The 72,089-nt window shown below is 43.0% G+C and overlaps 1 protein-coding gene across 2 annotated transcripts; it reads left to right on the forward strand.

The window, feature by feature from the left end:
• Nucleotides 1–23,406: 23,406 nt before the first annotated feature.
• Nucleotides 23,407–23,721, forward strand: LOC124701897 (histone H4). Of its 2 annotated transcripts, XM_047233996.1 has the most exons (2): nt 23,410–23,454; nt 23,506–23,721. In XM_047233996.1, exons 1-2 carry the CDS (start codon nt 23,410–23,412, stop codon nt 23,719–23,721), a joined length of 261 nt encoding a protein of 86 aa, XP_047089952.1. The 2 variants fall into 2 exon arrangements, with proteins under 2 accessions (XP_047089953.1, XP_047089952.1); XM_047233997.1 differs by having other exon boundaries at nt 23,407–23,721.
• Nucleotides 23,722–72,089: the final 48,368 nt, after the last annotated feature.

Here is a 72,089-nt window from a genome sequence, read left to right on the forward strand (position 1 = left end):
GACCGGAGAAAAGTGAATACAGGGCCCTCTACTCGCGTTTTAAGGGGCGAAAAAATACGGGGCCTGTTAGACATGCTCTAAGGGACTTCAGTCCCGGATTTCCAACCGGGACTACGGAATCGGGAGTAAAACGTACCCCTCCACATCTTTAGTTCCAATTGCGTTACGAATCAGGACTAAAGACCCTCTGATGGGTTCAGGGTGCAACACTTCATTAATCTCCGACCTTCTCGCCGTCCGTTACCTGTCCCTCATGATGGACGGGGCGAATCGCCAATGGTTCAACATCCTTCCCCCGAACATCATCGATTCGTGGTATGAGGCCCGTGCTGCCTTCATCCAGCACTTCGCTAGTGCATACACTCGCGCCACCACCATCGAAGGCCTGGACCGCTGCGTCCAAGGACCCCACGAGTCGACTCGTCGATGGGTGCAGCGCTGGCAGGACATGTGGACGACCTCAAGCGGCATCAGCACCGACACGACGATCTACTGCTTCAGGACGACTTGTCGCTACGAGCCACTCGTCTCCAAGCCAAAGTGCGCCAGCCGCGACAACATCTCCATGGCCGAGCTCTTCTACATCGCCAAACGCTACGCTGATGAAGATCCCGTAGTCGACTGATACGTCTCCAACGTATCTATAATTTCTTATGTTCCATGATTGTTTTATGACAATACCTACATGTTTTGTTCACACTTTATATCGTTTTGATGCATTTTCCGGAACTAACCTATTAACGAGATGCCGAAGTGCCGGTTCTCGTTTTCTGCTATTTTTGGTTTCAGAAATCTTACACAGGAAATATTCTCGGAATTGGACGAAATCAAGGCCCACGATCTTATATTTCCACGAAGCTTCCAGAACACCGAAGAGGGATCAGAGGGGAGGCCCAGGGCCTCCACACACCATGGCGGCGCGGCCAGAGAGGGGGGGGCACGCCCCCCTACTGTGTGTCCCCCCCAGGCCTCTTCCGACTCTGACTCTTCGCCTATTTAAGCCTTCGTGACCTAAAACATCGAGACGAATAAGCCACGATACGAGAAAAGTTCCAGAGCCGCCGCCATCGCGAAGCCAAGATTCGGGGGACATAAGTCTCTGTTCCGGCACGCCGCCGGGACGGGGAATTGCCCCCGGAAGGCATCTCCATCGACACCACCGTCATCTTCATCGCCGCTGTTGTCTCCTATGATGAGGAGGGAGTAGTTCTCCCTCGAGGCTAAGGGCTGTACCGGTAGCTATGTGGTTCATCTCTCTCTCTCATGTACTTCAATACAATGATCTCATGAGCTGCCTTACATGATTGAGATCCATATGATGAGCTTTGTAATCTAGATGTCGTTATGCTATTCAAGTGGATTTTACTTATGTGATCTCCGGAGACTCCTTGTCCCACGTGTGTAAAGGTGACAGTGTGTGCACCGTGTGGGTCTCTTAGGCTATACTTCACAGAATACTTGTTCACTGAGTTATGATTTGAGTTGGATGTCTCTATGAAATTGTGGTGTGTTAGTACCTCCTATGAATGCTCAAAGTGACAGCGTGGGGTGTTTATTAGTACTTGGAAATACATCTTTAAGGTTTGCCTACATGATGAATTAGTGTTCGTTATCTTTCCAGAGAGTAATTCAGAATAGCATAGTGAAGTGCTTACATTTATATTCAATTATGATTGCAATGTTGAGAGTGTCCACTAGTGAAAGTATGATCCCTAGGCCTTGTTTCCAAGCATCGAATCTCTGTTTATTTACTGTTCTACTGCATATTTACTTGCTGTCATATTTATTTCAGATTGTTATTACCACTCATATTCATCCATATTACTTGTATTTCACCGTCTCTTTGCCGAACTAGTGCACCTATACATCTGACAAGTGTATTAGGTGTGTTGGGGACACAAGAGACTTCTTGTATCGTAATTGCAGGGTTGCTTGAGAGGGATATCTTTGACCTCTTCCTCCCTGAGTTCGATAAATCTTGGGTGATTCACTTAAGGGAAACTTGCTGCTGTTCTACAAACCTCTGCTCTTGGAGGCCCAACACTGTCTACAGGAATAGAAGCGTGCGTAGACATCAAGCTATTTTCTGGCGCCGTTGCCGGGGAGGAAAGGTAAAAGGTACTCACTCTCCGGATCTCGGCTACTAAGCTATTTTCCGGCGCCGTTGTAAGGTAAAAGGTATTCACATCCTCCGACTACTAAGCTATTTCCTAGCATTGTTGCCGGTGTGTGAGTGCTCGAAGCTATTTCCTTTAGATCCTGCAATTGCATCTTTTTGTTTCTTGTCTTTATTTTCACTAGTTAGGCATAATGGAAAATAACAGCGAGCTTTTCAATTTATTTCCTGAGTTAAGACATGGATTGTTTGATGCGAAAATTAAAAAACCTATGGAACCTTATTTGCATGCTAGTAGCAAAGATATTAGTATGAACGCTTCGAACACCATTGTTGCTAATGCTATGGAAAATTCTAAGCTTGGGGAAGCTGGCTTTGATGAGTGATACGTCTCCACCGTATCGATAATTTCTTATGTTCCATGCTACTTTTATGATGATACACACATGTTTTATACATACTTTATGTCATATTTATGCATTTTCCGGCACTAACCTATTAACGAGATGCCGAAGAGCCAGTTGTTGTTTTCTGCTGTTTTTGGTTTCAGAAATCCTAGTAAGGAAATATTCTCGGAATTGGACGAAATCAACGCCCAGGGGCCTATTTTTCCACGAAGCTTCCAGAACACGAAAGGGAACCGAAGTGGGGCGACGAGGCGCCGCCACACTAGGGCGGCGCGGCCCTAGCGTGTGGGGCCCCCGTCAGCCCTCCGACTCCGCCCTTCCGCCTACTTAAAGTCTTCATCGCGAATACCCCAGTACCGAGAGCCACGATACGGAAAACCTTCCAGAGACGCCGCCGCCGCCAATCCCATCTTGGGGGATTCAGGAGATCACCTCCGGCACCCTGCCGGAGAGGGCAATCATCTCCCGGAGGACTCTTCACCGCCATGGTCGCCTCCGGAGTGATGTGTGAGTGGTTCACCCCTGGACTGTGGGTCCATAGCAGTAGCTAGATGGTCGTCTTCTCCTAATTTTGCTATCATTGTTAGATCTTGTGAGCTGCCTAACATGATCAAGATCATCTATTTGTAATGCTACATGTTGCGTTTGTTGGGATCCGATGTATATGGAATACTATGATATGTTGATTATCAATCTATTATCTATGTGTTGTTTATGATCTTGCATGCTCTCCGTTATTAGTAGAGGCTCTGGCCAAGTTGATACTTGTAACTCCAAGAGGGAGTATTTATGCTCGATAGTGGGTTTGTGTCTCCATTAAAATCTGGGGGAGTGACAGCAACCCCTAAGGTTGTGGATGTGATGTTGCCACTAGGGATAAAACATCAATGCTATGTCTAAGGATGTATTTGTTGATTACATTACGCACCATACTTAATGCAATTGTCTGTTGTTTGCAACTTAGTACTTGGAGGGGTTCGGATGATAACCTCGAAGGTGGACATTTTAGGCATAGATGCATGCTTGGATAGCGGTCTATGTACTTTGTCGTAATGCCCAATTGAATTTCACAATACTCATCATAACATGTATGTGCATGGTCATGCCCTCTTTATTTGTCAATTGCCTAACTGTAATTTGTTCACTCAACATGCTATTTATCTTATGGGAGAGACACCACTAGTGAGCTGTGGACCCCGGTCCATTCTTTTACATCGAATACAATCTCTCGCAATACTCGTTCTACTCGTTCTCTGCAAACATCATCATCCACACTATACATCTAATCCTTTGTTACGGAAAGCCGGTGAGATTGACAACCTCACTGTCACGTTGGGGCAAAGTAATTTGGTTGTGTTGTGCAGGTTCCACGTTGGCGCCGGAATCCCTGGTGTTGCGCCGCACTACACTCCGCCGCCATCAACCTTCGACATGCTTCTTGACTCATACTGGTTCGATAAACCTTGGTTTCTTACTGAGGGAAAACTTACTGTTGTACGCATCACACCTTCCTCTTGGGGTTCCCAACGGACGCGTGTTGAACGGAAAGACATACGTCAACTACGCGCAGCAAGTAGATTTTCTGGCCCCGTTGCCGGGGAGATCAAGACACGCTGCAAGGGGAGTATCCACTTCCAATCTCTTTACTTTGTTTTTGTCTTGCTTTACTTTTATTTACTTTCTTGTTTGTTGCACTAAAACAAAACACAAAAAAATTAGTTGCTAGTTTTACTTTATTTACTATCTTGTTTGCGTTATCTATATTAAAAACACAAAAAAATTAGTTACTTGCATTTACTTTATTTACTTTTACTTATTTCATCATGATTCCTCCTAAGTTCACTCTAAAAGATATATATGTAGGAGAAGGGTCTATAATTGGAAGAGATAATATAGAAGTATTTTTCACCCATGTTAGCATGAATGAAGATCTTGAAGATATACCCCTGGCAAAAACTGTCCCTACCTATGAAAATGCCTCTGTCTGTTTGGTACGCATGATGGAAACTAGATTTATTAGTCTCAATCCCATGATACAACACATGTTTCTTACACTTTCTGATATGGAGAGGGGAGAAAAGAGAGATTTTGTTTTAAAAGTCCTTGTTAGAGAATTTGAGGATATAGCTAAAGAAGCTAGAAAAGTTTTCATTAAGCATAAGAGGCTTGGTGTGTTCACCGATTTTAAAAGAACACTTGAAAAGATGGACATGGATAGAATAAGGTACACTAATAATGTTAATGATGGTGGGGAGATTAAAGCACCAATACCTTGCAAGCTCCTAGGAATGCATGAAGCTCTAGAAGATAATTATGCTTGGCTTGTCCCTAAAAATTTGTTTGATGAGAATAGCAAGCCTAAGACTAATGAAAAGGGAGCCTCCGAAACTTACATATACAAAATACAATGTATGGTTGAAAAAACTCCAAACCCCGCTGTAGATGCATCATCTCTTGATAACACTTGATACACACTTTCGCGCCTAGGCTGAAAGGCGTTAAGAAAAGCGCTTATGGGAGACAACCCATGATTTTACTACAGTATTTTGTTTTATATTTGAGTCTTGGAAGTTGTTACTACTGTAGCAACCTCTCCTTATCTTAATTTTGTGGCATTGTTGTGCCAAGTAAAGTCTTTGATAGTAAGGTTCATACTAGATTTGGATTGCTGCGCAGAAACAGATTTCTTGCTGTCACGAATTTGAGCAATAGTTTCTGTAGGTAACTCAGAAAATTCTGCCAATTTACGTGAGTGATCCTCAGATATGTACGCAACTTTCATTCAATTTGAGCATTTTCATCTGAGTAAGTCTGGTGCCTCTTAAAAATTCGTCTTTACGGACTGTTCTGTTTTGACAGATTCTGCCTTTTATTTCGCATTGCCTGTTTTGCTATGCTTGATGGATTTTTCTATTCCATAACTTTCAGTAGATTTGTGCAATGTCCAGAAGTGTTAAGAATGATTATGTCACCTCTGAACATGTGAATTTTGATTATGCACTAACCCTCTAATGAGTTGTTTTGAGTTTGGTGTGGAGGAAGTTTTCAAGGATCAAGAGAGGATGATGATACAATATGATCAAGGAGAGTGAAAGCTCTAAGCTTGGGATGCCCCGGTGGTTCATCCCTGCATATTTCAAGAAGACTCAAGCGTCTAAGCTTGGGGATGCCCAAGGCATCCCCTTCTTCATCGACAACATTATCGAGGTTCCTCTAGTGAAACTACATTTTTATTCCATCACATCTTATGTGCTTTACTTGGAGCGTCTGTATGTTTTTATTTTTGTTTTGTTTGAATAAGTTGGATCCTAGCATTCATTGTGTGGTAGAGAGACACGCTCCGCTGTTGCATATGGACAAATATGTCCTTAGGCTTTACTCATAATATTCATGGCGAAGGTTGAACTACTTCGTTAAATTGTTATATGGTTGGAAACGGGAAATGCTACATGTGGTAATTGGTATAATATCTTGAATAATGTGATACTTGGCAATTGTTGTGCTCATGTTTAAGCTCTTGCATCATATACTTTGCACCTATTAATGAAGAAATACATAGAGCTTGCTAAAATTTGGTTTGCATGATTGGTCTCTCTAAGGTCTAGATATCTTCTAGTAAGGGTCGAACAACAAGGAAGACGGTGTAGAGTCTTATAATGCTTATAATATGTCTTTTATGTGAGTTTTGTCTGTACTTGGTTCATACTTGTGTTTGCTTTAAACAACCTTGCTAGCCTAAACCTTGTATCGAGAGGGAATACTTGCTCATGCATCCAAAATCCTTGAGCCAAACACTATGCCACTTGTGTCCACCATACCACCTACTACATGGTATTTCTCCGCCATTCCAAAGTAAATTGCTTGAGTGCTACCTTTAAAATTACTATTCTTTATCTTTGCAATATATAGCTCATGGGACAAATAGCCTAAAAACTATTGTGGTATTGAATATGTACTTATGCATCTTATCTCTTATAAGTTGCTTGTTGAGCGATAACCATGTTCCTGGGGACGCCATCAACTACACTTTGTTGAATATCATGTGAGTTGCTATGCATGTTCGTCTTGTCTGAAGTAAGGGCGATTTACCATGAGTTGAATGGTTTGAGTATGCATATTGTTAGAGAAGAACATTGGGCCGCTAACTAAAGCCATGATTCTTGGTGGAAGTTTTAGTTTTGGACAAATATCCTCAACCTCATATGAGAATATTATTTGTTGCTAAATGCTCATGCATTAAAGAGGAGTCCATTATCTGTTGTCTATGTTGTCTCGGTATGGATGTCTAAGTTGAGAATAATCAAAAGCGAGAAATCCAATGCGAGCTTTCTCCTTAGACCTTTGTACAGGCGGCATAGAGGTACCCCTTTGTGACACTTGGTTAAAACATATGTATTGCGATGATAATCCGGGTAATCCGAGCTAATTAGGACAAGGTGCGGGCACTATTGGTATACTATGCATGAGGCTTGCAACTTGTAGGATATAATTTACATGATACATATGCTTTATTACTACCATTGACAAAATTGTTTCTTGTTTTCAAAATAAAATCTATAGCACAAACATAGCAATCAATGCTTCCCTCTGCGAAGGGCCTTTCTTCTACTTTTATGTTGAGTCAGTTCACCTATTTCCTTCTATCTCAAGAAGCAAACACTTGTATTAAGCTGTGCATTGATTTCTACATACTTGCATATTGCACTTATTATATTACTTTATGCTGACAATATCCATGAGATATACATGTTATAAGTTGAAAGCAACCGCTGAAACTTAATCTTCCTTTGTGTTGATTCAATGCCTTTAATATGAATTTATTGCTTTATGAGTTAACTCTTATGCAAGACTTATTGATGCTTGTCTTGAAAGTACTATTCATGAAAAGTCTTTGCTATATGATTCAATTGTTTACTCATTGCATTTACATTGCTTCGAATCGCTGCATTCATTACATGTGCTTACAGTAGTATTGATCAAGATTATGATGGCATGTCACTTCAGAAATTATCTTTGTTATCGTTTACCTACTCGGGACGAGTAGGAACTAAGCTTGGGAATGCTGATACGTCTCCAATGTATCGATAATTTCTTATGTCCCATGCTACTTTTATGATGATACACACATGTTTTATACATACTTTATGTCATATTTATGCATTTTCCGGCACTAACCTATTAACGAGATGCCAAAGAGGCGATTGCTTGTTTTCTAGCTGTTTTTGGTTTCAGAAATCCTAGTAAGGAAATATTCTCGGAATTGGACGAAATCAACGCCCGAGGGCCTATTTTTCCACGAAGCTTCCAGAACACCGAAAGGGAACCGAAGTGGGGCGATGAGGCGCCGCCACACTAGGGCGGCGCGGCCCAGGAGGGGCCCGCGCGGCCCTAGCGTGTGGGGCCCTCGTCAGCCCTCCGACTCCGCCCTTCCGCCTACTTAAAGTCTTCGTCGCGAATACCCAGTACCGAGAGCCATGATACGGAAAACCTTCCAGAGACGCCGCCAATCCCATCTCGGGGGATTCAGGAGATAGCCTCCGGCACCCTGCCGGAGAGGGGAATCATCTCCCGGAGGACTCTTCACCGCCATGGTCGCCTCCGGAGTGATGTGTGAGTAGTTCACCCCTGGACTATGGGTCCATAACGGTAGCTAGATGGTCATCTTCTCCTAATTGTGCTATCATTGTTAGATCTTGTGAGCTGCCTAACATGATCAAGATCATCTATTTGTAATGCTACATGTTGCGTTTGTTGGGATCCGATGAATATGGAATACTATGCTATGTTGATTATCAATCTGTTATCTATATGTTGTTTATGATCTTGCATGCTCTCCGTTATTAGTAGAGGCTACGGCCAAGTTGATACTTGTAACTCCAAGTGGGAGTATTTATGCTCGATAGTGGGTTCATGTCTCCATTAAATCTGGGGGAGTGACAGCAACCCCTAAGGTTGTGGATGTGCTGTTGCCACTAGGGATAAAACATCAATTCTATGTCTAAGGATGTATTTTTTGATTACATTACGCACCATACTTAATGCAATTGTCTGTTGTTTGCAACTTAATACTGGAAGGGGTTCGGATGATAACCTGAAGGTGGACTTTTTAGGCATAGATGCATGCTGGATAGCGGTCTATGTACTTTGTCATAATGCCCAATTGAATTTCACAATACTCATCATAACATGTATGTGCATGGTCATGCCCTCTTTATTTGTCAATTGCCCAAGCTGTAATTTGTTCACCCAACATACTATTTATCTTATGGGAGAGACACCACTAGTGAACTGTGGACCCCGGTCCATTCTTTTACATCGAATACAATCTACTGCAATACTCGTTCTCTCGTTCTCTTGCAAACATCATCATCCACACTATACATCTAATCCTTTGTTACAACAAGCCGGTGAGATTGACAACCTCACTGTCACGTTGGGGCAAAGTAATTTGGTTGTGTTGTGCAGGTTCCACGTTGGCGCCGGAATCCCTGGTGTTGCGCCGCACTACACTCCACCGCCATCAACCTTCGACGTGCTTCTTGACTCCTACTGGTTCGATAAACCTTGGTTTCTTGCGAGGGAAAACTTACTGCTGTACGCATCACACCTTCCTCTTGGGGTTCCCAACGGACGTGTGTTGAACGGAAAGACATACGTCAACTACGCGCAGCAATGAGCATGATATTTTTAGTCCCCCAAGCATGGAGGAGAAAATTTACTTTGATGATACTTTGCCTCCTATATATGATGATTATGGTGATGAATTTTCTACCACTATTACTAATAAAATTGATTATGCTTATGTGGAGAGTAATAATTTTATGCATGTAGCCCATGATAAGAATGTTTCATGTGATAGTTATATTGTTGAGTTTGTTCATGATGCTACTGAAAATCTTTATGAGAGAGGAAAATATGGTTGTAGAAATTTTCATGATACTAAAACACCTCTCTTTTTGCTGAAAATCTTGAAGTTGCGCTTGTCTAGTTTTCCTATGCTTATTGCATTATGCCTACATGACTTGTTTATTTACAAGATTCATATGCATAGGAAGTGGGTTAGACTTAAATGTGTTTTGAATTTGCTTTTTGATGCTCTCTTTTGCTTCAACTCTTACTTCTTGGGAGTGCATCATTAAAATTGCTGAGCCCATCTTAATGGCTATAAAGAAAGCACTTCTTGGGAGATAACCCATGTTTTTATTTTACTACAGCAATTTTGTTTTATATTTGAGTCTTGGAAGTTGTTACTACTGTAGCAACCTCTTCTTATCTTTATTTTATTGCATTGTTGTGTGATACGTCTCCAACGTATCTATAATTTCTAATGTTCCATGCTTGTTTTATGACAATACCTACATGTTTTGTTCACACTTTATGATGATTTTATGCGTTTTCCGGAACTAACCTATTGATGAGATGCCGAAGTGCCAGTTCCTGTTTTCTGCTGTTTTTGGTTTCAGAAATCCTAGTAAGGAAATATTCTCGGAATTGGACGAAATCAACGCCCAGCATCTTATAATTGGACAAAGCTTCCAGAACACCCGAGAGAGACCAGAGGGGGGCCACAGGGCCACCAGACGCCAGGTTGGCGCGGCCCAGGCCTTGGTCGCGCCCCCTAGTGTATCACCGCCTCGTCGCCCTTCCGACTCCGCCTCTTTGCCTATATAAAGGTCCCTGGCCTAAATCTTCGATACGGAAAAGCCACAGTACGAGAAACCTTCCAGAGCCGCCGCCATCGCGAAGCCAAGATCTGGGGGACAGGAGTCTCTGTTCCGGCACGCTGCCAGGACGGGGAAGTGCCCCCGGAAGGCTCCTCCATCGACACCACCGCCATCTTCATCGGCTGCTGCTGTCTCCCATGAGGAGGGAGTAGTTCTCCATCGAGGCTAAGGGCTGTACCGGTAGCTATGTGGTTAATCTCTCTCCTATGTACTTCAATACAATAATCTCATGAGCTGCCTTACATGATTGAGATTCATATGATGATGTTTGTAATCTAGATGTCGTTATGCTATTCAAGTGGATTTTACTTATGTGATCTCCGGAGACTCCTTGTCCCACGTGTGTAAAGGTGACAGTGTGTGCACCGTGTGGGTCTCTTAGGCTATATTTCACAGAATACTTATTCACTGAGTTATGATTTGAGTTGGATGTCTCTATGAAATTTTGGTGTGTTAGCACCTCCTATGAATGCTCAAAGTGATAGCGTGGGGTGTTCATTAGTACTCCCTCCGATTCATATTAATTGACTTCAATATGGATGTATCTAGAACTAAAATGTGTCTAGATACATCCACATTAGAGTCAATTAATATGGACCGGAGGGAGTACTTGGGAATACATCTTTAAGGTTTGCCTACATGATAAATTAGAGTTCGTTATCTTGCCAGAGAGTAATTTGGAATAGCATAGTGAGGTGCTTATTTATATTCCTTTATGATTGCAATGTTGAGAGTGTCCACTAGTGAAAGTATGATCCCTAGGCCTTGTTTCCAAATACTGAAATCTCTGCTTGTTTACTGTTCTACTGCATCCGTACTGCCTGCAATATTACCACCATCAACCACACGCCAGTTGTAGCATCAAGCTATTTTCTGGTGCCGTTACTACTGATCATATACATTCATACCACCTGTATTTCACTATCTCTTCGCCGAACTAGTGCACCTATACATCTGACAAGTGTATTAGGTGTGTTGGGGACACAAGAGACTTCTTGCTTTGTGGTTGCAGGGTTGCATGAGAGGGATATCTTTGACCTCTTCCTCCTTGAGTTCGATAAACCTTGGGTGATCCACTTAAGGGAAAACTTGCTGCTGTTCTACAAACCTCTGCTCTTGGAGGCCCAACACTGTCTACATGAAAAGGAGTGTGCGTAGACATCAAGCACTTTTCTGGCGCCGTTGCCGGGGAGGAAAGGTAAAAGGTACTCACACTTCGGATCTCGGCTACTAAGCTATTTTCCGCCGTCGTAAGTACTCGAAGCTATTTCCTTTAGATCCTGCAATTGCATCTTTTTGTTTCTTGTTTATCACTAGTTTGGCATAATGGAAAGCAACATGGAACTTTTTATTCTATTTTCCGAGTTAAGACATGGATGGTTTGATGCGAACATTAAAAAACCCATGGAACATATTAGTATGAACACTTTGAACACCATTGTTTCTAATGATATGGAAAATTCTAAGCTTGGGGAAGCTGGTTTTGATGAGCATGATCTTTTTAGTCCCCCAAGCATTGAGGAGAAAATTTACTTTGATGATACTTTGCCTCCTATTTATGATGATTATAATGATAGTAGTCTTTTGTTGCCGCCTGTTATGGAGGATAAATTTGATTATGATTACAATATGCCTCCTATATTTGATGATGAGAATAATAATGATAGCTACTTTGTTGAATTTGCTCCCACTACAATTAATAAGAATGATTATGCTTATGTGGAGAGTAATAATTTTGTGCATGAGACTCATGATAAGAATGCTTTATGTGATAGTTATATTGTTGAGTTTGCTCATGATACTACTGAAAGTTATTATGAGAGAGGAAAATATGGGTGTAGGAATTTTCATGTTACTAAAATGCCTCTCTATATGCTAAATTTTTTGAAGTCACACTTGTTTTATCTTCCTATGCTTGTCACTTTGCTATTCATGAACTTGTTTATTTACAAGATTCCTTTGCATAGGAAGCATGTTAGGCTTAAATTTGTTTTGAATTTGCCTCTTGATGCTCTCTTTTGCTTCAAATACTATTTCTTGTGAGTGCATCATTAAAGCTGCTTGAGCCCATCTTAATGGCTATAAAGAAAGCACTTCTTGGGAGATAACCCATGTGTTTATTTTGCTACAGCAACTTTGTTCTATATTTGAGTCTTGGAAGTTGTTACTACTTTAGCAACCTCTCCTTATCTTATTTTGTTGCATTGTTGTGCCAAGTAAAGTCGTTGATAGTAAGGTTCATACTAGATTTGGATTGCTGCGCAGAAACAGATTTCTTGCTGTCACGAATTTTGGCAGAATTCTCTGTAGGTAACTCAGAAAAATCTGCCAATTTTTGTGAGTGATCCTCAGATATGTACGCAACTTTCATTCAATTTGAGAATTTTCATTTGAGAAATTCTGGTGCCACTTAGAAATTCGTCTTTACGGACTGTTCTGTTTTGACAGATTCTGCCTTTTATTTCGCATTGCCTCTTTTGCTATGTTGAATGGATTTCTTTGTTCCATTAACTTTCAGAAGCTTTGTGCAATATCCAGAAGTGTTAAGAATGATTGTGTCACCTCTGAACATGTGAGTTTTTGATTATGCACTAACCCTCTAATGAGTTGTTTTGAGTTTGGTGTGGAGGAAGTTTTCAAGGGTCAAGAGAGGAGGATGATACAATGTGATCAAGAAGAGTGAAAAGCCTAAGCTTGGGGATGCCCCGGTGGTTCATCCCTGCATATTTCAAGAAGACTCAAGCATCTAAGCTTGGGGATGCCCAAGGCATCCCCTTCTTCATCGACAAATTATCAGGTTCCTTCTCTTGAAACTATATTTTTATTCGGTCACATCATATGTACTTTACTTGGAGCGTCTGTGTGTTTCTATTTTTGTTTTTGTTTGAATAAATTCATGCTTGTGTGGGAGAGAGACACGCTCCGCTGGTTCGTATGAACACATGTGTTCTTAGCTTTTAATGTTCATGGCGAAGGTTGAAACTGCTTCGTTAATTGTTATATGGTTGGAAACGGGAAATGCTACATGTAGTAATTGGTAAAATGTCTTGAATAATGTGATACTTGGCAATTGTTGTGCTCATGATTAAGCTCTTGCATCATATACATTGCACCTATTAGTGAAGAAATACATAGAGCTTGCTGAAATTTGGTTTGCATGATTGGTTTCTCTAAGGTCTAGATACTTTCTGGTAAAGGTGTTTGAACGACAAGGAAGACGATGTAGAGTCTTATAATGCTTGCAATATGTCTTTTATGTGAGTTTTGCTGTACCGGTTCATACTTGTGTTTGCTCTAAACAACCTTGCTAGCCTAAACCTTGTATCGAGAGGGAATACTTCTCATGCATCCAAAATCCTTGAGCCAACCACTATGCCATTTGTGTCCACCATACCTACCTACTACATGGTATTTCTCCGCCATTCCAAAGTAAATTGCTTGAGTGCTACCTTTAAAATTTCTATCCTCTACCTTTGCAATATATAGCTCATGGGACAAATAGCTTAAAAACTATTGTGGTATTGAATATGTACTTATGCACTTTATCTCTTATTAAGTTGCTTGTTGTGCGATAACCATGTTTACGGGGACGCCATCAACTACTCTTTATTGAATATCATGTGAGTTGCTATGCATGTCCGTCTTGTACGAAGTAAGGGCGATTTACCACTTATTTAATGGTTAGAGCATGCATAATGTTAGAGAAGAACATTGGGCCGCTAACTAAAGCCATGATCCATGGTGGAAGTTTCAGTTTTGGACAAATATCCTCAATCTCATATGAGAAAATTAATTGTTGCTAAATGCTTATGCATTAAAGAGGAGTCGATTATCTGTTGTCTATGTTGTCCCGGTATGGATGTCTAAGTTGAGAATAATCAAAAGCGAGAAATCCAATGCGAGCTTTCTCCTTAGACATTTGTACAGGCGGCATAGAGGTACCCCTTTGTGACACTTGGTTAATACATATGTATTGCGATGATAATCCAGGTAATCAGAGCTAATTAGGACAAGGTGCGGGCACTATTAGTATACTATGCATGAAACTTGCAACTTGTAGGATATAATTTACATGATACATATGCTTTATTACTACCGTTGACAAAATTGTTTCTTGCTTTCAAAACCAAAGCTCTAGCACAAATATACCAATCAATGCTTCCCTCTGCGAAGGGCCATTCTTCTACTTTTATGTTGAGTCAGTTTACCCATTTCTCTCTGTCTTAGAAGCAAACACTTGTGTTAACTGTGCATTGATTCTTACATGCTTGCTTATTGCACTTGTTATATTGCTTTGCATTGACAACTATCCATGAGATATACATGTTACAAGTTGAAAGCAACCGCTGAAACTTAATCTTCCTTTGTGTTGCTTCAATGCTTCTACTATGAATTTATTGCTTTATAAGTTAACTCTTATGCAAGACTTATTGATGCTTGTCTTGAAAGTACTATTCATGAAAAGTCTTTGCTATATGATTCAGTTGTTCAACCATTGTCTTTACCATTGCTTTGAATCGCTGCCTTCATCTCATATGCTTTACAATAGTATGATTAAGATCATGTTGGTAGCATGTCACTTCAGAAATTATCTTTTATCGTTTACCTACTCGAGGACGAGTAGGAACTAAGCTTGGGGATGCTGATACGTCTCCAACGTATCTATAATTTCTGATGTTCCATGCTTGTTTTATGACAATACCTACATGTTTTGTTCACACTTTATGATGATTTTATGCGTTTTCCGGAACTAACCTATTGACGAGATGCCGAAGTGCCGGTTCTCGTTTTACTGCTGTTTTTGGTTTCAGAAATCCTAGTAAGGAAATATTCTCGGAATTGGACGAAATCAACGCCCAGCATCTTATAATTGGACGAAGCTTCCAGAACACCCGAGAGAGACCAGAGGGGGGCCATAGGGCCACCAGACGCCAGGGTGGCGCGGCCCAGGCCTTTGCCGCACCCCCTAGTGTGTCACCGCCTCGTCGCCCTTCCGACTCCGCCTCTTCGCCTATATAAAGGTCCCTGACCTAAATCTTCGATACGGAAAAGCCACGGTACGAGAAACCTTCCAGAGCCGCCGCCATCGCGAAGCCAAGATCTGGGGGACAGGAGTCTCTGTTCCGGCAAGCCGCCGGGACGGGGAAGTGCCCCCGGAAGGCTCCTCCATCGACACCACCGCCATCTTCATCGCCGCTGCTGTCTCCCATGAGGAGGGAGTAGTTCTCCATCGAGGCTAAGGGCTGTACCGGTAGCTATGTGGTTAATCTCTCTCCTATGTACTTCAATACAATAATCTCATGAGCAGCCTTACATGATTGAGATTCATATGATGATGTTTGTAATCTAGATGTCGTTATGCTATTCAAGTGGATTTTACTTATGTGATCTCCAGGAGACTCCTTGTCCCACGTGTGTAAAGGTGATAGTGTGTGCACCGTGTGGGTCTCTTAGGCTATATTTCACAGAATACTTATACACTGAGTTATGATTTGAGTTGGATGTCTCTATGAAATTGTGGTGTGTTAGTACCTCCTATGAATGCTCAAAGTGACAGCGTGGGGTGTTCATTAGTACTTGGGAATACATCTTTAAGGTTTGCCTACATGATGAATTAGAGTTCGTTATCTTGCCAGAGAGTAATTTGGAATAGCATAGTGAGGTGCTTATTTATATTCCTTTATGATTGCAATGTTGAGAGTGTCCACTAGTGAAAGTATGATCCCTAGGCCTTGTTTCCAAATACTGAAATCACTGCTTGTTTACTGTTCTACTGCATCCGTACTGCCTGCAATATTACCACCATCAACCACACGCCAGTTGTAGCATCAAGCTATTTTCTGGTGCCGTTACTACTGCTCATATACATTCATACCACCTGTATTTCACTATCTCTTCGCCGAACTAGTGCACCTATACATCTGACAAGTGTATTAGGTGTGTTGGAGACACAAGAGACTTCTTGCTTTGTGGTTGCAGGGTTGCATGAGAGGGATATCTTTGACCTCTTCCTCCCTGAGTTCGATAAACCTTGGGTGATCCACTTAAGGGAAACTTGCTGCTGTTCTACAAACCTCTGCTCTTGGAGGCCCAACACTGTCTATAGGAAAAGGAGTGTGCGTAGACATCATTGTGCCAAGTAAAGTCTTTGATAGTAAGGTTGATACTAGATTTGGATTACTACGCAGAAACAGATTTCTTGCTGTCACGAATTTGAGTAGTATTCTCTGTAGGTAACTCAGAAAAATCTGCCAATTTACGTGCGTGATCCTCAGATATGTACGTAACTTTCATTCAATTTGAGCATTTTCATCTGAGCAAGTTAAGTGCCCCAGAAAAATTCGTCTTTACGGACTGTTCTGTTTTGACAGATTCTGCCTTTTATTTCGCATTGCCTGTTTTGCTATGTTGGATGGATTTCTTTGTTCCATTAACTTTCAGTAGCTTTGGGCAATGTCCAGAAGTGTTAAGAATGATTGTGTCACCTCTGAATATGTGATTTTTTGATTATGCACTAACCCTCTAATTAGTTTGTTTTGAGTTTGGTGTGGAGGAAGTTTTTAAGGGTCAAGAGAGGAGGATGATACAATATGATCAAGAATAGTGAAAAGTCTAAGCTTGGGGATGCCTCCGTGGTTCATCCCTGCATATTTCAAGAAGACTCAAACGTCTAAGATTGGGGATGCCCAAGGCATCCCCTTCTTCATCGACAACTTATCAGGTCACCTCTAGTGAAACTATATTTTTATTCTGTCACATCTTATGTGCTTTACTTGGAGCGTCTGTGTGCTTTTATTTTCGTTTTGTTATTTTCATTCTCTGAATAAATTCATGCTTGTGTGGGAGAGAGACACGCTCCGCTGTTGCATATGAATATATGTGTTCTTAGCTCTACTCTTAATGTTCATGGCGAAGGTTGAAAGCTGCTTCGTTCATTGTTATATGGTTGGAAACAGAAAATGCTTCATGTGGTAATTGGTATATGGTATTGAATAATTTGATACTTGGCAATTGTTGTGCTCAAATAGATCATGTTTAAGCTCTTGCATCATGTACTTTGCACCTATTAGTGAAGAACTACCGTAGAGCTTGTTGACATTTGGTTTGCATGATTGGTCTCTCTGGAGACTAGATATTTTCTTGTGAGGTGTTTGAACAACAAGGAAGACAGTGTAGAGTCTTATAATGCTTGCAATATGTTCTTATGTAAGTTTTGTCTGTACGGTTCATACTTGTGTTTGCTTCAAACAACCTTGCTAGCAAAAGCCTTGTATTGAGAGGGAATACTTCTCGTGCATCCAAATCCTTGAGCCAAAAACTATGCCATTTGTGTCCACCATACCTACCTACTACATGGTATTTCTCTGCCATTCCAAAGTAAATTACTTGAGTGCTACCTTTAAAATTCCATTCTTTGTCTTTGAAATATATAGCTCATGGGAAAATAGCCTTAAAACTATTGTAGTAAAGAATATGTAGCTTATGTATCTTATTTCTTATAAGTTGCTTGTTGAGCGGTAACCATGTTTCTGGGGATGCCATCAACTATTACACCTTTGTTGAATATTATGTGAGTTGTTATGCATGTTCGTCTTGTACTGAAGTAAGGGTGATTTATCATGATTCAATGGTTTGAGTATGCATATTGTTAGAGAAGAACATTGGGCCGCTAACTAAAGCCATGAATCATGGTGGAAGTTTCAGTTTGGACACTAATCCTCAATCTCTTATGAGAATATTATCTGTTGTTGAATGCTTATGCATTAAAGAGGAGTCCATTATCCGTTGTCTATGTTGTCCCGGTATGGATGTCTAAGTTGAGAATAATCAAAAGCGAGAAATCCAATGCGAGCTTTCTCCTTAGACCTTTGTACAGGCGGCATAGAGGTACCCCTTTGTGACACTTGGTTGAAACATATGTTATGCAATGATAATCCATGTAAATCCAAGCTAATTAGGACAAGGTGCGGGCACTATTGGTAATCTATGCATGAGGCTTGCAACTTATAGGATGTCTTATACATAACACATAAGCTTTATTACTACCGTTGACAAAATTGTTTCTATGTTTTCAAAATAAAAGCTCTAGCACAAAAATAGTAATCCATGCTTCCCTCTGCGAAGGGCCATTTTTTTACTTTATGTTGAGTCAGTTTACCTACTTCTTTCTATCTTAGAAGCAAACACTTGTGTCAACTATGCATTGATTCCTACATACTTGCATATTTGCATTCATCATATTACTTTGTGTTGGCAACTATCCATGAGATATACATGTTACAACTATTTTATGTGAATGTTGTGGTGGGGATACGGGGTCTGCTAGCTCGGACGAGTTTTCGACCCCTCAAAACATAATTTTATGTGAATATTCTGTTTTACGGGGTGGGGATACGGGGTCTGCTAGCTCGGACGAGTTTTCGACCAGCGAAAAGTGAATACAGGGCCCTCTACTCGCGTTTTAAGGGGCGAAAAAATACGGGGCCTGTTAGACATGCTCTAAGGGACTTCGAGTCCCGGATTTCCAACCGGGACTACGGAATCGGGAGTAAAACGTACCCCTCCACATCTTTAGTTCCAGTTGCGTTACGAATCAGGACTAAAGACCCTCTGAAGGGTTCAGGGTGCAACACTTCGTTAATCTCCGACCTTCTCGCCGTCCGTTACCTGCCCCTCATAATGGACGAGGCGAATCTCCAATGGTTCAACATCCTTCCCCCGAACATCATCGATTCGTGGTATGAGGCCCGTGCTGCCTTCATCCAGCACTTCGCTAGTGCATACACTCGCGCCACTACCATCGAAGGCCTGGACCGCTGCGTCCAAGGACCCCACGAGTCGACTCGTCGATGGGTCGCTGCGCCGGCGGGACATGTGGACGACCTCAAGCGGCATCAGCACCGACACGGCGATCTACTGCTCGGGAGGACTTGTCGCTACGAGCCACTCGTCTCCAAGCCAAAGTGCGCCAGCCGCGACAACATTTCCATGGACGAGCTCTTCGACATCGCCAAATGCTACGCTGATGAAGATCCCGTAGTCGACTGATACGTCTCCAACGTATCTATAATTTCTTATGTTCCATGCTTATTTTATGACAATACCTACATGTTTTGTTCACACTTTATATCGTTTTGATGCATTTTCCGGAACTAACCTATTAACGAGATGCCGAAGTGCTAGTTCCTGTTTTCTGCTGTTTTTGGTTTCAGGAATCTTACACAGGAAATATTCTCGGAATTGGACGAAATCAAGGCCCACGATCTTATATTTCCACGAAGCTTCCAGAACACCGAAGAGGGACCAGAGGGGAGGCCCAGGGCCTCCACACACCATGGCGGCGCGGCCAGAGAGGGCGCGCCCCCTGCTGTTTGGCCCCCCGGGCCTCTTCCGACTACGACTCTTCGCCTATTTAAGCCTTCGTGACCTAAAACATCGAGACGAATAAGCCACGATACGAGAAAAGTTCCAGAGTCGCCGCCATCGCGAAGCCAAGATTCGGGGGACAGAAGTCTCTGTTCCGGCACGCCGCCGGGACGAGGAATTGCCCCCGGAAGGCATTTCCATCGACACCACCGCCATCTTCATCGCCGCTTGCTGTCTCCTATGATGAGGAGGGAGTAGTTCTCCCTCGAGGCTAAGGGCTGTACCGGTAGCTATGTGGTTCATCTCTTTCTCTCCCATGTACTTCAATACAATGATCTCATGAGCTGCCTTACATGATTGAGATCCATATGATGAGCTTTGTAATCTAGATGTCGTTATGCTATTCAAGTGGATTTTACTTATGTGATCTCCGGAGACTCCTTGTCCCACGTGTGTAAAGGTGACGAGTGTGTGCACCGTGTGGGTCTCTTAGGCTATATTTCACAGAATACTTGTTCACTGGGTTATGATTTGAGTTGGATGTCTCTATAAAATTGTGGTGTGTTAGTACCTCCTATGAATGCTCACGGTGACGAGCGTGGGGTGTTTATCGATACTTGGGAATACATCTTTAAGGTTTGCCTACATGATGAATTAGTGTTTGTTATCTTGCCAGAGAGTAATTCAGAATAGCATAGTGAAGTGCTTATATTTATATTCAATTATGATTGCAATGTTGAGAATGTCCACTAGTGAAAGTATGATCCCTAGGTCTTGTTTCCAAGCATCGAATCTCCGTTTATTTACTGTTCTACTGCATGTTTACTTGCTGCCATATTTATTTCAGATTATTATTACCACTCATATTCATCCATATTACTTGTATTTCACCATCTCTTTGCCGAACTAGTGCACCTATACATCTGACAAGTGTATTAGGTGTGTTGGGGACACAAGAGACTTCTTGTATCTTAATTGCAGGGTTGCTTGAGAGGGATATCTTTGACCTCTTCCTCCCTGAGTTCGATAAACCTTGGGTGATTCACTTAAGGGAAACTTGTTGCTGTTCTACAAACCTCTGCTCTTGGAGGCCCAACACTGTCTACAGGAATAGAAGCGTGCGTAGACTTCATCGACTCGGACGACGAGTACGGCCAGCGGCGCAATCGCCGCGTCATCCGACCCGACAACCGTCGTGACGACTACCGACTCGGCACTCGCCTGGGCAACGGCAAGCGTTGCAGCGACGGCGGCAATTCCGAGTTCGTCGCTAACGCCAACTACGGGCAGCGCGACCCGAAGTACTCTCGCCGCGACAGACGCGGCCCACGAGTGGACCGCCCACATGAAGCGGTTCGACCCGCACAGCCCTGCTGACGCTCCGTGCATCTATCACAGCGGAGAGGGCAAGCCCTCGACGCACACCATTGGGAACTACTTTTCCCTTAAGCAGATCGAGAAAGCCCGCCGCTCCAAGGAGAATGGCGGCGGCGACCAGAACAAGGACCGCAACAAGTACCAGGACAAGCCCAAGGACGACGGCTTTGGTCGCAGCGCCGGCTCCCTCCACACCTTCACCGGGGTTGGCGACCACCGCGACAAGAAGGTTCTCGCACGCGCGGTGGCTGTTAACGCAGTCGTCGCGGACGTCCCGTGTTGGCTCAATTGGTCAGAGCAGAGCATCACGTGGAGCCGCGAGGATCACAATCCACACATCGAGTACCCAGGGCAAGTCGCCCATATCGTCAAGCCTAAGGTCGCCGATTACTGGTTCTCCAAGACCCTGATGGATGGAGGAAGCTCCATCATCATCATGTACTACGATACCTTCCAGCGACTCCAGCTGCCCGACTCGCGCCTTGAAGCGACAAGCGTCACCTTCCACAGCATCGTCCCTGGCAGGAAGGCCTTCCCAACTAGTAAGGTAACACTGCCGGTGACATTCGGCACGCCGGCGAACTACCGCACCGAGTGGATATCCTTCGAGGTGGTGAACTTCCGCAACCCCTAACACTGCGTCCTCGGCCGCCAGGTGTTCGCCAAGTTCATGGCCACGCCACACTACGCTTACAACATGATGAAGATGCCGGGGCCGCGCGGCGTCATCACCGTCGGTGGTGACCCCGAAATGGCCCTGGAATGCGAGGATAGCTGTTGCAAGCTCGCCGACGTCGTCATCGCCTTGGAGCGCGAAAACACCGCCGAACTCGCCAAGTACCCAGTCGAGAAGCCAAGCGAGCTCGACTCATCCTCGTCGCCGACCTTCTAGCCGACGACTGACACACGTCGAGTAAATCTGGTAGAGAACGGTCCGAGTAGGCAAGTTATCATTGGGATGGGCTTGTCCGCCCAATAGGAAAGCACGATCATCAAGTTCCTCCGTGAGAATCGAGATATCTTTGCATGGAAACCTTCTGATATGTCAGGTGTCCCGAGAAAACTTGCTGAGCACAAACTCCACGTTGATCCCACTGCGTGTCCCATCAAACGGACGATGTGACCCGTAGGTGAAGAGCGACGACGCGCAATTGCCGAAGAGGTGAACCGGCTACTCGCCGCCGGGTTCATCATGGAAATAAAGCACCCAAAGTGGTTGGCAAACCCAGTCCTCGTGGTGAAGAAAAACAAGACATGGGCATGTGTATAGACTACACCATTCTCAATCGGGCTTGCCCCAAGGACCCATTCGTCCTCCCGCGGATCGATCAGATCATTGACGCCAGCGCGGGCTCGGAATCGCTGTGCTTCCTCGACGCATATTCCGCGTACAACCAAATCAAGATGGCGGTTGAAGATCAGGAGAAGACGGCGTTCATCACGCCGCTCGGCACCTGCTCCTACACCGCCATGACCTTCGGCATGAGAAACATCGGAGCCACGTACCAGAGATGCATGAATAGTTTCCTCGAAAGCCAATGTTTATGTATACATCGACGACGTCGTGGTCAAGTCGACTTGGCAGGACGACTTAGTCGCCAAGTGTTCTTTCTTGGCAGCGAACACGCCAAACCTTCAATGTCCGGCCTAGTTAGGTTTAGTTTTTTTTTGCAATGTTTTATATTTGATTTTGTGGAAAACCATGTTCCAAACTATATCTTCATGTAAACCGCGTTCCAAATTATGTATTATTTTGTGGAATATTTCTTCTCTTTATTGAAATAAAAATGTAAAAAAAAGAGTATTTTAATATTTAGGGGCGGCGTTTGGGGGACGCGGCTGGGAAGCGACGTCCCCCAAACACAGCACGAACGAAACACGTCCCCCAAACGTTTAATCTGGGCGCCGTTTAAGGGACGCGACTGGAGATGCTCTTAGTAATAAAATTTGATAAAATTAGATAACATGAATCTAGCCGAAGGAGAGAATTGCTCGTCGAAGCCGCAAGGATGAAGGCATGGAAGCCGACGTCATCATACTTCTGCCAAGTCAAGCATTCAGGATTTCCCTCCCACGAACGAAAATTTCCATCTCCCACCAGAAGCTCAGAAATCCCGCGCAGCTCTTTTCTCCTTTTTCCACTTTCCCCGCGCGCTCCACTTCGAATTCCCAACCGCGCCGATCCGCACTGCCCCCGCTCCACCAATAGGAACCAACCCTTCCATATCCAACGGCCTCGGCCATCCCATTCGCCCCTCACGCGGATCGCTCTCCAATCCAACGCCTCCCGCATCCCCCTCCAGCTCTATATATTCCACCCACTCCACCCCTCCCAATCCATCCAATTCGAAGCGAGCCAGAACCAAAATCCCCAATTCCTCCTTCGTCTCCCGAGAAAGAAAGACAGCGAGCGGCGGAGATGTCTGGGCGCGGCAAGGGCGGCAAGGGGCTGGGCAAGGGCGGCGCCAAGCGCCACCGGAAGGTGCTGCGCGACAACATCCAGGGCATCACCAAGCCGGCCATCCGCCGCCTTGCTCGCCGTGGCGGCGTGAAGCGCATCTCCGGGCTCATCTATGAGGAGACCCGTGGCGTGCTCAAGATCTTCCTCGAGAACGTCATCCGCGACGCCGTCACCTACACCGAGCACGCGCGCCGCAAGACCGTCACCGCCATGGACGTCGTCTACGCGCTCAAGCGACAGGGACGCACCCTCTACGGCTTTGGCGGCTAGGCTTTCCTCTGTGTCTTGTTTAGGGAGAGTACCTGTCTAGTATCGTGTTGGTGTCAAATATTGTGTCTGATCTCTGATGTAATGGAACCCTGTTGCGGTGAAGTAAAAAATCCTGTTATCTTGAGAATTGTCATGGTCTGTCAATCATTTCCAGGTTACCTATTGCATGATTGTTAGTAGCTGATTGCTTCCTTGCTCTGGTTCTTTCACTTGACTATAAAGTTGTTTTAGAGAACTGAAATTGTGACTTATTGCTGAAGAAGGCACTGACTGTCAGATTGCCTAACTTCGCCAGCAGCACCAAGCTGAATTACACATTGTATCTTCGAGAATTTCATGCCCCTACCAATCTAAAATCAGTTTGTGGCTAGATTTGTTTCGCTGCTGTATTTCTTATATTTTGGTTAACTGATTTTCGTGCTCTGGTTCTTGCAGTTGTAGTCGCATGCCATTGCGATTGTTTGGTTCAGAGAACTGAAATCCTGCTCATCAGCGCTGAAAGATACGACAGGCTCGCAGAAGTATCTGCTGTGCTCTGGTCAGCTCTATTTTGGTTCCAATGATGCCGCTATTTTTGCCGCCAACATTAGCAGGACTGTAAGCTGGTAAGACCTTACTTGGTTTGTGCCTCCGCTGAAGACTGTCTTCCCAAAGTAACGATGTAAACTGACATGGACAAGCGAAACCTGGCACGGGGTCATCAGATTTTCACATTGATGAACAGATAAACACAACAATAGCCTCTGAAGTAATGGGGAAACTCCAATCCGCAACGACATGTTAACTCAACTGTACACCAGGCCAGTTTGAGGCACCAACGGCATACACAGGTAGGTAGCTTCACAAGAGAATGAAACACAAGCCAACAACAATGCTCTTCTTCATGCAAATAAGCGTGCTCCGGTACAACCCCCCCCCCCCCAAACTCCGTCAAACTCAGTTTGGGCTTAAGCGGGCTCAAACACAAGAACGGCTAAGATCGGTCGATACCTCTTCGTTATTAGTATAAAATACCGATATGTGACAACGTACAAAATTCGTATAGCCCAATTCAATTAGTCAATTATACGAGATACAAGTACGACACAGTTGTGGGCCCTCCGGCGAGTTTGGCGGATCATCGTGGCCTGTGCACCATCGTGGTGGGCGCTGGCCGGCCATGGTAGATCGGAGACACTGGACAGTCCGGTCGGGACCTAGCCGGACAGTCCGAGTTCGGCGGACATCCAGTTCATAGGGGAACGGACTGTCCGGGACGCGGTTTACGTGATCGATCGGTCAGACTGTCCGGCATATACGCCAGACAAACCGGTAATGTTGTTCCGGAGGAACATAAAATTTCCAGAGGCATTTGCCAATTCTATCGGCCTGTCTGGCAAGACGAGCCAGCCTGTCCGGCCAAGAAGTTTTTGTACGCATCTTTTGTCGGCCTGACCGGCGTAGAGAACCAGCCAGGCCGGAAAATAATTAACGAATATTCAAAGGCTTTTGGCACTGCATTCCGGTCTGTCCGGCCACAACCACCGAGCATGTCCGGGGAGAAGACTTATAGGCAGCAGCTTTTGTCGGCCTGACCGGAATCTTTCGCTGGTATGTCCGGCAATGAATTAACACCACCATTTCTCATAGGACAGATGTAAGTTCTCTTTCAAGCTTGGATTTTCCTGGTATGCAATGTCCAATTCCTTCGCCTATCTCTCTTGAAGGTTCATTGGAAGTGAAGAAAAATGCAGATGACAAGTACCAAACTTTTATCCATTGCGCCAAATGTCGAAACGCTTTTTGTGAACTCACTTTATGAGGCTAGTGTTATCCATTTTGTACCAGTTCAGTAATTTGTTGACCTAAGCTATTAATAAGTCATAATCTTTGGGTATTATTTTTCAGAAAGTCAATACACAATTGGTTTTGGGTAAATTCCTGCACCTGAAGTATTTCGAGATAAAGCTTTTCATACCAAGTTATTATCATCCGCAAAGGTGTTAACGGATTGTTTGCAAAAGTTTGACAACAAATTCTGCGCAATAAAGATTATAGTGATGTCCACAGACAATAGTGAGACTATCCGACACTTGATGATTTCATACATATTCCACAAAGTATGGTATTCCATATGACACAAGTAGGTGTTGTAAAGTATAGTTTTCAAGTCATTACACAGCTAACTCAAAATAGAAAATAAAATGAACTAAGTCTTGAACACCGTCGGGAAATCTTCTACGGGACGAAAACCCGACCATATCCACTAGACCTTGGACCTAAGCATCATCTTCCTCGCCATTGGGGTTGAGTAGTTTATCTTTGACCCTATCCAGCTCGTTACTAGGTGAAAAAATTTATTTCACCGACCATAACTTCTCTGGTAGAGTCAACGAGTGTCTGCAAAAATAAATTAAGAGAACATGTTATGACATGTGCTGCTAGTTCATCATGTAAGAAGAATTTTGTTTTACCTACCTGTGTAATAGTGGTTCTAAATTCATCTCCATCCCATTCTTTCATACATTTTAGGACCCAAAGTCCACATGAGTTTCTGTCATAATACAAGACAATCAAAAAACAGTAAGTAACATTGCATTGTATATTAATATAGATGAAAATTAGTTGCGCCATGTACTCACCCATCCTTTTGTCTTGGCATTTTGCATTATTTTATAGGCCAGTTCGAAGGATCAGGAAAATCATGATATGCTTTTGCTATGTCATAAGCAATTTTGGTTCTCTGAAGTAAAACGAGTAGTTAAGATTAAGTAAGTAATGATTAATATTTTAACAAAATACTTATGACACTGTAAAGTAGTATGAAAACATACCAATGCTTCAATGATATGTATGTAACTGCGAAGAACATAGAGGGAATCTAATACTTGAAATTCCTTCTTGGGTACATGCATCACGACGGTGACCCAATGATTGCCATTAACGTTTACAACGAGATAGTACTGCAATAAAAATGTGTAAGTATGTTTCAATATACATTGAATGAATTATGTACACCATTGCATTGCATGTGCTCATACCTTCGGTTTATGGAAATACTCGTCCATGCATCTGTGAATGGCTCGATTCTTCTCTATTTCGATCTAGGGGTGGCCGGGTGGAAAATAATCTCTACCCCTCGTCCTCCCTTCTATGAGATGCGTCGACCTCCATGTGGTGGACATGACACGATCATCTGGAACACGATGAGACAAGTGTCGCACATATGCATTGATGACCTGCAAAATTTAGTGGTACACACAACTAATTAGCCCTTCAATCAAGATAGTTATTCTGTAATACAACAGGGATACAAAATTTGTTTGTACATCGCCCATCAACCAGTCATGGGTTAGAATAGGTGCAACATGGTGGGCAGTCAGCACGAGTCCTTCAGAACTGTAAACTTTTTTGTTGCGGCGTCGGGAGCACTTTGATAGTTCTTTTACAAGTGACACGGCAGCTTCGACGTGATCTTCAGTCAAATCATTTACCTGAAGTAGTGCATCTAGTGAATGGAAGTTACCTGCAACGAAGAAGTAACGGGTGAACTGCGGTTAGTGAAATGCAAAGGTCGTTAAGAAATTTGCACGTGACACGAACAAACTTACCCTCAGAATTTTTCTCATCTCGGATTTGACGCTTGTGTGCCATTTTTTTCAGACAAGTAAGGGGACCGGACCTTTGCGGATGGCATGCGCTTCCGCTTCTGAGGTTCATTTGGCTTTGCGGATACAAATGCTGAAGACGATAATGAGGATGACGATCGAGCGGGAACATCATTTGTAATATCGATAGGATCTTTTTTGTCACCCTTGCTGCAATTAAACAGTACGGATGGTTGATGCGTGTAGTTGACACGTCCGTTGGGAACCCCAAGAGGAAGGTGTGATGCGCACGGTAGCAAATTTTCCCTCGAGAAAGAAACCAAGGTTTATCGAACCAGGAGGAGCCAAGAAGCACGTTGAAGGTTGATGGCGGAGGAGTGTAGTGCGGCGCAACACCAGGGATTCCAGCGCCAACGTGGAACCTGCACAACACAATCACAGAACTTTGCCCCAACGTAACAGCGAGGTTGTCAATCTCACCGGCTTGCTGTAAACAAATGATTAGATGTATAGTGTGGATGATGATGTTTGTTTGCGAAGAACAAGTAAAGAACAATTGCAGCGGTTTGTATTTCAGATTTAAAGAATAGGACCGGGGTCCACAGTTCACTAGTGGTGTCTCTCCCATAAGATAGCGAGATGTTGGGTGAACAAATTACGGTTGGGCAATTGACAAATAAAGAAGGCATAACAATGCACATACATATATCATGATGAGTACTATGAGATTTAATCGGGGCATTACGACAAAGTACATAGACCGCTATCCAGACATGCATCTATGCCTAAAAAGTCCACCTTCGGGTTATCATCCGAACTCCTTCCAGTATTAAGTTGTAAACAACGGACAATTGCATTAAGTATGGTGCGTAATGTAATCAACACAAATATCCTTAGACAAAGCATCGATGTTTTATCCCTAGTGGCAACAAGCACATCCACAACCTTAGAACTTTCTATCACTGTCCCAGATTTAATGGAGGCATGAACCCACTATCGAGCATAAATACCCCCTCTTGGAGTCACAAATATCAACTTGGCCAGAGCCTCTACTAGCAACGGAGAGCATGCAAGAACATAAATAACATATATGATAGATTGATAATCAACTTGACATAGTATTCAATATTCATCGGATCCCAACAAACACAACATGTAGGATTACAAATAGATGATCTTGATCATGATAGGCAGCTCACAAGATCTAACATGATAGCACAATGAGGAGAAGACGCCCATCTAGCTACTGCTATGGACCCATAGTCCATGGGTGAACTACTCACACATCGATCCGGAGGCGATCATGGCGATGAAGAGACCTCGGGAGATGATTCCCCTCTCCGGCAGGGTGCCGGAGGCGATCTCCTGAATCCCCCGAGATGGGATTGGCGGCGGCGGCGTCTCTGGAAGGTTTTCCGTATCGTGGCTCTCGGTACTGGGGGTTTCGCGACGGAGGCTTTAAGTCGGCGGAAGGGCGGAGTAGGGAGAGTCACGGGGGCCCCACACGCTAGGGCCGTGCGGGCCCCCCTTAGGCCGGGCCGCCCTAGTGTGGCGGCGCCCCGTGGCCCGACTTTGTCTCCCCTCCGGTCTTCTGGAAGCTTCGTGCAAAAATAGGACCCTGGGCGTTGATTTCGTCCAATTCCGAGAATATTCCAAAAACAGCGAGAAAACAACAACCGGCTCTTCGGCATCTCGTCAATAGGTTAGTGCCGGAAAATGCATAATAATGACATATAATGTGTATAAAACATGTGAGTATCATCATAAAAGTAGCATGGAACATAAGAAATTACAGATACGTTTGGTACGTATCAAGCATCCCCAAGCTTAGTTCCTACTCGCCCTCGAGTAGGTAAACGATAACAAAGATAATTTCTGAAGTGACATGCTATCATAATATTGATCATACTATTGTAAAGCATATGAGATGAATGCAGCGATTCGAAGCAATGATGAAGATAATGAGTAAACTAATGAACCATATAGCAAAGACTTTTCATGAATAATACTTTCAAGACAAGCATCAATAAGACTTGCATAAGAGTTACTCATAAAGCAATAAATTCGAAGTAAAGGCATTGAAGCAACACAAAGGATGATTAAGTTTCAGCGGTTGCTTTCAACTTGTAACATGTATATCTCATGGATAATTGTCAACATAAAGTAATATAACAAGTGCAATAAGTAAACATGTAAGAATCAATGCACACAGTTGATACAAGTGTTTGCTTCTAAGATAGAAAGAAATAGGCAAACTGACTCAACAATAAAATAAAAGTTAGGCCCTTCGCAGAGGGAAGCATTGATTACTATATTTGTGCTAGAGCTTTTCATTTTGAAAACAAGAAACAATTTTATCAACGGTAGTAATAAAGCATATGAGTTATGTATAAGACATCTCATAAGTTGCAAGCCTCATGCATAGTATACTAATAGTGCTCGCACCTTGTCCTAATTAGCTTGGGTTAACACGGATTATCATTGCATAGCATATGTTTCAACCAAGTGTCACAAAGGGGTACCTCTATGCCGCCTGTACAAAGGTCTAAGGAGAAAGCTCGCATTGGATTTCTCGCTTTTGATTATTCTCAACTTAGACATCCATACCGGGACAACATAGACAACAGATAATGCACTCTCTTTAATGCATAAGCATTCAACAACGGTTAATATTCTCATAAGAGATTGAGGATTAGCTGTCCACACTGAAACTTCCACCATGAATCATGGCTTTAGTTAGCGGCCCAATGTTCTTCTCTAACAGTATGCATACTCAAACCATTTGATTGTGAAAACCGCCCTTACTTCAGACAAGACGAACATGCATAGCAACTCACATGATATTCAACAAAGGTAAAAGAGTTGATGGCGTCCCAGAAAACATGGTTACCGCTCAACAAGCAACTTATTAAGAAAATAAGACACATAAGTACATATTCTTCACCACGATAGTTTTTAAGCTATTTGTCCCATGAGCTATATATTGTAAAGGTAAAGAATAGAAATTTTAAAGGTAGCACTCAAGTAATTTACTTTGGAATGGCGGAGAAATATCATGTAGTAGGTAGGTATGGTGGACACAAATGGCATGGTTATTGGCTCAAGGATTTGGATGCACGAGAAGAATTCCTCTCAATACAAGGCTAGGCTAGCAAGGTTGTTTGAAGCAAACTCAAGTATAAAAGGTGCAGCAAAGCTCACATATGAACATATTGTAGCTATTACAAGACTTTACATTGTCTCCTTGTTGTTCAAACACCTCAACCGAGAAAATATCTAGACTCTAGAGATCAATCATGCAAACCAAATTTTAACAAGCTCTATGTAGTTATTCATTAATGAGTACAAGGTACATGATGCAAGAGCTTAAACAAGATCTATATGAGCACAACAATTGCCAAGTATCACATTATTCAAGACATTAAACCATTTACCACATGCGGCATTTTCCGTTTCCAACCATATAACAATGAATGAAGTAGTTCAACTTTCGCAATGAACATTAAAGATAAAGCTAAGAACATATGTGTTCATACGAAACAGCGGAGCGTGTCTCTCTCCCAAACAAAGAATGCTAGGATCCGATTTATTCAAACAAAAACAAAAATAAAAACAAACAGACGCTCCAAGTAAAGCACATAAGATGTGACGGAATAAAAATATAGTTTCACTAGAGGAACCTGATAAGTTGTCGATGAAGAAGGGATCCCTTGGGCATCCCCAAGCTTAGATGCTTGAGTCTTCTTAAAATATGCAGGGATGAACCACGGGGGCATCCCCAAGCTTTGACTTTTCACTCTTCTTGATCATATTGTATCATCCCTCTCTTGACCCTTGAAAACTTCCTCCACACCAAACTCGAAACAAACTCATTAGAGGGTCAGTACATAATTCATATATTCAGTGGTGACATAATCATTCTTAACACTTCTGGACATTGCACAAAGCTACTGAAAGTTAATGGAGCAAAGAAATCCATCAAACATAGCAAAAGAGGCAATGCGAAATAAAAGGCAGAATCTGTCAAAACAGAACAGTTCGTAAAGACGAATTTTAAAGTGGCACCAGACTTGCTCAGATGAAAATGCCCAAATTGAATGAAAGTTGCGTACATATCTGTGGATCACACACGTAAATTGGCAGATTTTTTTGATTTTTCTACAGGGACTGCTGCTCAAATTCGTGACAGCAAGAAATCTGTTCCTGCGCAGTAATCCAAATCTAGTATTGGCTTTACTATCAAAGACTTTACTTGGCACAACAATGCAATAAAATAAAGATAAGGAGAGGTTGCTACAGTAGTAAACAACTTCCAAGACTCAAATATAAAATAAAGTGCAGAAGTAAAATAATGGGTTGTCTCCCATAAGCGCTTTTCTTTAACGCCTTTCAGCTAGGCGCAGAAAGTGTGTATCAAATATTGTCAAGAGATGAAGCATTACCCCGGGCATTACACCTACCTTTCTTAGTCTTTTTCTTACCCTTTGATTTAGGGAATACATGTCTACCTCCCGGTGTGGAGGTGAATTTTAAGGTGCCTTCTCCCACATCTATGACTGCTCCCAATAGTTTCAGCAGGGATCTTCGAGTGTGATTTGTCCTGTTCCTACACAATCAATAACAAGATAATCAGTCGATATTGTTCTTCCAAGAATGGTTGTATGCACACCCTCGGCTATTCCCTTAGGAGTTATAACAAAGTTATCAATAAGAGTTATTCCTTCTCCGCCTTCAACGAGTCCCCAAAGTGTCAAAGATTCATAAATACTCTTAGGCATAAGGCAAAATTCAGACATAATATCACAATTGGCATGAAAAGTTTCACCACCTATAACAATTTTAATAGTAGGGTCCCATATTGAAGGTTCAGAGTTCACCAAAACTTGATCAAGACGGTTACGAACATAACTATAATTTTTTTCCAAGCAAGATGCACTTGTCTCAAGAGTGTTTAATCTATTATAAATGCTAATAAGAGCTGAATCAAAGTTATTAGCTGAACTATGTGATGCAACCAATTTTTTATGGCATTAAAAGCTTGATCACCGTCGCAATGAAGGAAATCTCCTCCCACTACAACATCCAAGGCATATCTATAGCGAATCATAAGCCCAAAATAAAAGTTACTAAGGAGCAAACTTAGAGTCATTTGAGGTTCAGCTTTACGATAAGAATCAAAAATTCTGGACCAAGCATCTTTAAAACTCTCCCCATCCCCTTGTTTAAAAGTGAAGACTAATTCCTCAGGTGAAGAAGTAACAGGTGCAGAGCTAGACATGATAACAGAAGTAAAAATGCAAGTAACTAATTTTTTTTTGTGTTTTTGATATAGAGAACAAGACAGTAAATAAAGTAAAACTAGCAACTAAATTTTTTGTGTGTTTTGTTTAAGTGCAGCAAACAAAGTAGTAAATAAAATAAAGCAAGACAAAAACAAAGTAAAGAGATTGGAAGTGGAGACTCTCCTTGCAGCGTGTCTTGATCTCCCCGGCAACGGCGCCAGAAAAAAATGCTTGATGCGTGTAGTTGACATGTCCGTTGGGAACCCCAAGAGGAAGGTGTGATGCACACAGTAGCAAGTTTTCCCTCAGAAAGAAACCAAGATTTATCGAACCAGGAGGAGCCAAGAAGCACGTTGAAGGTTGATGGCGGAGGAGTGTAGTGCGGCGCAACACCAGGGATTCCGGCGCCAACGTGGAACCTGCACAACACAATCACAGAACTTTGCCCCAACGCAACAGCGAGGTTGTCAATCTCACCGGCTTGCTGTAAACAAAGGATTAGATGTATAGTGTGGATGATGATGTTTGTTTGCGAAGAACAGTAAAGAACAATTGCAGCAGTTTGTATTTCGGATGTAAAGAATAGGACCGGGGTCCACAGTTCACTAGTGGTGTCTCTCCCATAAGATAGCAGATGTTGGGTGAACAAATTACGAGTTGGGCAATTGACAAATAAAGAAGGCATAACAATGCACATACATATATCATGATGAGTACTATGAGATTTAATCGGGGCATTACGACAAAGTACATAGACCGCTATCCAGAGCATGCATCTATGCCTAAAAAGTCCACCTTCGAGGTTATCATCCGAACCACTTCCGGTATTAAGTTGTAAACAACGGACAATTGCATTAAGTATGGTGCGTAATGTAATCAACACAAATATCCTTAGACAAAGCATCGATGTTTTATCCCTAGTGGCAACAAGCACATCCACAACCTTAGAACTTTCCGTCACTCGTCCCGCATTTAATGGAGGCATGAACCCACTATCGAGCATAAATACCCCCTCTTGGAGTTACAAGTATCAACTTGGCCAGAGCCTCTACTAGCAACGGAGAGCATGCAAGAACATAAATAACATATATGTTAGATTGATAATCAACTTGACATAGTATTCAATATTCATCGGATCCCAACAAACACAACATGTAGGATTACAAATAGATGATCTTGATCATGATAGGCAGCTCACAAGATCTAACATGATAGCACAATGAGGAGAAGACGACCATCTAGCTACTGCTATGGACCCATAGTCCAGGGGTGAACTACTCACACATCGATCCGGAGGCGATCATGGCGATGAAGAGACCTCCGGGAGATGATTCCCCTCTCCGGCGAGGTGCCGGAGGCGATCTCCTGAATCCCCGAGATGGGATTGGCGGCGGCGTCTCCGGAAGGTTTTCCGTATCGTGGCTCTCGGTGCGGGGGTTTCGCGACGGAGGCTTTAAGTAGGCGGAAGGGCGGAGTCGGGAGAGTCACGGGGGCCCCACACGCTAGGGCCGTGCGGGCCCCCCTTAGGCCACGCCGCCCTAGTGTGGCGGCGCCCCGTGGCCCCACTTCGTCTCCCCTCCGGTCTTCTGGAAGCTTCGTGCAAAAATAGGACCCTGGGCGTTGATTTCGTCCAATTCCGAGAATATTTCCTTACTAGGATTTCTGAAACCAAAAACAGCAGAAAACGACAGAATCGACTCTTCGGCATCTCGTCAATAGGTTAGTGCCGGAAAATGCATAATAATGACATATAATGTGTATAAAACATGTGAGTATCATCATAAAAGTAGCATGGAACATAAGAAATTATAGATACGTTTGGGACGTATCAATGGTTGAGGATCATCGTTCATTAATTTGCGTGCAACACATGGTGCAGGTGTGCTACCATTTGCATTGTATAGCTCGTCCTCGTTAACATCATCGTCGTCAACATCCTCGTCCTTCTGAACTGATGTCAAGTACTTTAATGGATAAACTCCCTTCTGGCTGCTCTCGCTTTCCTTGTCCCCTTCAGACGTGCCTTTGTTCTCACGTCTATAAATGATCCCCTCCTGATTTAACTTTGCTATAACTCTCTGCAATGTAAAAAAAAAATGTGTCATGGCAGGTCCAAAATGAATGATGCGTGCATAATTAAACTCGCCATGTTTTTACCTCTGCGCATGAGTCTGCTATAGTTGCAATCTGCTTACGGACAAGAGTAAGCTCCCCAGACATGCGATTAACCCTTTCCAAAAGTTGCTCCATGTAAGGGGGGTTTTTCGCAGGAGTTTTTGTGGCCTTCCTTGAAACAGATGTTTTTCTCCCAACACTATTTGCTGTGTTTATTTTTGAGAGTCTATGCTCCATAGTAACATCGTTGTCAATCTGCATGTTACAAAATCAAATTATTTGTTGTTGTTAAATATGAGCTGCTGAAACAAATATGAACAAGAAAAAATTGTTTACATTTCCCTTCCCACGGCCATATTGCGCGTCGGAGGCGTCTCTCTTCTTTCCTTCTACTTCGGTCCAGCTTCTTCATCAATGGGTACATAGATACCAATGGGTTAAAGGCTGGTGCACCAGGAGGTTGAACCTTCTCCCAATGCATGTACTGCAGAAGAAAAGATATTAAGAATGACTAAGAAATAGTTGTGACCAAAAAACTGCAGTTAAATATTATCTGACTAAGAAATATTACGGTTTACCTGTAATGCCGCCATGTTTCCTTTTGGCCACTGCCTATGAGTTCCAGTTTATCTTCCTAGCTCGATCGAGGTCTTCTACCAATGCATACATCGGCTTCGAAATTACCGTATTAGAGTACGGTGCAATTACTGTGGCGAGAAGCACCATCATGGCCTTGCGTACAAAATCGTCATCCGAGGCACCACGAAGCTCAACATCCAATATTAAATCATCAATTAAGAGATTCTCTGTTGACGGATCGAGCCACTCAGGTGGTATCCGTCCCTGCGCTTCTTTGCCTTCTTGAGAAATTATGGCCACAACGTTCAAACCTTTGTCTTCTAAACCAAATAATGCGTAGATTTCTTTGCCTCCTAGGAAAATATGGTCCTTTCCCTCATTTAACCCAAATGTACTTGTTTGAAGATCAAAAGCTTGCACTAGAAACTTCAGCACAGAGTGCCGCATCTTTATCCTTGGCATTTCGAGCATACAATGTACACCGGATCCAAAAAGTGCACCTCGTTGTTCGTTTGACATGTTCTCAACAAAGCTGCACCATTTTTCAACCGAGCAAGGAACTTCGTCAACTTCTTCCATCATGTAGATAACATACATGATTATTTAGCAATTAGAAATTGGCAATTGTGTTTAATGTGTCGATTTAACGAAAAGTTTTGTACTTTTTGGTGGTGATACTACGGGTGTAACAGGAAAAAAAATATGGGACTAGAACAAGCTGATGTGAGAGCGGTGTATAATTAAATATAAGCATCCCAACTGATTCATGAATTTTAAGTACTGAAGACATGGAAATATAAGTAATACTATCTCAATAGAATAATATCTTAGACTTATTAACTAAGGCAGGATTGGTAATACAACGCCATTACCGGACATGCTGGCCAAAGCCCCGGACAGGCCGAAACAGCACCAGACAGGCCATCTAAGAAATCCCAGACTGTCCGGCGTGCGCGCCAGACTTGCCAGAGAGCTTGACAGACTGGCTGGCATGTAGGGGAACGGACTACCCTGTCGGGAGCTCAACGGACTAGCCATCGTGGTGAGCAATGGTCAGGCTGGTCGTGCACACCCGGACTGTCCGGTAGATCCGTATGACATTGATGAACCCTAGTCTAAACCCTAATACCCTATTTTCGCCATTGTTTACAGATTATTATGATCTACATACGCAAAGTACTGAAGAACTTGTACTATTGCAGAACCCTACCATTAATCTACCTGCCACATTGATGAACCTTAGGGTTGATGTCAATTACAATTAAGGCGAAGTAAATACATAATCTTCAAGGTAAAGCTATAATTTTGTAATTTTGCTAGTGAAGATGCACTTCTACTTGTTTTCTTTTTCCATATACCTGCATTACAAAACAAAATTATTTAGTACTCGTTTAACATAGATTTAATTAATCGGCCTAGCTAAGAAAAATATGTAAGCAGACTTACTCTGGATGTTTTTTGCACAACTTTTTGTTCCTTTTGTTATGACCGATGACACCACAGGCGGTGCACCCCTGATTCCGGGTCTTACGCTCGTCGAACGCTAGTGGTCTACCATTTTTCGTCACGGGGTGATTTACCTCTTGTGCAGCTTTTGTGTTTTGCTTAGGTGCTCCTCTCGTGGCAACCTTATCGGGATCACCAACCGGAACTGCATTGCCTTGAAAATCATATGTGTCTTCTTCAGCGAAGGTTGTGTGACCATCATGTCCATTCTTTTTCGCATATTTTCTTGCTACTAAGCCCTTCATATATGCCATGAACTCATTATACATTGCTGGATCATCTACTGCCGCATCCATAGCTTCCGCCGATATTGTTTCCATGTCGTTGTATCTTTTTCGCTTCCCTAGCCCTGAGTAACCGTACGCGAAAAGATCGCTTCTGCGCCGTGCTGGCAATCCATTTCTTGCCATTTTGGAGAATCGCCAAAGAACACAACAGTCCGGTATTTCGGACAATTTCAGGTGCTTCAATACATATAGTATATGCTTGCATGGAAGCCCCTTACGATTCATTCTTCGGCAGCTGCACTGTATTAACTCTTTCGGCTGATTAGGACTATACTCCACGATAAACGAGTATCTGCCGCTATTCCTCCATTTGACCATAAACTGTTTAGAGCCCCCTGTTCCCACGTATTCCTCAAAAATCTCGAGCTCACCAAGCTTCTTCACATCCCGCTGCAAGATGTAGAAGTTGGTCGGATCGAAGGCATGGGAAACAAGCAACCTCTATCTCTTTGGATTCGAGTAACTTCCACCGGTAAACTCGGGAATAGATGCGGTCATCTTCGGCCTCGCTCTCACGGATGCGAACAATGGCATTCTCGTAATGCATTATCAAGTCAACTAGGGTCATACCATAATCCAGGTGAAGGTGAAGGCATGAGTTCAAACTCTCACTTCTCTGATTGCTTTTCATACCAAGGAAATATCCACCGGTCGGATACGCGGCAGCCCAAATTCTCTTCTTATTGTACATCCTTTTGAGCCATTCTTGGGTACTATCTCGTCTCCCACTTGCGACGAAACGCGCTCCATCTTTCCTCAAAAATGGCTTCTGAAGTGGCGTTGTATAAGAATGGCCGAAATTCCTTTAGCGACTTATGACCAAGGTGTCTCTTCATGTTTTTCTCTATGTGCCAAGTACATAGACGGTGCCACATGTCTGGAAGGACATCCTGAATAGCTAATATCATCGCGGCGTCCCCATCAGTAATAAGACCTTTGGGCTTCTTCTGACACATTGCAGTCAAGAATGTCCGAAGCAGCCAAGCATATGTATCTTCTGTCTCGTCTGACACGAGAGCGCATGCAAACACCGTAGTCTTATGATGATTGTTCAGGCCTACAAAAGGAATAAATGGCGTAGCATATCAGTTCATCTTGTACGTGCTATCAAACACCACCACGTCGCTAAAATCCTGATAGTCCTGCCGTGACTGAGAATCACACCAGAACATGCTTTTCAACCGTCCTTCATCATCAACTTGGTAATCAAAAAAGAATTTAGGACCACTCTTCTTCCTCGCGGCCATAATACCAAGTGCTGTGGCAGTATCACCCTTCGCAATAAGCTTCCTCTTCTCCCTGCAACATAGGTTGTACAGATCTCGCCTTACGAAGCCTACACCACCGTAGCCATGTCTTCTGAGAAAGTGTTTCATAATCATGTACTTTCTCATCCCACTTGCTCCCAAAGATAGTATCTCAGCTCTCTGGTACGGCTTAATCTTTCTGTGTGATCGAAGAAATGGTACTTCGTCCGGTCTAGCTGGTTTATGGCTGTGATTGCCGTAAAAACTTTTGACAACCCATACTCCTCTCGATAGGTCACGCTTCACGGTGAGATTGGCATTGCAGTTGCAACGAGTCTCGGGTCTTAGCCTACGACTGCGGCCTTCCTGCGTTAAAAGCTTTTCCTGACGTTTCCCTGCCCTGGAACAGACATACCGCCTTAACCGTATTTCTCCCTTACCACGTTTCCCTCGCTTTTCCCTCTTCAAAATGTCCTTTCGGATGCTGAAGCCATGCTCTCTCGCATAGCTGCTGTACCAGACAAAAGCCGCCGGTTCGGAATCAAATGTCATGTCCAGTATTTTACAGTGCTCTTCCACAGAGTGCATCTTATATTCATTACTCACAATATCTGGGTCTGCTTGACTGTGATGTTCACGCCCATTGTCAGCACCAGATATCACCTACACATGAAGGGAAAATAAGTCATAAAAGTTGTCGTTCCAACAGTAACATTGACGGTTTGCCACACTAAAACTATATACTTACTTCGCTCTTATTTTCAGAGCTTGATTCCTCGTGATGCAGTCCTATCTCCACGCTATATTCATCAAACCCAACCTCCATGTATGAATACTCATCCTCCTCGTGACCACCGTATAGCACCTACACAACCAAAAACAAAGAATGTAACATGTCACTTCATTGCTTCCATTCATTGGTAGCCATTAAAAAATAATCAACATACTTCACTCATGTTTTCTGAGGACGCCGATGATGGAAGGTTCTCCCCAAAAGGAGGTACATTTTCATAGATCCTGGATTTTGAACTATTCTCCGAAGTAGAATCATCATCGCCCGTATATCCGTCATCCCCGTCACTCCAAGTTGAGCTATAGTCCCCCATTTCTCCAAAAACTACACAAAACCCGCACGCACTAAAGAACTAATGCAAAATTCTAAACAATAACGCAATGCAAATCACTATTTCATATTTAGTACACTTGATTAAACGCACACGGACAGCAGACAGTCTGGTAGCGAGGCGCCGGCCTGTCCGCCGCAGGCCGGACTGTCTGGTGCTCGTGTGCCGGCCTGTCTGGTGCTCGTGTGCCGGCCTGTCTTCCATGCGCCGGACACGCAAGATGAGCCGCCGGACATGTCTGGCGGCAGAGATTCAAACATACCTCCACGTCGTGTCCAGCGGAAGATCGCCTCGCCGGAGAGACGGAGCTCGAGGTCATGGCGTGCAACAGAGGCGTCTCGTCGAGCAGGCCCTGAAGATCGTGGAGATGAGAGTGCCGAGATCGTCGGGAAGATATGCCCTGGTGGAGGAGGTCTATGGTGACGGAGTGCGGCGCCGACGGAGGCTCGTCGAGCTCCGGGGAGATGCCGGTGAAGAGGAGATCGTGGGGAAGCGACGGAGGAGCCCTGTGGCGGAGGGGTGCGGCGGTGAGGAGGTGATCGTGGCGTCCGAGATCGTGCGACGGGACGGCGGCACCCGGCTCATCGAGTTCCAACATGGAGGAGAACGATCACGATCACGATCGTGGGAGGAAGACGCATACGGTATAGAGACGGTCATATACGAGTTCACATACGGGTGTCATACGGGTTTGGATATGGGTTTGGTGGGCTTTTGAGCCAAAACTAGTTTTGGAGGGGGGGTTGTACTGGAGCAGACGCCAATAAGCACATTTACAGTGAGGCTTTAGTGAGGTTTCGGACAAACAACAACCCCGAAAAATCTAGCGAAACATACCGACTGAACTGCAACACTCTCACACACAACCTGGTCATAACCCCGTGACTGCAAGATAGGGCAAGGCGATCGTGAGACTCATCTAGAACCCATCTTAGCTAGGGGCGATGATCGTTTTTTCAGGAGAGCCGTTGGGGGCGACCCAGGGGCGTTTTTGGGGGTTCCACCAGATCTCCGACGACGAGGATGATTCCGACGAAGCCTCGCCGGCGTCTGCATCCAGGAACTCTCTCCCATCGTCGGCCTACCTATCTGGGATTCCCTCGGTGGAGAATCGTTCCTTAGAGCAGCAATCAATGTCCGCAATTTTATGTCGAGAGGAGAAGAGGTGTCGTCAGCAAGAACCTGCTATCACCATGAGATCAGGTGAGCTTTCAATTATGTCTGACTCCGATTCTGGATCGTCTTGTGTACTCATATCGCCGGGGAAGATCACGAAGTTTGCTCTGCCGATTCTTTCTCCGTCCACGTTCTTGCTTGAACCGTTCGACGCGGCGGAATGGATGGTTCTGCAACGAAGGAAGAAGAGTCCAAGGAAGGCTGGGAGGGGCTCTCATCGCCAACGCCGATCGTCGCCGGTAAGTTCTTCCGCCGGGGAGAGGCGACGGTATGATGCAGAAGTTTCAAAACCGGTCTTTTTGGACATGGGCCATTTGGGCCAAAATTCAGCCGTGGACACATGCGATGACGCCACAGGCAGTATGAGCGTGGTGCGATCGATCGATCTTGTACCTACGTCTCGGGTACCTTGCTTTGATCAAGGAACTTTGGGACGCCTAGGGTTCCATACGAGCAGCCGTCAGCCTGCACCTGTATCTGTCCCGCTCCCTGCTGTTGGTGTCTCTAAGATCGCGATGGCGAGTCGTGGCGGTGGACACCCATCGCGTGGCGCAGGGCCTCCTGGCGGTGGTCAAGGCAATGGTACTGCGGGAGGCCGCGGTTGGGAAGGAGGTAACAACGGTGGTCGAGGTTTGGAACATCGGCAACAATGGTGGCCGTGGTTCCAATATTGTCCAAGGTGGTCCGAGTGGTACGGCTGGAGGTGGAGGTAATTCTTCTTATGATACAGAACACCGTGACAATGTTTTTACTGATGGTGTGTTTCGAGCTGCGCCTGGTCGTCCTAACAATGGGGCCGGTGGCTATCGCAATAATCAAGGGTTCAACCGGTATAATGAGCATCTGAATGCCAATCCTAGGCAAAATGATACAGCCGATGGCTTGACCGTGATTCAGCGTCAATTGGTTAAAGAGGCTGCCGAAGCGTTGGCTCGTCAGTTTGCTGAGCGTCAACCATACCTTGTGCGCTCCTCGGATGCGCCGATGCCGAGTGCAGAAACTCTGCCTCTGGGCCAGTAGCTCATGCTCAACCTACTGGACAAATGTTGCAGTGCCAGACTGGTCCAGATCAGAGAGCGGTGTCCTCTCTGTTGGTTGTTGCAGGTATCGGGCAAGGGTCGAAAAATTTGGAGGTTCCATCTGTTGTTGATGCGCTGGCCAAGAAGAAGGGCCCGAATTGCTATCGTTGTCACACGAATGGCCACTGTTTGAATGACTGTCAGGTTGTGCTTTGTAATTGTTGTCAGAATGCAGACCACACATCAAATGCTTGCCCTAGGCCAAGGATGGCAATGTATGGAATAGGCCATGCTGATCTTGCTTTCTGGGAGTTGCCTCTATCGGATGGTGTTCGATCTCGGGTGGAGAATACTAGGTTGGGTAGGGTGGCCATCTCTGGTGGCGTGTTATCTATGGAAGAAATTATAACACAGCTGAAGTGGATTGTGCCAGATGATTCTTATCAGTGGGATATTCAGTAGGTTGAGGAGAATATATTCAGGGTCAATTTTCCTAGTAGGCTTGATTTAGTGAGGGTGCAACACTTTGGCCGTTTCAATGTACCAAACGCAACCATTATTATGTCATTTGATTTCTTGAAACAAGAAGTTGAGCCGACCTGGGTTCCTGAAGATGTTTGGGTCAGAGTATATGCACTCCCCTCCAGTGGCATTAGATGATTTTCTTGATTTATGGGCGTTGGGGGATGCTTTTGGCAAAACTAAGGATATCGATATGAAATTCACTAGAGCTAACAATGTCTTGAGAATTTTGATCACTTTCCTTGATCCGTCTATTATTCCTGATACATGGGACCTTAAAATCAGAGATGGCTTTTTAAGATTGCGTTTTGTGGTTGAGGGTGCTCAACCTCCATCTATTCCGAATAATGTTTCAACTGAAGTCCCTAGAGGTGATGATGATATGGATCATGATGCTTCTGATAATGCAAATGGTCATGTTGGGGACAGAGATCCTAAACGAATGAAGGATGGTACTAGTTCTGAAACTAATGATGGTGCTGAGACGAGATCATCTACACCTCCTCAAGGAAATTCTCTTGCTATATCCCCATTGCCTATTGTCTCAAAAGATGGTTTATTAAGGTATGAAAATTTGTTGTCAGATTCGAATAATTCTACTGAGTTTTTTTTGGTTCATCTGTGTCTTAAGAATTTGTTATCTTCTTTCAGGGACTCTGTTTGTGTTTCAGTTGAAAGAAACATACATAGTGAATTTTCTCAAGGTGTTGATGGCGGGAACAGTAAGGAGCAGGCAACTGCACTTCCTCCGGCTGTTCCACGTACTGATGGTGGTGGTGGGCAGATTTTGGATCATCTTGCGCATGGACTTTCAGCGCCGGTGGCTACGGTGGCCCGGCCCATTTTGCATGGCTCTCCTCATGCGACGTACATGGGAACGCCCAAGTTTTCGCCACAAGGGAGCGGGGCTCCAGCGACGGCGACTCCAGCTGCTCACCATGTTTTCTCACCTAGTCTGACTACTCCTCACAGTGAGTGTAATACTGTTTTGTTTCTCACCAATTCATCTACATATTGCAAATTCTCAAAACAGCAAATTATAGATTATGGAGGTATCTCGGAGGGTTCTGTTTTGGGTGCACGGTCGAGTGGAAGATTACGTGCTCAGCCCAACGTCGACGCCACTCAGACGGAGAGGGAAATGTTACTTGCTCAGCGTCGTTTGCTCATGATAGTATTGTAGAAAAAGCGGAAGTTTTAGGTGTATCTCTTGGGGTCTCTCATACAGAACGGGTTGCATCGGTTAATTTGTTAAAACAAAATGAGAAACAGTGTATATTAACAATGTTACAAAGCAATGGTCCTTTAGATACTTGTAGTGAGAAACAACCAACTTGTCTCACGGTTTCTCGCGCCTTAGATTTATGTGAAGATTTGGAAGATGAGATGCACATGTTTGATGATGAACCAGTTGAGCTTGTCACTGGTAAAGCGAAAATTAAAGGCAAACGTAAAAGGAAGTCTTATGATAAGGCCAATGTACGTAGAAGCAACCGTATTCGAATTAAAAAAATTATTCTTAAATGGCTGGTTTAAGAGGAATGTCTTGGAATAGTGAGGGTTTTAAAGGTCCGGGTTAACACTTATTTGTTAAAGAGTCTATCCGCGATCATCATCTCAATTTTATAGCACTACTAGAAACAGGGAGGTCAAATTTTGCGGTATTTTTCTCAGGGATCTAGCTAGCGGTAAATATTTTGCTTGGTTTTGTTTACCTCCACATGGGAGGTCTGGCGGAATTCTAGTTGGCATAAACACAGCTACGCTTTTGCTTGAAAACGTCGAGAATGGATAATTTTGTGTTAAATTGTCTATTAAATCAAAGGAGGATGGTTTTGAATGGGTTTTAGTGCCTGTGTATGGGGTAGCACAAGATGCTCATAACCACCAATTTATTTCGGAGTTAGTTTGTATGTGCGATACAACACCTCTCCCTATGTTTCTAGCTGGAGATTTTAATATTCTTCAGAGGCCGGAAGATAAAAGAAATGATAATTATAACCCTCACTGGCCGTTTATTTTTAATGCGATAATTGAGAACCTAAACCTAAGCGAGATTGTGCTATCTGGCCGCCAATTTACTTGGGAAAACCGGAGGGAGAACCCTTTTTTTGAGAAATTGGATCGGGTTCTGGCTAGTGTTGAGTGGGAACAAAAGTTTCCACTTGTTTCTGTTAGGGCTCTATCTCGATCAGGGTCAGATCACACACCTTTGTTGATTGATTCTGGTCATCAGGCGCATCGTGGGAATAATGCTAGGTTTTCTTTTGAGCTTTCTTGGTTTCAGCAAGACGGTTTCTTTGAAATGGTCGCAACCGAATGGGCGGCGATTTCTCCTGGAAGCACACCAATTCAAACATGACAGAAAAAGATTAGACATTTGCGTCGTTTTTTTAGAGGTTGGGATAAAAATTTAAGTGGAAAGTACAAAAAGGAAAAAACAGCGTTTGTTAGAAATAATTGATATTTTAGATATCAAAGCTGAGACTATTCCGTTGTCTTCTACTGAGCGAGCTGATTTAAAGTTGGCAAATGAGAAGTTAAATAAGCTCAGACGTGATGAAGAAATAAAATGGGCTCAGCGGGCTAAAGTTAAATATGTGCAGGAGGGAGGAGATAACATCAAATACTTTCACTTAATTGCTAATGAGAAATATAGAAAAAACAAAAAAAAATCAACTTGAGCAGGAAGAAGGGACTATTGTGGGGGATGAAAATCTAAAGATCTATATTACCGAGTATTATAAGAAGCTTTTTGGGATCCTATAAAGAATGATTTTTGCATGCTGGAAGATCATATTCATGATATCCCGCAGCTTTCTTCTACTGAGAATCGTCTTTTAATTGAGAATTTTACTGCTGATGAAGTTTATGAGGCGATCTCACAAATGGAACTTAATAAAGCTCCAGGTTCGGATGGATTTCCGGCAAAGTTTTACCAACATTTTTGGGACGTTCTTAAGGATGATCTTATGGCGTTGTTTATATGTTTTCAGAAAGGTGATCTCCCACTATATAAATACCCCCTATTCATCAATGAAAGCAAGTGTTCTTTCTCTAAAATCTTTTACTACAAACACGTTATCATAAAATCTGATACAAGTCAGACCAACTGCATATCATGAAACTTCCCCATTTTAAATAGTACGAGGCAATCAGCCAAATATTTTCCACCTGCGAAAATTCGGTTACACGAGAAGTCGAGAACATAGAATGCATGTTAACATAGGTAAAAACTAGGAAATATGTCCGCGCGTTGCCACGGATTAATATTTACTATTTCACGGTGGAACGCAACTACCATCGATCATATTTGAGAATATGATTGTTTCTATTCATAAATCTCATTCGCCCATGAAGAAATTTCACGTGTCGAAGTCAGCAACCACATTAATTTCGATTCTTACCGGCCTATCCTTACCATGCCTAAAAACCTTTGGATCTTATGTTTTATTTTACATTTTTTAGACCATGAAAAATTTAGCTATCACAAATCAGTATTTTATTGGCGCGGTAAAACATTTTTACTAGGATGCAACTACCTTCATCAGGTTGTGACCGAGCCTTTTACCCAATACTTTTTTTATTATCAATACTACATATATATTCACATTAACGAATAGTACATGGTAGAAATACACGAGCTGACTTGAACAATTATAGAATAAAGTCTGAAAGATACTAACAACTCTTAGTCAAACCATAACATGGCACCAAAATCCCTACGAAAGAGCCTCTCCTTTTTTATTTTAGCTAGGGGAAATGCGCCCAATGCGATGAAAAGGGGACCAAGGTCACCTCGCTTGGTCTATTATATGAATTTCTAAACATCAAAGTATGTCGATGCAGAATTTTAAAGAGATAAGGCTCCACCTTGTGTGGTTACAGATTCTAAATGGGAATTTCGCAGACCCGTTGTCGTAGGCCAGGAAGCCCATCCACTACTTTGTGGGCGTCGGCCGAGCTACCTCTGTGCAGGGAGGTCGAGGCTACGCCCGCTGCCGACATGTGCGTTGTCAGGGCTGCTCTTTGTCGGGAGGTCAAGGCCACGCCACCACGATCCCGTGTGTCTCCGTTCTTAGAGTCGAGGCCATGTCGTCGTGCCTCACATTTGATGGAGCCGCAAATAGCGCATGCGTTGTAACAAGATCAGAAAAACTCAACTTCTGGAACATCGTGACTAAATTTTTGTAACATCCTAGGATTTGGGATTACAAAATGAGAGGAAACAAATGTGTGCATTGCATTCATGCATAGAAAATCCGGGGAATTTTCGTGCTTTCAAATAAAACATGTCATAGTAACTGAAGCTTCACTTGAGTTGATGAAATTGAAGTAGATCATCAAGTCAAGCGCTATAAACCTCAAATGTGACTTTTTCTCGAACCTTGTTTTGGGTAGAGATGATTTGATATAAGGGGTTAAATCAAATGGAACTAAAACTAACCCAATAACACATAAATCAAGGATCAACTACTTGATCTTATAAAAGATCATAAAATGATATTCCTTGTCATAACATATGGATATATTTATTCAACCACAAACCAAATAATAGAGAGAAGTGAGAAACCATTCATTAATTATCTTTTCCATATCCTTTTTACTAATAAATATTCCTACCATGATCCTCATGGTATCTCTTAAACTCAATTCTTGAACTCATATCAAGGGCATTGTACAAGTTCTTTATTAAACCTTGATCATTCCATTCTTAACTATCCACATTCATTTCCACCAAACCTTAGAGAAAAGAGAGGATTAATCGTAGATCTTGATGATCACATCATTATCTTTGGAGCCTAACCTTAGGGTATTATTTAAGTCATTCCCAAGTGAGAGAAACCATTAATACAACCTTAGCTAGACCTATTAAATAATCAAGGATAACTGTTGAACTAAAGCATTAGGATATGATCTATCTCATATTGGAGTGGTGAGATGTTCTAGGATCAAATGGAATAAGACCATATCCATGAGTTGACGAAGTAAGGATGAGACTAATCCAACTAAGCCAGACAAGTGGAGTTTTAGCTCAGATACCTAAGGAGATCTTGTGAGTACACCATAAAACCTAGATTAATCCATTCCTATATAAAAGAGCTCAAGCTATGGTGTTACACTCAAGTCAGTGAGTCAACACTTGGTTTTGAGGGAGAGAACTATCCATATACCCAGATGAATATATCATCATTCCTTGAGAAGAGCTCTAAGTTATTATCTCAGGAATTCCAATGGGTATAAACTATTGAGGCAACCATAGCCATGTCCCTCCAAGAAAGTATAAAATAAGTACTATATCCTAGTTGATCAAGACAATAGTTGATATTGGAGATGAGAACCCCATTTCATTAGAAATACCTCAGGAAGCCAAAACCCTTGATCAACACACCTTAGTAATGATCATAAACCCTAAGAACTTGAAGTAGAAGCCATTAAGAATAAGTTGATCATGTCTAATACATGATTATGCTTTGGAGATATGTAAGGATAAGTTAAATCCTAATGTGATAAGCAAATATCATCCATCACATAAAATCATAGGGACACCATTAATAAACAACACTAGTTATGTCTAACAATTCCAGTAGAGAATATCTGCATTATACCAAACCCTTGCCTACCCAGCCAGTGTCACAATCTCAGTAATATTCCGAGAAAGGCATCCTATCATTGGAGAGCAAGAGCAACCCTAGATAATTCAACATGGTGTCAACTCATACATATGACATATCTCAACCTAACTTGTGTATTAGTTAGCGTCACAAGTAAAACCCTAAACCATATCTCAATTATGTTTATGCTTCACCTGGTGAGCATAAAATGATCCTAATACTAAACCCTAACTCCCAACTCCAAGCATGGTGTTCACAACCATATTCCTGGAAATAAACTCAAGATATAAAATCAATAATGAATACATAAACATGTTATATTTCCAAAATATCAATGATGAGTAAATACATAAGATTTATCTTAATCATTTCAAACCAGGATTTTAGAAAACAAAAGTTACAACAGTGAAATAGACCCAACATAATTTCCTAGCCCTGATAATTAACCACATGAAATCATGTCTCTGAGATCCCCATCTTAAATAAGATTCTAAGTAATAAATATTACCTTATAGACTATTACTTGCAATGAAGCACTAAATGAAACTCATTCTGTCACTTGGTAAGAAAAATATACTTTCCGAAAAATAATATGAACACCTCAAAATTTAAAAATACAATTCATATCCATGGAGAATATCTCCTTCTCATTTTCAATAGTGTTAATGATTATATATAAATACTATAACAAAGTATATTAGATAAGTCACCAAAGCAATTATTACTTGAGATATTTTAATCGAATTAAACTAGGCATAGACCTGCAAAACCAAACTAGATTAAAAATGAAATTCAAAAACAGAAAATACAAAACAGAAAACAGAAAAGAGAAAAGGAAAAGGAGAAAGAGAATTACCAAATCTAAGCAGGCCATCGCAGCCCATCATAAGCCCACCAACGCTAGCCCAAGTATCACCCAGGAGAAGCCCATACCTCTTCGTTCCAGATATTTTGGAGGAGGGACGAGGTCGTCTTCCACCTCTATCCGGTCGACACCGCGGCGAGCTCCGTCACCGCCGCCGATGCTGACCGCCAGGACACCGTTGACCGCCGAATAATAGTTATCTTAATTATTAACCCTCTAAAAATATTAAAATGCTAAATACATTATTATTTTTATTTCAAAGTTACTAATAACTTCAAATTTTTCATCAATTTGTTAACTTAAGGATTACATCACAAATAGGAAACCCTAAGCCATTATAAAGAATACTACAACCTTATAATTTCATGTGAGAACCCTAAAACCCTAAATCCTATATGTGAATCCTATTGTGCTTTCACTTCAACAATATATATCCTAAACCCTAGGAGGTTATAAAATGTGACCATGTTACTCTCCTTTCACTCATAGATCCATAATTAACAACTAAATACATACTCTTGTTCTCATAAAAATAGTAGAAGCCATATTACTTATAAGTTGGTATTTCATGTACTCATCCTAATAAAACCTAGATGATCAAGTAGGATCAACCCTAGTTACTATTACCAAGGCCATCATCCTTAATTATCCATATTTAGTATCACACCATTGTGATGAACTCTAATAGCAACCATGTCTAATATTTTGCATCATATACCCATACCCACTAAACCCTACTAGTATTAGATATTTATGAACCATCCTATTTAGGAACTAACTATTCCTTATCTAGTGGATCCAAGAGCAAACCCTAGAAACCATAAGCCTTAATTGAAATACTTCTTATTAATTAAATAATATGTTCTTCAAAAGTTATTCTTTTGAAGTAAAAACAGAATAGTCATTAAACCTGCCTAATAAAACCAGTAGACCATAGCTATCTATCACCAGTAAGATATAACCAACCATGGTAGCAACCCTTTATAATCAATTGCTTAATATGCCTTGGCTTAACCCAAACCATGCAACCAGTACATGACTAGGAACTCAATCCAACTTTGTTGTGATCCATATAATACTAAATTAGAAAACTCTATTGAGAACCATAGTAAACCATAGAAGCAAATAGTTTCTACTTTAAATACTTATTATTTCCTAATTAATATGTTCTTCAAAATTTAATATTTTGAAGTATATAATAAGTAATTATCAACCATGCACCATAGGACTTAAAATTGACAACTGCTCTTTACTTATTATGCAACTACTATACCTTGGTGTGTATGATTGTTAAGATGCATTATACCACTTGTTTATAATACTAAGACAACCAAATCCTAATAAGAACCTTGTTTGTGGAATCACTCTAAAAGTGCAACACACCCTAAACCTATCATTCCAACTCACTAATCCTAAATCATTGGGGGTAGGTCACGCTTAGAGCGATTGCATCTCATACTTATGCATTATAGAATATTTGCCAATCTTTTAAATATTGTCCTTACCGGACGATGATGCTATTTTAGATATTGGAGTTATCCCATATCGAAGTCCTTGACTGCATAATCTTGCAGTCAAGAAAGGCAAGTTCATCGCTTGCTCATGTCATTTGAGTATTTTTATCAAATTACTTGCAAAGTACTGTACTTACACTCTTGCATGAAAAACAAAAATAATACTTTCATAACTATGAATATGACTATATGATGGGCAAAGGAACCATGGTATGAGTCCGGTGGAGGTCCCATTGCAATGGGTTTATATTCACATAGGATTAACAACAAATGTCATTCAATGATTTTTTGCGCCGTAATACCGTGTTTACCATAAGATCTGGAGTTGGACGGAGTAGTCAGCTGTGATTTTCCCTCTCGCATACCAACGGGTACAACTGTAGGTGGCCAGCATGTACATGCTTAGACAGGGAGGAAGCCCCGGGGGATGATGACCCACAAGTATAGGGGATCGCAACAGTCTTCGCGGGAAGTAAAACCCAATTTATTGATTCGACACAAGGGGAGACAAAGAATACTTGAAAGCCTTAACAGCGGAGTTGTCAATTCAGCTGCACTCGGAAACGAGACTTGCTCGCAAGAGTTTATCGGTAGTAACCGTTTTATAGCGAGTAGCGATAGTGAAATAACAGCGAGCAGAGTAACGGAAACGGCGGTAGTGATTATAGTAAACGGCGGGATTAAAATACCGTAGGCACGGGGACGGATGACGGGCGTTGCATGGATGAGAGAAACTCATGTAACAATCATAGCGGGGCATTTGCGAGATAATAATAAAACGGTATCCAAGTACTAATCAATCAATAGGCATGTGTTCCAATTATAGTCGTACGTGCTCGCAATGAGAAACTTGCACAACATCTTTTGTCCTACCAGCCGGTGGCAGCCGGGCCTCAAGGGAAACTACTGGATATTAAGGTACTCCTTTTAATAGAGTACCGGAGCAAAGCATTAACACTCCGTGAACACATGTGATCCCAAGAATAATAGACATATTATCATCTTCAGGCATTTCCAACACAACAAAATCAGTTAATATCAAGCAGTTATTAGTAACTTGAACAGGAACATCCTCACATATACCAACAGGAATAGCGAGTAGATTTATCAGCCATTTGCAAAGATATATCGGTAGGTATCAACTTATCTAAGTAAAGTCTCTTATAAAGAGAAAAAGGCATAACACTAACACCGGCTCCCAAGTCACATAGAGCAGTTTTAACATAATTATTCTTAATAGAACAAGGAATAGTAGGTATTCCTGGGTCGCCAAGCTTCTTTGGAACCTTACCGTTGAAAGAGTAATTAGCAAGCATAGTGGAAATCTCCTCATTAGGAATTTTCCTTTTGTTAGTAACAATATCTTTCATATACTTTGAATAAGGAGGCAATTTAATAGCATCGGTCAAAGGGATTTGCAAGAATAAAGGTTTCATCCAATCACAAAATTTATTATAGTGTTCTTCTTCCTTTGATTTTAGTTTCTTAGCGGGAAAAGGCATTTGCTTTTGCACCCAAGGTTCTCTTTCATTACCATGTTTCTCGGTAATAAAATCTTCTTTAGTGTACTTTTTATTTTTAGCATGCTTTTCGGGTTCTTCTTCAACCTCTTCTTTATCGGGAGTATCATTCTTATCATCATCTTTATCATGTTCATTACCACTTTCGGTTTCGGCATCGAAATAGAAATACTATTAGGATCATTAACGGGTTCGAGAGGATTCTACAACATTCTTATGTTTCTTTTTCTTTTTCTTAGATGGAGCACTAGTTTTAATTCGTTGAGAATCTTGTTCAACTCTTTTGGGATGTCCCTCAGGATATAGAGGATCCTGAGTAGAAACACCGCCTCTAGTTGTTACTTCATAAGCATGTTTTCCTTTAGAATTATTTCCCAACTAGTCATTTTGCACTTTAGTGAGTTGATCAATTTGAGTTTGAACCATATGAAAATGTTTAACAAGCATCTTAACATCATTGGAGGTTCTCTCCACAATATCATGCAATTCACTAATAGCTCGAGAATTTTCCATTAGATGATTCTCTACTCTCATATTAAAATTTTCTTGCTTAACAATATAATTATCAAACTCATCTAAGCATTGCGCGAGGAGGTTTTGAATACGGAATATCTTCCCTAGTAAAGCGGCTGAAGGGAATTTACCTCAATCATGGATGAAGGGGGAATTATCTCACATATATCTTCTATGGGAGGAAGATTCTTCACATCTTCAGATTTAATACCTTTCTCCTTGAGAGACTTCTTGGCTTCCCTCATATCTTCATCATTCAATTTAATTAAACCCCTCTTCTTCAATATTGGCGTTGGAGTTGGTTCGGGCGTAGTCCAATCATCATGATTCCGGCCTATTTTAGCCAATAATTCTTCGAGCGTCGTCCGGAGTTCTTTTCTGAAAACACAACCAGCACAACTATCCAGGTATGCCCTAGACTCAATGGTTAGTCCACTATAAAATATATCAAGTAAATCATGCTTTTCCAAATCATGGTCGGGCCGAGCTCTAATAAGAGAGCAGAATCTCGCCCAAGCCTCGAGGCAATTTCTCTCCATCTTCCCGATCAAAATTATAAATTCTCCGCAAAGCAATATGTTGAGCACTAGCGGGAAAGTATTTCCGGAAGAAAACATCAAGCAATTCTTTTGGACTTTTAATAGAATTAGGTGGCAAACTATTATACCAAGTTTTAGCGTCATCCTTTAATGAGAATGGAAAGATTTTAGCAACAAAGTAAGTACGCTTCTTAACATCATCGAGAAAACAAGCTACTCGGAGTAGATAACTCAATCATGTGTTCAACGAGCACTTTCTTTTCGGTACCACAAAAGGGTGTTTTCTCAACAATAGCTATATGAGATAGATCAAGAGAAAAATCATAATCTTTATCCTTAATGTTTATAGGAGATGTGGCAAATTTAGGATCAGGAGACGAGTTTATATCTAACGGCATGTTACGCAAGCAACTTCTTAATTTTTCTTGCATCGGTAGTAGCATTGCATTTTTCAATAAAATCATCATCAAGTTCCACATAATCTTCATCAAGATCATCACTAGAGTATTCAAGTTCGGGTGAATTAACAGGTGTAGTAACATCGGGAGTTTCGGTATTTTCAATTTGTCTAGACCTAGCAATTGTAGCATCTAGAAAAGTTCCCAATGAACCACTATCATCAAGCACAGCAGAAGCATCATCAATATTATAAGAGTTTTCAGATTCAGCGAAGTACCGAGCATTTGAAGCTTGTGGTGGTGAAACAAGTTTGCTTATCACGAGATGGTGAATCAAGAGCAGCGAGAGGTACTCGAGTTGTACCTTTTCTTGTAGTGGATGGTAATATGGCGACCTTAGTATCGCGAGGTTTACCCATGATGGAGAATTTGCAGCGAACAATATCAATCCAAGTGAACTTCCAAATAAAGCTATGCTCCCCGACAACGGCGCCGGAAAATAGTCTTGATGACCCACAAGTATAGGGGATCGCAACGAGTATTCGCGGGAAGTAAAACCCAATTTATTGATTCGACACAAGGGGAGACAAAGAATACTTGAAAGCCTTAACATCGGAGTTGTCAATTCAGCTGCACACTGGAAACAGACTTGCTCGCAAGAGTTTATCGATAGTAACAATTTTATAGCGATAGCAGTAGTGAAATAACGACGACGGAAGTAACGGAAACAGCGAGTAGTGATTATAGTAAACAGCGAGGATTAAAATTCTGTAGGCACGGGGACGGATGACGGGCGTTGCATGGATGAGAGAAACTCATGTAACAATCATAGCAGGGCATTTGCAGATAATAATAAAACGGTATCCAAGTACTAATCAATCAATAGGCATGTGTTCCAATTATAGTCGTACGTGCTCGCAATGAGAAACTTGCACAACATCTTTTTGTCCTACCAGCCGGTGGCAGCCGGGCCTCAAGGGAAACTACTGGATATTAAGGTACTCCTTTTAATAGAGTACCGGAGCAAAGCATTAACACTCCGTGAACACATGTGATCCTCATGTCACTACCATCCCCTCCGGTTGTCCCAATTTCTGTCACTTCGGGGCCATTGGTTCCGGACAGCGACATGTGTATACAACTTGCAGGTAAGATCATAAACAATGAATATCATGATGAAACAATAACATGTTCAGATCTGAGATCATGGCACTCGGGCCCTAGTGACAAGCATTAAGCATAACAAGTTGCAACAATATCATAAAAGTAACATCTACGGATACTAGGCACTATGCCCTAACAATCTTATGCTATTACATGACCAATCTCATCCAATCCCTACCATCCCCTTCGGCCTACAGCGGGGGAATTACTCACACATGGATGGGGGAAACATGGCTGGTCGATGGAGAGGCGTTGGCGGTGATGATGGCGATGATCTCCTCCAATTCCCCGTCCGGCGGAGTGCCGGAACGGAGACTTCGGCTCCCGAGACGGAGTTTCGCGATGTGGCGGCGTTACGGAGGGTTTACGGCGACTTCGACTTCTCCCCGTGCGTTTTTAGGTCGAGGCCAATAAGTAGTCCGAAAGAGGGCGTCAGAGGCCGGCCGAGGGGGCCACACCATAGGGCCGCGCGGGCCCCCCCTAGGCCGCACCGCCTTATGGTGTGGGGCCCTCGGGCCTCCACTTGATTTGTCCTTCTGGCTCCGCCAGTATTCTGGGAAAATAGGGCCTCCTGTCAAAATCCCGAGGTTTTTCCTGAAAGTTGGATTTCTGCACAAAAACGAGACACCAGAACAGTTCTGCTGAAAACAGCGTTAGTCCGTGTTAGTTGCATCCAAAATACACAAATTAGAGGCAAAACAATAGCAAAAGTGTTCGGGAAAGTAGATACATTTTGGAGATATCAGGGGACAAAGCCCATTGCTTCTACTGCGGGATGTACCTATGACAGATTGTAACGGGCTGGCCCAGGGATTGATCGTATGAGTTAATCGAGGTCAGTGGATTACAAAAGGGTGGGTATGCGGGGTCGCGGGAAGGCCCAACGATTGGCTATGACTTATACGTGGCCCCATACCAAGGAAGTGTGGACGGGTTGCCCCCGGCTGGTAACAAGGATAAGATCTTTTATGGGTAAAGTAACACACCTCTGCAGAGTGTATCAAATTGTGGCTTGTCACTCCCTGTTCCTGGTTTGGAACTGCGAACACCGCTGGAAAGGAACTCAATGAAGTTCTAGACACCCGGTGAAGGCTGCGGACATAGTTTTTCAGAATAAAAGCAACCTTTTGAAGAAATATTTATAAAAACTTGCATTGCATACGACTTTCTGGTCCATGGCTGTAGCTAGTGAATTAAACGCCTCTTTCCTATAATGACCTTGTTGAGTACGCTCGTACTCATCCCTGTTTTAATCTCTTGCTTAGATTTGAAGGCATTGAAGGAGAATCTACAGTGCAAATCAAAGACCCAGGAGTCAACCAATTACTTCAAGGGACAGGATCCTACCAAAAGAGTCCAACACCACATCCACCTTGGAGAAAACCTAGATTAGCAGTAGAAGGGAATCATTTCCCTAATCCTAGAACCTAAATAGACAGAGTTAATTGATCTATAGTTCTGTAGTAAGCCAAGTACCTCTCTAGATAGAGTTCATGATGGATTAGACTACGAGTCGTTTTTCTGGAGTTTATTTGCAGTTTTACCTCATTGTAAAGTAGGAGGCTGTGTTGATCTTATGTAAAGAGTATGTGTGTAATCCTATAGACATGCCTTGGACCCGCATATGTTTCTGTTGTACCACTCCGAGGGATGTAATACTAGTGGAACGGTGTTTCATTGGTGTTATGTCGACGAGTTGCATACTACACCATGCAGTGGTATGTTGGGTCACCACAATTTTACCTCAAAGTCGGTCGACCCGTATAATCCTAAACTTACTTCGCTTTTGAATGATACACATATGTTATGTCATGTTCAAGCACAAGATTGATTTCGAAAATCTGACTCTCTAGGGCAAATCAGTCTCTTTTCCAGCTTCTTTTTTCCAATCCGGTGTTGTCATCGCACAAATCCGTGAGGAGCTACGTGGATCTTTCCTCGCACGACAGGACGAGCGCCCCACAGACCCGCCGCCACCGTGGTCGGTCCCTGATGCGTCCATTTTGCATCACTATTTTATATCATAATTTACTGTTATTCATTGATATATTTCATATTTAGAGAAGATACTTATGTTATTTCACCTATTTTGCATGTTTCATGATTATTGGAGAATTACTCACCGGAGTCAGGATTCTGCTGGAAAAAGCGCCGTCAGGATACAATATTTCTGAAGATCAACAATTGACGGAAAATATTCCGAAGCTCCTATTTTTCCAAATGACGGAGCCAGCCAAAAGGGGAGGCCGAGGAGGGCCGCCATGGGCCCTCCCCATAGGCCGGCGCGGCCACCAAGGCCGGCGCGCCGCCTGATACGTCTCCAACGTATCTATAATTTCTTATGTTCCATGCTAGTTTTATGACAATACCTACATGTTTTATTCATACTTTATATCGTTTTGATGTATTTTCCGGAACTAACCTATTAACAAGATGCCGAAGTGCCAGTTCCTGTTTTCTGTTGTTTTTGGTTCCAGAAAGGCTGTTCGGGCAATATTCTCGGAATTCGATGAAACAAAAGCCAAACATCTTATTTCACCGAGACGGACCAGAACACCGAAGGGGAGACGGAGAGGAGGCCCAGGGCCTCCACACCATAGGCTGGCGCGACCAAGAGGGGGGGCGCGCCGCCCTAGGGTGTGGACCCCCCAGGCACCCCTTGCGCCGCCTCTTCGCCTATAAAATCCCTCGCGACCTAAAAACCCGATACCAATTGACGAAACTCCAGAAAGACTCCAGGGGCGCCACCGCCATCGCGAAACTCCGTTTCGGGGGACAGAATCTCTGTTCCGGCACGCCACCGGGACGGGGAAGTGCCCCCGGAAGTCATCTCCATCGATGCCACCGCCTCCATCATGCTCCGTGAGTAGTTCCCCCATGGACTACGAGTTCTAGCAGTAGCTAGTTGATACTCTCTCCCATGTACTTCAATACAATGATCTCATGAGCTGCCTTACATGATTGAGATCCATCTGATGTAATCGGTGTTGTGTTTGTTGGGATCCGATGGATTGTTACATTATGATTAGTCTATCTATATAAGTTTGTGAAGTTATTGTTGCTGCAATCTTGTTGTGTTTAATGCTTGTCACTAGTGCACGAGTGGCATGATCTTAGATTTAAGCTTTATAATTATTGCTTAGATTGTATCTACAAGTTGTTTGCACATGTCTATGTCCGGAATCCGAGGCCCCAGAGTGACAGCAACTGGGATAACTCGAGGGGAAAGCGTAGGTATGAGGATCACATGTTTTCAGCAAGTGTTAATGTTTTGCTCCGGTGCTCTATTAAAAGGAGTACCTTAATTACCAGTAGATTCCCTTGAGGCCCGGCTGCCACCGGCTGGTAGAACAAAAGATGTTACGCAAGTTTCTCATTGCGAGCACGTATGACTATATATGGAAAACATGCCTACATGATTAATAATATTGATGTTCTGTCTTAATGCTATTTCAATCCTATCAATTGCCCAACTGTAATTTGTTCACCCAACACTTGTTACTTGTTATTTGAGAGTTACCACTAGTGTAGATAGTTGGGAACCCCGGTCCATCTCTTATCATCATATACTCGTTCTATATGTCATTGGAAGTAGTATCAACTATTTTCTGGTGCCATTGCCTCTGTGTTACTCATTCTATCGCTGCCGTGTTACTCGTTACTATTGCTCTCATATTACTCGCTGCTTTCACATCACCCCTGTTACTAGTGCTTTTCCGAGTGCAGCTGAATTGACAACTCAGTTGTTAAGGCTTATAAGTATTCTTTGCTTCCCCTTGTGTCGAATCAATAAATTTGGGTTTTACCTCGAAGACTGTTGCGATCCCCTATACTTGTGGGTTATCAAAGCTATTTTCTGGCACCGTTGCCGGGGAGGTAAGGTAAAAGGTATTCACATCCTCCGACTACTAAGCTATTTCCTAGCATTGTTGCCGGTGTGTGAGTGCTTGAAGGTATCTCCTTTAGATTCTGCAATTTTATCTTTTTGTTTCTTGTTTTTATTTCACTAGTTAGGCTTAATGGAAAACAACAAAAATATTAGAGATCTTTATAGTATTTATCTTGAGTTAGGACATGAGGTGTTTGAAGAGAAAATTTAAAAACCTATGGAACTTTATATGCATGCTAATGGCAATGTTATTAGTATGAATGTTTTGAACACCATTGTTGCTAATGCTATGGAAAATTCTAAACTTGGGGAAGAAGCTGGTTTTGAGGAGCATGATATTTTTAGTCCCCCAAGCATGGAGGAGAAAATTTACTTTGATGATACTTTACCTCCTATATATGATGATTACAATGATGACTATCATATTTTCAGTCCACCTACTATTGAGGAGAAAATTAATTATGATTACAATATGCCTCCTATATATGATGATTATGGTGATGAGAATAATAATTATAGCTATCTTATTGAATTTGCTCCCACTACAATTAATAGTAATGACTATGCTTATGTGGAGAGTAATAATTTTATGCATGTAGCTCATGATAAGAATGTTTCATGTGATAGTTATGTTGTTTAGTTTGTTCATGATGCTACTGAAAGTTATTATGAGAGAGGGAAACATGGTTATATGTATCTTAATAATATTAAGTTTCCCCTCTTTATGTTGAGAATCTTGAAGTTGCGCTTGTGTTGCCTTTCTATGCTTGTTGCATTATGCTTACATGACTTGTTTATTTACAAGATTCCTTTTCATAGGAAGTGGGTTAGACTTAAAAGTGTTTCTTATTTTCTTTTGATGCTCTCTTTTGCTTCAACTCTTATTTGTTGCGCGAGCATCATTAAAATTACTGAGCCCATCTTAATGGCTATAAAGAAAGCACTTCTTGGGAGATAACCCATGTTTTTATTTTGCTACTGTTTTGTTGTGTCTTGGAAGTTGTTATTACTGTAGCAACCTCTCCTTATCATGTTTGTTTTATTTTTGTACCAAGAATTGCCTCTAATGGTAAGAAAGTTGTATTTGGGAGATTTGCAATCTTGTTTATCATGTTTACGGCTCGTCACGAGAAAAATCGCCAAAAATCACCAGAACGTAAGTTTGAGCTGCCAATTTACGAGCATCTTCCCAAGGTATTTATCTAACTTTCATTAGTTCAGAGTTTTTCGAGTTACGCAGCCTAACTATTTTTCAAAAATCAATCTTTACGGACTATTATGTTTTGACAGATTCTTGCCCTGTTTTGCATTTGCATCTTTTTGCCCACCTTTTTGAGTTCTCTTGATCAAAGAAACTTATTGAAGTTGTGCTGCAGTAGCTAATGCTTATTAAAATGCTTTTCATATGTCATACTGAACTTTGTAGATTTGATTAATATTATCATTGCACTAACGCTGCTAATGAGATTTGTGATGAGTTTGTATGAAGGAAGTTTTCAAGTGTAGGAAAGAAGAATGATGAGATGAGATGAAGAATGGAAAAAAGCTCAAGCTTGGGGATGCCCATGTCACCCCAAGATATATTCAAGAAGTACAAGCGTCAAAGCTTGGGGATGCCCAAGGCATCCCCTTCTTCATCAATAAAAATATCGAGTCCTGTTTACGTTCACTATATTTTTATTGCTTCATATACTATGTGTTATTCTTGGAGCGTCTTTATTTTCTGTTGTGTATTTTATTTTCAATAAAGTGGGCACCATCATACCATGTTTGTTTGGGAGAGAGACACGCTCCGCTTTTTCATATGAACACTTGTGTTCTTAATTCATGTTCATGGCGGAAGTTGAAAGCCGCTTCGTTGATTGCTATTTGGTTGGAAACAGAAAATGCTTCATGTGGTAAATGGTATATTATCTTGAATAATTTGATACTTGGTAATTGTTTTGAGCTCTTAAGTAGATCATGTTTAAGCTCTTGCATCATGTAGTTTAAACCTATTAGTGGAGAACTACTGTAGAGCTTGTTGAAATTTGGATTGCATGATTGATCTCTCTACAGTCTAGATATTTTCTGGTAAAAGTGTTTGAGCAACAAGGAGACAGTGTAGAGTCTTATAATTCTTGCAATATGTTCCTATGTAAGTTTTGCTGTACCGGTCCATACTTGTGTTTGCTTCAAACAATCTTGCTAGCCTAAGCCTTGTACTGAGAGGGAATGCCTCTCGTGCATCCAAAACCTTGAGCCAAAACCTATGCCATGTGTGTCCACCATATCTACCTACTATGTGGTATTTCCTGCCATTCCAAGTAAATACTTCATGTGCTACCTTTAAACAATTCAAAAGCTATTATCTCTTATTTGTGTCAATGTTTTATAGCTCATGAGGAAGTATGTGGTGTTTATCTTTCGATCTTTTCATTTACTTCTGACAGACTTTCACCAATGGACTAGTGGCTCATCCGCTTATCCAATAATTTTGCAAAAAGAGCTGGCAATGGGGTGCCCAGCCCCAATTAATTAACTTGCATTAATAATTCTCTTCACATGTTTTGCCCCGATCTATCAGTAAGCAACTTAATTTTGCAAATAGACACTCCTCCATGGTATGTGAATGTTGGAAGGCATCCGAGGATTCGGCTAGCCATGGCTTGTGTAAGCAAAAGGTTGGGAGGAGTGTCATCAACAATGAAACTAAAATACATGTGTAAACAAAAGAGAAGAGGGATGATCTACCTTGCTGGTAGAGATAACGTCCTTCATGGGAGCCTCTCTTGAAAGTCTGGTTGATAAGGTAGTTAGAGTACCCGCTACCATTCGTTGACAACAACAAACACCTCTCAAAACTTTACTTTTATGCTCTTTATATGATTTCAAAACTTGAAAAGCTCTAGCACATGATTTAATCCCTGCTTCCCTCTGCGAAGGGCCTTTCTTTTACTTTATGTTGAGTCAGTTTACCTACTTCTTTCTACCTTAGAAGCAAACACTTGTGTCAACTGTGCATTGATTCTTACATGCTTACTTATTGCACTTATTATATTACTTTGTGTTGACAAATATCCATGAGGTATGCATGTTGAAGTTGAAAGCAATTGCTGAAACTTAAATCTTCCTTTGTGTTGCTTCAAACCTCTTATTAAGAATTTATTGCTTTATGAGTTAACTCTTATGCAAGACTTTTTGATGCTTGTCTTGAAAGTACTATTCATGAAAAGTTTTGCTATATGTTATCTATTTGTTAGCAAACTATAGATCATTGACTTGAGTCACTTCATTCATCTCATATGCTTTACAATAGTATGATCAAGATTATGTAAGTAGCATGTCACTACAGAAATTATTCTTTTTATCGTTTAACTACTCGAGGGCGAGTAGGAACTAAGCTTGGGGATGCTTGATACGTCTCCAACGTATCTATAATTTCTTATGTTCCATGCTTGTTTTATGACAATACCTACATGTTTTATTCATACTTTATATCGTTTTGATGTATTTTCCGGAACTAACCTATTAACAAGATGCCGAAGTGCCAGTTCCTGTTTTCTGTTGTTTTTGGTTCCAAAAAGGCTGTTCGGGCAATATTCTCGGAATTCGACGAAACAAAAGCCAAACATCTTATTTCACCGAGACGGACCAGAACACCGAAGGGGAGACGGAGAGGAGGCCCAGGGCCTCCACACCATAGGCTGGCGCGGCCAAGAGGGGGGCGCGCCGCCCTAGGGTGTGGACCCCCCAGGCACCCCCTTGCGCCGCCTCTTCGCCTATAAAATCCCTCGCGACCTAAAAACCCGATACCAATTGACGAAACTCCAGAAAGACTCCAGGGGCGCCGCCGCCATCGCGAAACTCCGTTTCGGGGGACAAAATCTCGTTCCGGCACGCCGCCGAGACGGGGAAGTGCCCCCGGAAGTCATCTCCATCGACGCCACCGCCTCCATCATGCTCCGTGAGTAGTTCCCCCATGGACTATGGGTTCTAGCAGTAGCTAGTTGGTACTCTCTCTCCCATGTACTTCAATACAATGATCTCATGAGCTGCCTTACATGATTGAGATCCATCTGATGTAATCGGTGTTGTGTTTGTTGGGATCCGATGGATTGTTACATTATGATTAGTCTATCTATATAAGTTTGTGAAGTTATTGTTGCTGCAATCTTGTTGTGTTTAATGCTTGTCACTAGTGCACGAGTGGCATGATCTTAGATTTAAGCTCTATAATCGAATGGATCGTAGCGAACAAGAGGGGGGGGGGGGTGAATGGGCGCTACGTTAAGTTTTAATCTTTTTCAATTTTTAGTGCAACGGAAGATAAAGATGATAGCTTTAGTGATGGCGGTGTTCCTACAATGATCCTAGACAAGTACAACAAGCAAAGGAACAATCACAAGATAGTAAGGTAAGGAGCGGGACAACCGGAGGGCACGGAGACGAGGCGAGGTTTGTTTCCCGCAGTTCCTCCCACAAAAGGGAGTACGCCTGCGTTGAGGAGGTGCTAGCCTCACACAAGAGACTATACGGCCACACCACGAAGGAAGGCCTCACCTTCTTCCTCGAGAGAGCTCCACAAAGGTGCTCCCCCTTCTCCACTAAGGCACCGGTCGAGGCGGTGATTCCTTCACAAGGTTGGGGCGAGCTCCACACCACAAGGAGGCTCCCAACAACCCATGGAGCTAGTACAACACCAAGCTAGCCTCCATGGATGCACTTCTTCCAAGATTCCACAATTGGAACTCTACCACCAAGATCCACTAAGGACTACCACGAATTGGTGAAATTTCTCTCGGTAGAACGATAGATCGGGGTCTCCTCCACCACTCCTCAAAGTATGAGCAAGATTGATTGGGTAAGGAGAGAGATCCACTAAGTTTGAGCTCAGCAACAATGGAGGAGAGAGAGAAGAGCTAAATTCGGGCTGGAGAAGAAGGGGCCTTTTTATAGGTCCCTCCAAATCCAACCGTTATGTGCTGTTTTTGCCTAAGCGGTACTACCGCTTCTGGGAAGCGGTACTACCGCTCTGAGTTCGAATCCCCACAGAACTTGTCCACGTGGACAAATTGCGGTACTACCGCTCGCGGTACCGCTTGAGGTACCGCAATAGGGTCCAGACCTTACTGGATCCAGAGCGGTACCGAAGCGATACCAGAGCGGTACTTCCGTAACATGTTATGGTACTTGAGCGGTACCGTGGGCGGTACTACTGCTTGCAAGCGGTACTACCACTCAAGGTACCGTAAAGGTACCGTAACTTGTTCTGTGGGACAATCTCGTGTGCAATCCTCAGAGCGGTAGCTCAGAGCGGTACCATTAGGGTAGCGGTACTACCGCTCCTGGTACCGGTAGTACCGCTATGGCTAAAACAAAAATTTCCTCTTTTCCTCTCCTACCATGTTACCTCACGACACACACACAAAACTAGAAAACCTAAGATCTACGCTTTAGTCTTCCGATCATAGTGTGTTCAGCGAGGGCACCGTACACCTACAAATCCATCAAAGATAATCTTTGTGCACGATTAGAATTGTTCGAGTGTTGTTATCAAACACACAAAACAAGGGTTATAGATCTTGCTCTTACAATCTCCCCCTTTTTGGTGTTTGATGACAACACACGAATTTGCAATAATTCATAGGATATTATGATAAGGTATATGGTTTGCAAGAGTAGACAAATCTCCCCCTAGATGTGTGCATATTTAGAATATGCATTTGTATACAAATGCACACATCCTAGAGAGAAACTCCCCCAAGATTCTACAAACCAAGCATAAGTGCTAAGAAGAACATATGACAAGATCATATAGCATAAGCACACTATGGAGGCAAGTATAAGTGCATATAGGAGAGTTTGGGTGAAACTTTTCATACCTTTGCCTTGAGAGAAAAACCCAAACTCATAATAATAAGAGCCTCCATAGGATTGATGTAGCCAATCAAGGATAAATAGTGAAGACCATTAAGCTACGAACGATTAAGTCTTAATACAAACCAGGGGATCGGGAGATCCACAAATAGAGTAGCGAGCACACATACGAATAAAGTTCCAAATAACTAGGGAAAGATTTGATGCCAAGGCCGAAAGAACCAAAACGAAGCACCAAGCCCTTGGCATCCCCATGCAAATTCCCGTCCCTAATAGATCAACTTCTCCCCCTTTGGCATCGAGACACCAAAAAGGGAGAAGGAGCATACTAACGCCCCAAGGGTATCACTCGTCATCATCATCCTCATCGTTGTCATCTTCATCCTCGTCGCCCTCATCCTCAACGTCCTCCTCTTCATCTTCGCCTTCATCATCATCGTCTTCCTCTTGAGCATGGCCTTTGCCATGAGGTGGCTCGGGGATGGAGTCCTCGGAACTTGACCAAGTAAGCTTGGAATTCCACTCACCGGGAGGAGTGATGTTGTCCTCGGAGCCCTCAGAGACAGGAAGTTGCATATGCCTCATCATTGCTTTTTGGCGTTGGCGGATCTTCTTGTTGTCGTGATGAGCTTGATACATTCTATCTTCAAGATCCCTCATGAAGCAAAAAGACTTCTTGAGGCGAGCGGAGAGCTTGGCGAAGAGGCCCTTGGTCTTGACGGAGTTGGGCACATAGTCGGAGTCATCACTGTCGGCTTCGTCTTCGTCCTTGTCCTTGGGAGCTCCCTTGCCGAACCTTGGAGGATCATGTTTCTTGACAAGAGGACTCTTCTTCTTATGGATAGTGATGGGGTGACATTGGTCAAGAAGATCTCCACGTCCATCTCGATCCCACTTGAGACAAATGAGCCTCATGATGAAGGGCGCATATTGAGGGAGCTTGCGGAGGAAGGCACAATCACGCATCTCATGCCAGATGAAGTCCATGATATCCAATTGTTTTCCCCTACCCCTCATCTCATCGGTGCGCACGAGAAGGTTTACAAGGAAGCCATGCACCTCATCATGGTTGGTGTCTTTGGGATTGAGGGTGCTGCGATAGATGCGGTTCATGATGTCATAGACGGGAAGGAGGTTGTAAGCACTTCCACATAACATTCTCCCGGGAATGTAGAGGTGTGCCATCTTCTCTTTGGCCATAGGCTTGGCCTGGAGGTGAATCTTGAAGAAGTTGATGTCAAACTCGGGAAGTTCATATCCAATGCCTCTGGCAAAATCCTCCCACGTGGCTTCCATCACATGCTCCCTAGTCATCCACTTCAAAGAGCGGAAACCATCCTCATCCTCAAGGAACACAACAGTGGCATAGAACTGGCATATTATCTCCTTCGAGTAGTTGTGAGAGAAAGCCATCAAAGGAATAAGACCTTGTTCTTCGCATATCTCGAGTGCATCCCCAAAGTACTCGGGCTTGGCTTGGAGCTTGTCCATGTTGATGGAGTATTGAGGACAACACCGGAACTCCTTTGACCCATAGACTTCATTGTATATCCTTTCTTGATCGGCATGGTAGAAGAATGAGTTGGGGCAGAGACGAGAGTTCTTTGGCACCAAGTAAGGATTGACCCCTCGAACTTGCAAAAATTGGGCTTTCTTGAGATCTTTCATAGATATCTGAGGACCCCGGACGGTCCTTTTGCCCGCTGCCGCTGCTGCTGCATCCCTTTGATGCTTGGTGGACCTTGTTGGTACAATCTCATCTTGCTCTTCGTCTTCTCGATAACGGCGAGAGGAGGGCTTGACCTTGCCACCACGGGTTCTAGGTGCTCCTGTGAATAGCAAAGGTTTGGGAGGGAATAGGGGATAAGTGCACAAGCCACGAATTTTAAAGATCAAAGAGGACACTAACAAGCAACATTGGTGAACCTAGTCAAAGCGGTAGTACCGCAATTTCGAACCGGTAGTACCGCTTGAACCGGTAGTACCGCCTGTGGATGAGCGGTACTAACGCTCAAGCTCAGCACATCGAAATCGAGATTGAGGACTTGGCAAAGTAGTTCATAGTTTCACACATTGTTGCTAGCTAGTATCCCCGCACATGTAGAGCTTCCAAGAGAGATTTTCCACCATAACTCTCCATCAAACCCTAGCATATGCATCTAGGGAGTTCAACACACCCTAGAGAGAGAGATTAGGGTTCATACCGGAGGACATGGCGGAGAAGGAGGTGGGGAAGCTTCTCCACGGAGGAGATTTGGCCGGCGGCGGCTGGAAAAGGAGATCGGGGCCGATCTCCTCGAGTTCTTGAGCTTGGAGGTGCTTTTTACTCGAGGTGGAAGGGGAATTGTGGTGGATTGGGGTGAAACCCGACCCCAACCGGTACCTCTAGTCAAAAGATGCAAGCGATAGTACCGCTTGTAAAAGCGGTAGTACCGCTTACCGGTACTTACCCGGTACTTAGGGTGGTAGTACCGTTCTGGGGAAAATGTTTAGTTTCGTCAGATAACTGTCCCAAAGCGGTAGTACCGGCCTGAGAAGCGGTAGTACCGTCCTCCAAACTCAACAAACACTTAGATTTTGGTGTAGACTTGTGCTTTTAGACTGAGTTGGCTCAAGAGATAGATCATGGCTTAGGATTAGACGGCGGAACTGTAAGGTACTACCCAACCAAGCTTGCAAGAATCAAGGCAAGAAAAGCCAAGCTTGGGTGAATCTCCCATGAAGAATATGAAGAAAAGAGAACCGAAGGCAAATGAAGAAAAGAAAGCAAAAAGAAAAGAAAAGCTCCTCAAGGAGGAGATTGGTGGACGAAGCCACCGTGTAAGAGTTTAGTAGTGTGAGATCGCGTAGATATATCTAGGATTCACGGCTACGACTCAACATGAAGCTCATTAGTCACTTAGTTGACGAATAGCATATGTTTTGGATTTCTTTATGCATTATGGGAGGAGGGATAGTTCAATAAGTTTAAACCGCACTCCCCCTATATTCGTGCGTGCTTTACATCTAGACATGTAGTACAAAAGTGATATCATCCACTCTTGACACGACATTCGGATGAGAAGCACAAGGGTTGAGAAGCAAACCTTGGCCGGTAGAGAATGAGTCCATTGCTTTGTCGGGCTCATTAGGAAGTATTGATGCTCTAGGTGCTTGGGGTTGCTATACCGTTGGACCCCTTCATATCTTGCTCTTGAGTATGCCTTGTACTTTGCTTGTGTCATGAAGGAGTCTTTACTCTTTAGCACCCTGGCGAGAATGGACCAATAGGATAGATTCTTGTGTGGTCCCTTAATCTTCATCATGGTTTAGGTCCTCGCCTTGACCCTCATCGTTGTTGATGCCGAACTTTAGGTTGTGAAAGAGGTGATATAACACTTAGTTGTCCAAAGGAAGAGTCTTGGCCTTGTGGTGTAGATGGCTCCACATGGGTGGAACTTCCTCCTTCCCCGATACTCATAGAAGGTAGCTTTTGAGATCGGCAAGTGCCAACACCCATCCTTCCTATGGTAACCGGGGGAATTGCATCTCCTTTCTCACAAGAAGCACTTCGCCTCCTCCAAAGAACTATCATATCCATCGAAAGGTCTCATCACTCAATACCACAAACCACACAATAGACTCATGCTCCAACATCATGTTTAAGTGTTTCCAACTAAGGTTTCTTTCTCACTTCCGGCAACCCCATGAAGTTGAGGTAAGAATGTGGCTAGGAGTAAAAAAACGATTCCTTCTTTGCCAATGAAGATATCCGAAAATTTGAGCTTGAACTCCAATCCATTGTTGCTTCTTCTTGCAAGGATCATGTTATAGAACTTTCATTGAGATTGTTTGACAAACTTCGCGGTTCATTTTCTTCAACGCAATTCCTACAAAACACGATCTCTACACAAGGAAGCAAATTCCATTAGTCCTAGACCGTGGTCTCTTGAAGAGACTAGCTCCACAAGAGAACCACTACATGTTCATTATAGTAGGTACAAAAGACCCAAGAGTGTAATGCAATGAACAAAGAAAACCATACATAGGAGTCTTGACAAAGTAGGGCATGATCACCACCTTGTCAAGGCTCCGATACCTTTAAGCTTGCTTGTATTGTCGTCATGAGATGGTAGAGATAAGTGGCTTGATGACGACAACAAATTCCTTGCTCCCGGTCAAGACTTGTGGCTCCAAAACAACCACACCATAAGCACCACCGAGAGCAAGGTCCTTCATGGATCAAGACTTGGAAATAGGAGCCCATTTTACAATGGGCCCTATCTTGACGCTCCTCTTTATCTTGATCCTCCTTCTTCTCTTCCCCTTTGGCCTTTTAGCCGTTCCTCCTTCATTGCAAGAGATATCATTGGCCTTATCTCTATTCTCAATGACTCCTTCCAAGTATTGCGCTTGAATTTGGAGCCTTTCAACTTTGGACTTCAAACGGTTGACTTCATAAACATGATCCGGATGGGAATGAGTGTTGTCGAATTCTTGAGCCTCTTTCTCCTTGTTCACTCGGAAATGTTCCAACAAAGCTTCTTCTTGAAGAGAATTCATGGTCAAAAGTGAGCGCTTTTGTCTTTCCAAGGTGGCAATATCGTCTTCATGATTGCGACAAATATAGTCCTTGCTAGCCCGTTTATATTCCATCAAGGCTTCCTCATACATGGTCTTGATCACCATAAGCTTGTCATTTCTCCTCTTTAGGGTAGCAATTTCGTTCTCATGGTCACAACAAGTTTCCTTTCCTTTACTCAACCGAAAGTACTCCATCAAGGACTCATTTTGCCTATCATTCACTTCAACTAGCTTGACCTTGTGTCTCTTTAGAGCGGCAATATCTTCTATATGGTCGCAACATGACACCTTCTCCTTGCTCAAACGAAAGTACTCATCCAAAGCTTCCTCTTGGTGAGAGATGATATCCAAGAGTCTTGAATTATGTCTTCTCAACCAACCTAGAGCATAATATTGATCCTTGATGAGTTGGGAGACGAAGTAATTGTTTGAATCTTCAAGAACCATAGCACTAGTTTCAAGAGACATGCGCATGCACCATTCTTCCTCATAAGCTTGAGTGAGAGAGATAATTTCCAACCCCGCTTCAACACGATCTTGAGCCACATCAAGTTGAGTTACAAGTTCCTCATCATGAGTCTCTGAAGATACCTTTTCCACAAGACAATGGAAGTTGTTGACGATGAGGTTCTCATTTGGAGAGTCGAGGAGGGAGGTGAAGAAAGTGGAGATGGCGATGGCGGCCACTTCCCTTTCCTCCTTGTTTTTGTGCTCTTTACCTTCATCGGAGGAATATTCCTCACGAACAATGAAAGCTCTAGTCTTCTTGGTGAATGAGGCCTTGGAGTCACCGGAGTTGGAGGAGAACTTGGAGAAACCTTTTGAGGGAGATTTGAACTTGTCCTTTCGTACAAGCTTTCCACCATTTTCTTCCCTTCTCTAAAAGATGCAATCGGCAACAAAATGGCTTGTGTCGCCACAATTGTAACAAGCTTTCCCTCTTGGACTTGTGGAGGAGTATCTTGAAGAGTCATGAGGTGAGTATCTTCTTAACCTTGAGCCCCGTGTCTTGTTCCCACTCCAAAAGTTCTTGGCGGCAAGAGCCATGTGCTCATGATAGTTGGCCTTTAGATCATCCGGACCCCACTCGATGGGATCCTCATCACTCTCACTAGCTTCATGCTCCTTCATCTTCAATGCAAGGTTGGGCTTGCATGTTTTGTGGGCGCGAGCAACAAGATCCTCCGCATTCTTCTTGGAGATGTCCAAAGCGATGACTTCGCTAAGAACTTCATCGGATGTCATAGAACGGAAGGAGGCGTTTTGGCGGATGGCCGTCAACTTCACTTCCTCATAAGGGAGGAGAGCATTGTAGAACTTGCGCTTGATCCTATGGTCATCCACAAACGTTGCTCCAAGATCTTGCATTTGTACGGCAAGAGCGATGAGGCGCCGGTACATTTCTTTGGGGGTCTCTCCTTCAATCATGACGAAATTGTCGGCCATATTGTTCACTTCATCGAAGCGAGAGCTTTGGATGCTCTCATTACCGAGGAAGAGCTTGTCAAGTTTATTCCATGCTTCCTTGGCGGTCTTTAGCGAGCGAATATGAGCGCGGTCCTTGGGTGTGACGGCCAAGTGAATCATGTTGATGGAGGTGGCGTTGAGTTGATCATCCACAACCTCTCTTCTTGTCAAGTTCTTTGGGTCTCTTGGTGAATATCCTTCCTCAATGATGAGCCAAAGCTCGGTAGATGCACTGCGCACATGAGATTTCATCAAGAATTGCCAATTTTCAAAGTTATTGGATTCAAGTAGCGGTGGTGAGCCATGAGTCAAGATGCGAGGCATGGGTATTGGGACATTTAGGGAGTAATCACTTGGTGGGGGCACCGCATGATAACCTCCTAATTGTCCCTCAACCGGTGATTCATCCTTCCCTTTTGATGAAGTGCCAATGTCCTCAAGTTCCCCTTCTCGAGGTGGTTTTGTCGATTGCGCGACAAAATCAACAAGAGGAAGGGTGTTGACTTGTGGTGGAGGAACATCGACACTTGCCTTGGGGGTTGATTTGGGAGCAATCAACTCCATCATCATAGCCTTCAATTGAGATACAATGGATGACTCCAATTTCTTTAGGTCATCCATAGTAGCCGGAGTGCTATCGACAATTGATGGTGGAGGTGATTGCTCACTGGGAAGGAACCCATTCTCTCCATTCTCTTGTTCGGCCATTTCTTAGGCGGTAAAGCCCGAGCAAGAAAACCCCGCTCTGATACCAATTGAATGGATCGTAGCGAACAAGAGGGGGGGGGGTGAATGGGCGCTACGTTAAGTTTTAATCTTTTTCAATTTTTAGTGCAACGGAAGATAAAGATGATAGCTTTAGTGATGGTGTTGTTCCTACAATGATCCTAGACAAGTACAACAAGCAAAGGAACAATCACAAGATAGTAAGAGTAAGGAGCGGGACAACCGGAGGGCGCGGAGACGAGGCGAGGTTTGTTTCCCGCAGTTCCTCCCACAAAAGGGAGTACGTCCGCGTTGAGGAGGTGCTAGCCTCACACAAGAGACTAGACGGGCACACCACGAAGGAAGGCCTCACCTTCTTCCTCGAGAGAGCTCCACAAAGGTGCTCCCCCTTCTCCACTAAGGCACCGGTCGAGGCGGTGATTCCTTCACAAGGTTGGGGCGAGCTCCACACCACAAGGAGGCTCCCAACAACCCATGGAGCTAGTACAACACCAAGCTAGCCTCCATGTATGCACTTCTTCCAAGATTCCACAATAGGATCTCTACCACCAAGATCCACTAAGGACTACCACGAATTGGTGAAATTTCTCTTGGTAGAACGATAGATCGGGGTCTCCTCCACCACTCCTCAAAGTATGAGCAAGATTGATTGGGTAAGGAGAGAGATCCACTAAGTTTGAGCTCAGCAACAATGGAGGAGAGAGTGAGAGAAGAGCTAAATTCGGGCTGGAGAAGAAGGGGCCTTTTTATAGGTCCCTCCAAATCCAACCGTTATGTGATGTTTTTGCCTAAGCGGTACTACCGCTTCTGGGAAGCGGTACTACCGCTCTGAGTTCGAATCCCCACAGAACTTGTCCACGTGGACACATTGTGGTACTACCGCTCGCGGTACCGCTTGAGGTACCGCAATAGGGTCCGGACCTTACTCGGATCCGGAGCGGTACCGAAGCGGTACCGAGCGGTACTGCCGTAACATGTTACGGTACTTGAGCGGTACAGTGGGCGGTACTACCGCTTGCAAGCGGTACTACCGCTCAAGGTACCGTAAAGGTACCGTAACTTGTTCCGTGGGACAATCTCGTGTGCAATCCTCGGAGCGGTAGCTCGGAGCGGTACTCGATAGGGTAGCGATACTACCGCTCCTGGTACCGGTAGTACCGCTATGGCTGAAACAGCTTTTTCCTCTTTTCCTCTCCTACCATGTTACCTCACGACACACACACAAAACTAGAAAACCTAAGATCTACGCTTCAGCCTTCCGATCATAGTGTGTTCAGCGAGGGCACCGTACA

The sequence above is a fragment of the Lolium rigidum genome, chromosome 3 (assembly GCF_022539505.1).
Source record: "Lolium rigidum isolate FL_2022 chromosome 3, APGP_CSIRO_Lrig_0.1, whole genome shotgun sequence".
NCBI classification, from domain to species: domain Eukaryota; kingdom Viridiplantae; phylum Streptophyta; class Magnoliopsida; order Poales; family Poaceae; genus Lolium; species Lolium rigidum.

Coding starts and splice junctions, on each gene's coding strand:
- LOC124701897 (XM_047233997.1), top strand. CDS start 23,410: ATGTCTGGGCGCGGCAAGGGCGGCAAGGGGCTGGGCAAGGGCGGCGCC.